At 49.5% G+C, this 70,713-nt stretch overlaps 2 non-coding genes and 4 pseudogenes across 2 annotated transcripts; 2 read left to right on the plus strand and 4 right to left on the minus strand.

Moving 5' to 3' along the window:
• Positions 1-7,587: 7,587 nt before the first annotated feature.
• LOC137355206 (U1 spliceosomal RNA) lies at positions 7,588-7,751 on the plus strand. The gene has a single exon (XR_010970842.1). It is a non-coding gene; the product is annotated as a U1 spliceosomal RNA (small nuclear RNA).
• Positions 7,752-9,113: 1,362 nt separating this feature from the next.
• On the plus strand, positions 9,114-9,240 carry LOC137354838 (U2 spliceosomal RNA; annotated as a pseudogene).
• Positions 9,241-11,722: 2,482 nt separating this feature from the next.
• LOC137354839 (U2 spliceosomal RNA) lies at positions 11,723-11,849 on the minus strand (annotated as a pseudogene).
• Positions 11,850-13,211: 1,362 nt separating this feature from the next.
• On the minus strand, positions 13,212-13,375 carry LOC137353773 (U1 spliceosomal RNA). Its single transcript, XR_010969925.1, has one exon. It is a non-coding gene; the product is annotated as a U1 spliceosomal RNA (small nuclear RNA).
• Positions 13,376-13,973: 598 nt separating this feature from the next.
• Positions 13,974-15,159, minus strand: LOC137353336 (U3 small nucleolar RNA-associated protein NOL7-like; annotated as a pseudogene).
• Positions 15,160-19,778: 4,619 nt separating this feature from the next.
• On the minus strand, positions 19,779-20,476 carry LOC137353337 (U3 small nucleolar RNA-associated protein NOL7 pseudogene; annotated as a pseudogene).
• Positions 20,477-70,713: the final 50,237 nt, after the last annotated feature.

Consider the following 70,713-nt stretch of genomic DNA (forward strand, 5'->3'; position numbering starts at 1 on the left):
AGCAGCAACCAGTGTATCTGTGAAGGAGTTGGAGGTACTGTTTTTTTATTACACTTTGATAGATTTATGTGCTGTTTTGAAGGTTGGGACTGTTTTTTCTGCTTCGCCAGGGTTCACGTGAGTGATTGAAACTCCTGGTAGGGCCACAGCATCACTGATTTATTCTGTGTAGGAGAGGGGGGGTTCTGCGCGCCTGTCCTTGCAGCAGACTGCAAATACCTGTCCTCAGAACATCTTTGGGACACTGCAGCCATGGGAATTGTCCACTCTGGAGGCAGCTCACCTCCTGAGGAAGACGACGCCACAAGGAGGGACAGGAGGGCAAATGTCCAGTGAAATCAGCAATCTGCTGGCCAAGTGCAGCCTGGTAATGGGGGAGGGGCAGAAGGTCACAGAGTGCGCCAGGAGCAACCACCTGTGAGGAAACGAGCCTACCCAGCAGGCAGGGTCTACTGCCCGCGATTGAGCCTTCTTCAAATGTCAGAGCGCCAGTTCCCAAAACTGCACCTGTCCCGAGAGACTGGCACATCCCTGAGATGCTGGCAGCAGAGGTCGCTTCCAACTGCGTGGGTGGCCATCCAACGTCAGCCCCATTGAAGCTAACAGTCGCTCTGAACTTCTATGCATCAGGTCCTTCCTGGCCTCATCAGGAGTGTGCAATCATCAGCGCATCACTACATTGCTACATTACCACTACAGGTGGTAACTGATACCATATTCAGGCATGCCAACAGGTTCATCAGGTTCCAGACAGACTCCGCCAGTCAGGCTGAGAGCACCAGAGGATTCAGCACCGTCGCTGGGTTCCCCGTGGTCCAAGGAGTCATTGATTGCACACATGTGGCCATTCGAGCACCTACAGATCAATCAGGGCCTTCATTAATCGAAAGGGGTTTCATTCAATGAATGTGCAACTTGTCTGTGATCACTGTATATTGCAAGTGTGTGCTCGTTATCCTGGAAGCAGTCACGGTGCATTCATTCTCCAGAACTCCCAGGCGCCAGCACTATTCAGCACCCCTCCACCCAGCCCCCCCCGAGTGCCTGCAAGGATGGATACTTGGTGACAGGGGATACCCGCTGACGACATGGCTGATGACACTGGTGAGGAACCCACAGAATGAAGCAGAGGAACGGTACAATGCAAGCCATGCGACCACCAGAGTCACGATTGAGCAGACCATGGGTCTTCTGAAAATGAGATTTAAGTATCTCAATCGCACAGGTGGTGCCCTACAGTACTCGCCAGCAAGGGTATGTTGCATTGTTGTCGTCTGCTGTGCCTTACATAACCTGGTGCTGCAGTGGAGGGGGAGCGGGGGGAAGAGGGGAAGAGACACTGGAAGATGACGACGACGTTGTTCAGCGCGAGGCATCCTCAGAAGAGGATGTTGAAACGGCTGAGGATGAGGAGGAGGGGGCACAGCCACCTGAATAGCAGGGGGAGGGAGCTGGAGGTTTGCAGGAGTTGAGTACAAGGGAGTCCCAGGAGGCTCTAATACTCAGGAGTTTTTCCTGAACGGAGGCTCGTCACCCAGTGACTGACATGTCCGTGTGAAATGAGGCATTCTCATCAGCTGGAAGCACAGAAGCACTCACCTGCTGGTGGAAATCTCAGCTGCAATGGCCTGCCTTTCCCTCAAACACCACAAGGCCCGAATACACCACCTCCCCAAGTCTCCGTCTCATGCAGAACAAGATGGCCTAAAACATCAGCGTTGACTTATGACAGATGAAAATGCCAAGTGAAAAATGTAACAATTTTCCATGAAGTATAACAGCAAATAAATATTTACAAATTGTACCAGTGACACCGCCGTTCTGATAGTTTGAAACGTTTGCGAGTGCTCACACATGTGGACGACCCCTCGCAGCCAGTCACGGCAGAGGCAGGTGGCTGTTCAGGCTGCCCTGTGGCTTTGGATGACTTTGGTGGGTGTCCTCTGCCTGCCCGAGGTCGTGAGGGCCCCGGCCTGTTGAGGTGACCCTGAGCAGTCTCAGGACCACCCTCAGACACCCTGGGATTATGAGGTGATGTCGTCACTGGCTGAGGGGACAAAAAGCTTCGGAATGTATCAGGAGCGCCCGGAGTGGAGTCCCCATATGCATTCTGCTGTTGCTCCTGTGCCCTCTCAAAGCTCGATTTGGCCTCCCTGCTGACCTCAGAGGGATGTTGGGTTGGCCACCCCGCCATCGGTCCGGGCCCTCTTCTCCTGTGGAGACACTTGGCAATTAGTTCAGTCCCTTGACTTGAAAGAGCACCCACTCACCCCTCGTGCTGCATGCTGCATCTGGAACCAATGCCATTGAGGTGCATGGATGGCACACCTCTGCATCAAAGTGTATCTCAGATGTGCCCAGTATACGGCCCAAGGCAGGGATGCAGCCAATCACTGAAGATGGATGGCTTTGACTTTGCAGCATCAGCACCCAGTGACCCTCCCGTATCAGTTAAAAGCTGCGATGACTGCGGAATGCCCCTTGCCCTGGCAGAGCACAGAAGTCATTGACCCGCTTGCGGCACTGGAGCCGTGTCCTCACTACTCCGCGGCTGCTGACCCCCTCCGCTACCTCCAGCCACGCCTTCTTGGTGACTTGGGGAGGCCTCCTCCTTCCGTCTGATGGGAAGAGGACCTCCAGCCTTGCCTCAGCCCCCTGGAGGAGGACATGCAGGGAGTCTTCAGAGAACCTAGGTGCCATGCGGTGGCATCTCTCTGCCATTGCCGCAAGCGGGTTCTGGTCTGTCTCTGGTATATTCATGTTTACTGGAGGGGTGACCCCTTTAATTCCTGTTGCACTCCTTTCACCCTCAGGCAGCTCTATACCTTCTTCTAATATGCTGCTCCTCCAAACATCCTACTTGCTGCAGGTAAGCCTCTCAGATCCAGTGAGGTTGCTGAAAGCCCTTTTAAATGGCTTTCAGCACCTTCTTCCGGCTCCAGCTCCGCCCCCGACACTCACCCTCCCACCCGTGCCCTTTTCTGTCATAAATACACTGCCGAGCCACTAATTGGTCACTTAGCGCTCGATCGCCGTGGCAGCTGAGCGCGGAGCGGGAGCAACCTTGGCACCTGCTTCTGCCTCCGGGAACGCGGACCCACCGGGACAAGTAAAATTCCGGCCTCAGTCACCTCCTGGATGCAGCAATGGACAGAAACACGTTGGCTCTGTCGCCTGTTCTGTTGGTGCGGGTTATTTCCCATGCGTGTCTACAACCTGAATATTGCTGAAAACAGAGAAATTTTGTCAAAGCTTTTCGTCTTGCACTCATCAGGACAACGCGCAAGCATAAGGGAAGCAACAAATTTATACTGTATGAGAAGAGAGTGCTGATTGGTTGGCAAGTGGACTGTGATTGGTAGAGGCGTTGCCATGGAGAATGCACCAGTTTATGGTGACTGACAGTTAACTGCCAAGCTTTGTTTGAAATTTAAAGCGGGCAGCTTGACTCTGATTGGTCAAGGCATTGCCCTGAGGAATGAAGCAGCAAATGGCTGTCACATATTTTGTTTACCTGAAATAGGCGCAGTTTCAATCTCATAATGAAGAGCTGGAACCTGTCATAGCCGCTAAGCGCATTGCACTTTTGAACTACAAGAAAGCCCCCAGCGATTTAACATCTGCAGCACTTAAAGCAGCCAGAAGTACTGCACAAAGAACAGCTAGGCGTTGCGCAAACGACTACTGGCAACACCTATGCAGTCATATTCAGCTGGCCTCAGACACCGGAAACATCAGAGGAATGTATGATGGCATGAAGAGAGCTCTTGGGCCAACCATCAAGAAGATCACCCCCCTCAAATCTAAATCGGGGGACATAATCACTGACCAACGCAAACAGATGGACCGCTGGGTTGAGCACTACCTAGAACTGTACTCCAGGGAGAATGCTGTCACTGAGACTGCCCTCAATGCAGCCCAGCCTCTACCAGTCATGGATGAGCTGGACATACAGCCAACCAAATCGGAACTCAGTGATGCCATTGATTCCCTAGCCAGCGGAAAAGCCCCTGGGAAGGACAGCATTACCCCTGAAATAATCAAGAGTGCCAAGCCTGCTATACTCTCAGCACTACATGAACTGCTATGCCTGTGCTGGGACGAGGGAGCAGTACCCCAGGACATGCGCGATGCCAACATCATCACCCTCTATAAAAACAAAGGTGACCGCGGTGACTGAATCTCCCTGCTCAGCATAGTGGGGAAAGTCTTTGCTCGAGTCGCTCTGAACAGGCTCCAGAAGCTGGCCGAGCGCGTCTACCCTGAGGCACAGTGTGGCTTTCGTGCAGAGAGATCGACTATTGACATGCTGTTCTCCCTTCGTCAGATACAGGAGAAATGCCGTGAACAACAGATGCCCCTCTACATTGCTTTCATTGATCTCACCAAAGCCTTTGACCTCGTCAGCAGACGTGGTCTCTTCAGACTACTAGAAAAGATCGGATGTCCACCAAAGCTACTAAGTATCATCACCTCATTCCATGACAATATGAAAGGCACAATTCAACATGGTGGCTCCTCATCAGAGCCCTTTCCTATCCTGAGTGGTGTGAAACAGGGCTGTGTTCTCGCACCCACACTTTTTGGGATTTTCTTCTCCCTGCTGCTTTCACATGCGTTCAAATCCTCTGAAGAAGGAATTTTCCTCCACACAAGATCAGGGGGCAGGTTGTTCAACCTTGCCCGTCTAAGAGCGAAGTCCGAAGTACGGAAAGTCCTCATCAGAGAACTCCTCTTTGCTGACGATGCTGCTTTAACATCTCACACTGAAGAATGCCTGCAGAGTCTCATCGACAGGTTTGCGTCTGCCTGCAATGAATTTGGCCTAACCATCAGCCTCAAGAAAACGAACATCATGGGGCAGGATGTCAGAAATGCTCCATCCATCAATATTGGCGACCACGCTCTGGAAGTGGTTCAAGAGTTCACCTACCTAGGCTCAACTATCACCAGTAACCTGTCTCTAGATGCAGAAATCAACAAGCGCATGGGTAAGGCTTCCACTGCTATGTTCAGACTGGCCAAGAGAGTGTGGGAAAATGGCGCACTGACACGGAACACAAAAGTCCGAGTGTATCAGGCCTGTGTCCTCAGCACCTTGCTCTACGGCAGCGAGGCCTGGACAACGTATGCCAGCCAAGAGCGACGTCTCAATTCATTCCATCTTCGCTGCCTTCGGAGAATACTTGGCATCAGGTGGCAGGACTATATCTCCAACACAGAAGTCCTTGAAGCGGCCAACATCCCCAGCTTATACACACTACTGAGTCAGCGGCGCTTGAGATGGCTTGGCCATGTGAGCCGCATGGAAGATGGCAGGATCCCCAAAGACACATTGTACAGCGAGCTCGCCACTGGTATCAGACCCACCGGCCGTCCATGTCTCCGTTATAAAGACGTCTGCAAACGCGACATGAAATCGTGTGACATTGATCACAAGTCGTGGGAGTCAGTTGCCAGCATTCGCCAGAGCTGGCGGGCAGCCATAAAGACAGGGCTAAATTGTGGCGAGTCGAAGAGACTTAGTAGTTGGCAGGAAAAAAGACAGAGGCGCAAGGGGAGAGCCAACTGTGCAGCAGCCCCAACAAACAAATTTCTCTGCAGCACCTGTGGAAGAGCCTGTTACTCCAGAATTGGCCTTTATAGCCACTCCAGGCGCTGCTTCACAAACCACTGACCACCTCCAGGCGCGTATCCATTGTCTCTCGAGATAAGGAGGCCCAAAAGAAGTGTATACATGTTCTTTCTGTCTGCAAAGAACAGGGCCCTGTGTATTAATATATGTAGCTTCCAGTACATGCAAATGCGCCACACAAATTTCAAACAAAGCTTGGCAGTTAACTGTCAGTCACGATAAAACTGTCAACGCCTCTACCAATCAGAGTCCACTTGCCAACCGATCAGCAGTCTCTTCTTATACAGTATTAATTTGTTGCTTCCCTTACATTGGTATTCTTTCAGGTTGTCCTGATGAGTGCAAGAAGAAAAGCTTCGACAAAATGTCTCTGTCTTCTTCAACCTTTGAATGTGGCTTCTCCTCACATTATTTACCGGCTATGTGGACAATGATCATACTGCAGAGAGTAAGATAGATTGCAAAGCCAGACTTAAACAAAGGGAGGTGGGTTTGCTCCCTTTGGGAAACCGGTGAAATATTTCAAGCAAAGGCAGTGAATGTGACAAGTGAGGAAGACTTGACGGCCAGAACTCGCTCCCTACGTCCCTATTGGTGTTGAGGTGCAAAACTTGAAAAGTGCTTTTTCGAAGGCATCAGATTGTGAACGGTGTTTGAAAGGAAGAGAAGCCAAGCATTTCCTTCCTTTGTTTGCAATGTCTACGTCTAGGGATTTCTTTCCGGAAAACGCCTCGCGGCCTGAAGGAGAATGGCATGGAAGTTGGTTCTGTGAAGAGTCAAGAGAGCCGGGAAATGTTGGCCGAGATCAGCCCAGAGGAAGAGGACGAAGCGCCGGAGGAGGTGACTTTCAGCAGCGCCCGGGAGGAAGCTGAAAAGAGCATGAAAGCGACGCTGGAGAGCGTGAGGAGAGACAAAGCTTTGCTGAAGGAGAAAAGAAGAAGAAAGGAGCAATTATTCAAAGAGCAAAAGAAGTGCAAGTCGCTTCCAGATGGCATTCTTTAAGAGATTACTTCAGTCCGAGAAAAGAATGACCAGGCACCTGACTCAAGTAAAGAAGGTGATGATTGTAATTCTGTGCAGCAACCTGAGGAAGATAGTGGATTGAAGGAAGATGTTGATGGAAGGAGAGCTCCATGGCCATTCCATTAAAGGATCAAGGCCAAACAAAGCAGCAGGTTGAAAATGCCAGATTAATGATCGACTGTATGGCCCAGGCAGCAGGAGAGGCAGTGTCAATGAATACTTCTCACTTGCAAACAAGAAAGCTTAGCAGAAAAAACCAGCAATGCAGTTTGTCAACAAATCCTGGGGAGCAGAACTTCAACAAAAATCTGGAAAGTTTCGAAAGTTGTAGATTCAGCATCATGGTGTGACTGCAAGATGAGAGAATGGAGCTCGTGAGAAAACTAAAATCTACTCGGGCTCTTAAACAGATGAAATGGGAGGTTTCTTTGGCTGGAAGTAAACTCTGAATTTAGTACATTAATGCTCACCTTCAAGAGGAAGCTCTTTGTCATTTGTGCAGTTAATAGTCCATTGGTTTGAACCGTGTCTTTTGTTATTATACTCAAGGACAGCTGTTAAGATTTGTTTCTGTATAAAGAAGGAAGATTGCTTGAGACTGTTCTAATGTATATAATCTCTAATCTTTCTAAAATATTTAATGGACATGAAAAAAAAGCCTCGCGGCCTGAAGGAAGGCAGCTGAGGGAGGGGGAGGGTGCTGATTTCCTATTAAGGGCATTATGCAAATAGCATTGCAGGCTCTGGATCCGTGCGGCATTTTGTCGGAAGGTGTAATGAATGATAGAGTGCAATATTTGCCAAGAACTGACATGTGCGAAGAGCAGCAGATTGTGAATGGAGTGTCAAGGTGATGTGTAAAAATGGAGTGTTTGAGACCGTAAGAGGTGGTGTGTGATGTCAGGTGGCAGTGTGTGAGAACATTTAGCATACTTACCTGGCAGGGGAGAGACCATGATCAAGAAGGTGGTTCTCCCAGGACGAGGCTAGCCCATTGCACTTCGGGTGTGCTGACGCCTGCGATGTCCCCAAATGCGGGATACTCGACTGCAAAATTTGTGGTAGTGGGGGACTGCGTTCGCGCTCTCCCCTGGTTTTACAATGCAAAGTTAGATCTTACAGTGCATCTTTCTTAATTGCTTTCATCGCTATCTTTTGTTGCTAATGTTATTTTCTAACTTCTCTTTCATTTCTTCGCCACACGCTCAGCATGTGGTGTCAGCATTTTTTCTCTCCATTGCTCCTCACAACCTGCTCATTCATCAGCTGCCACAGGCTCACGTTCTTACTCTACGTGCTGCCCCATTCCCCACTCCAACCCAGCGCCACGCCGCTCACCCGACCCATCTTACACTTTATCGCCACGTACAAAATGGACCCTGTCTGCACACACACCATCTTCAAACCTCTACATCAAGCTTGGCACAAAAAAACTTACACAACCTCCCCCTCATCCTTGTGCCCACTTTTCTGTGCCGCGGTATCAAGCTCTGCCTGCAACCCAACTACGCAAACACCAAGTCTCACTACCTGCTCACCTTCTATCTGGTCCCCATCTTGCCAGGGATGGGTCTGGTCTGCCCACATTGCCCCAGAATGCTCCATCCACTTCCACTCTGCCCTACCACCTATCCCTCCTGGAAAGGTTTCTGCACAAAAACACCTTTCACCACCAATCCAGGCCTCGCTGACGTACAGCAAGGTACTGAGGACACAGGCGTGATACACTCGGACTTTTGTCTTCCGTGTCAGTGCGCCATTTTCTCTTGGCCAGTCTCGACATAGCAGTGGAACCCTTTCCCATGCGCTTGTTGATTTCTGCATCGAGAGGTTACTGGTGATAGTTGAGCCGAGGTAGGTGAACTCTTGAACCACTTCCAGAACGTGGTCGCCGATATTCATGGACGGAGCATTTCTGATGTCCTGTCCCATGTTGTTCGTTTTCTTGAGGCTGATGGTTAGGCCAAATTCGTTGCAGGCAGCCACAAACCTGTCGATGAGACTCTGCAGACACTCTTCAGTGTGAGATGTTCATGCAGCATCGTCAGACTGAGGACTTTCCGTACTTCACTTTTAGACGGGCAAGGTTGAACAACCTGCCACCTGAGCTTGTGTGGAGGAAAATTCTTGAACTCGTGTGAGAGCAGCAGGGAGAAGAAAATCCCAAACAGTGTAGGTGCGAGAACACAGCCCTGTTTCACGCCACTCAGAATAGGAAAGGGGTCTGATGAGGCGCCGCTATGCTGAATCGTGCCTTTCATATTGTCATGGAATGAGGTGATGATACTTAGCAGCTTTGGTGGACATCCGATCTTTTCGAGTAGTCTGAAGAGACCACGTTTGCTGACGAGGTCAAAGGCTATGGTGAGATCAATAAAAGCAACGTAGAGGGGCATCTGTTGTTCGCGGCATTTCTCCTGTAGCTGACGAAGGGAGAACAGCATGTCAATGGTCGATCTCTATGCTCGAAAGCCACACTGTGCCTCAGGATTTTTGGAGCAAGGAGATGGAATCGGAGCTTGCCCCGTCCACTCCACGCATCGACCTGGTACTGCAGTATCTCTGGGAACGGTGCACCTCCCTTTCCACCGCTGCTGCTACACTTCAAAATACAAAACCACGGACAACCATCCCGTCAAAGCTGGCACAGTTTAAACAGCTACTCACAAACGGCTAAATCCATAAGATCATGCATACCCTTCAAATGCTTGAAAGCTAAAACATACACTCAACAATCAAACAACCCATTACTCCGCCACATTCATCTATTTACGCACACAAAACTTACACACACAGCGTGCAAACAATAAAACTCTGCGCAAACCTACGAACCAATTTAAGCTGCAGCCAGCACAAAGGGAGCCGCAGTACAAGGAAATAAACCACAACCAGCCCAATGTGACCAGGCCCATCCTTCGCAACACCGGGGACAGATAGAACCTCAGCACGTAGTGACACTTGGAGTTTGCGTACTGGGGATCGACACATAGCTTGATGCAGCCGCACACGAAGGTGGTCATCAGGATGAGGGCCACGTTGGGTACATTTTTCCCGCCCTTGTCCAGAGATTTGAACATCGTGTCCCTCCGGACCCGGTCCATTTTAGATCCCCAGACGAAGCGGAAAATAGCTCGGGTGACTGCCACGGCGCAGGAGTGGGGTATGGGCCAGACCTGCGCCACATAGAGCAACAACGTGAGCGCCTCGCACCTGATGACCAGGTTCTTACCCACAATGGAGAGAGATCGCTGCCCCCACATGCCCAACTTTTGTCGTACCTTGGCTACTCGCTCCTCCCATGTTTTGGTGCACGCCCCGGGCCTTTCGAACCATATCCCCAGCACCTTCAGGTAATCTGACCTGACGGTGAAGGGGACAAGGGATCGGTCAGCCCAGTTGCCAAAGAACATGGCCTCGCTCATGCCGTGGTTGACTTTGGCTCCCGAGGCCAGTTCGAACTGGTCGCAGATGCTCATCAGTCTGCGCACGGACAGCGGATCCGAGCAGAAAACGGCGACGTCATCCATGTACAGGGAGGTTTTGACCTGAGTGCCTCTGCTGCCTGGGATTGTCACCCCTCTTATGCTCGCATCCTTCCTAATAGACTCAGCAAAGGGTTCAATACAGCAAACAAACAAGACCGGGGACAGAGGACAGCCCTGTCTGACTCCAGATTTGATCGGGAAACTTTCTGATTCCCACCCGTTGATTGAGACTGCGCTACTGATGTTTGTGTAGAGCAGTTGGATCCAATTGCAGATTCCCTCCCCAAACCCCATTTTGGAAAGCACGTCCATCATGTAGGTGTGCGATATCCTGTCAAAAGCCTTCTCCTGGTCCAGGCTGATGAGGCAGGTGTCCACTCTCCTGTCCCGTACGTAGGCGATCGTATCCCTGAGTTGCGCGAGACTATCAGAGATCTTCCTGCCGGGTACAGTACAGGTCTGATCGGGGTGAATCACCAACTCCAGAGCAGACTTGACTCGACTGGCTATGACTTTGGACAGAATCTTGTAATCAACATTAAGCAGTGAGATGGGCCGCCAATTTCTGATTTCTGCCCTCTCCCCCTTCTGCTTGTAAATGAGGGTGATGATGCCTTTTCTCATGGATTCTGACATGCTGCCGGCCAGGAGCATACTCTCGTATACTTCCAGCAGGTCCGGGCCGACCCAGTCCCACAGGGCCGAGTACCACTCGACCGGTAAGCCGTCGCTCCCGGGGGTTTTACTCGTCTCGAAAGACTCGACGGCCTTTGTCAGCTCGTCCAGAGTTAGCGGCTTGTCCAGTCCCTCCCTCCTGCTGTCATCGAAGACCTCTGTGATAGATGACAGGAAGGACTGGGAGGCTCTGCTGTCTGTGGGCTTTGCGTCATACAGCCCAGCATAAAAGGATTTGCTGATCCTTAGTATGTCGGACTGCGAAGACGTTACCGAGCCATCTTCTTCCTTCAGGCTGCTGATAACAGAGCTCTCTCTGTGTACCTTTTGGAAGAAGTAACGCGAGCACGTCTCATCCTGCTCGATGGAGCGGACTCTGGACCGGAAGATGATCTTGGAGGCCTCCTTGGCAAAGACCGAGGCCTGCTGGCACTTCACCTCTTGGAGGTCCTCCTTGACGGGACTGATGACCACCTTCGTGTGCGGCTGCATCAAGCTATGTGTCGATCCCCAGTACGCAAACTCCAAGTGTCACTACGTGCTGAGGTTCTATCTGTCCCCGGTGTTGCGAAGGATGGGCCTGGTCACATTGGGCTGGTTGTGGTTTATTTCCTTGTACTGCGGCTCCCTTTGTGCTGGCTGCAGCTTAAATTGGTTCGTAGGTTTGCGCAGAGTTTTATTGTTTGCACGCTGTGTGTGTAAGTTTTGTGTGCGTAAATAGATGAATGTGGCGGAGTAATGGGTTGTTTGATTGTTGAGTGTATGTTTTAGCTTTCAAGCATTTGAAGGGTATGCATGATCTTATGGATTTAGCCGTTTGTGAGTAGCTGTTTAAACTGTGCCAGCTTTGACGGGATGGTTGTCCGTGGTTTTGTATTTTGAAGTGTAGCAGCAGCGGTGGAAAGGGAGGTGCACCGTTCCCAGAGATACTGCAGTACCAGGTCGATGCGTGGAGTGGACGGGGCAAGCTCCGATTCCATCTCCTTGCTCCAAAAATCCTGAGGCACAGTGTGGCTTTCGAGCATAGAGATCGACCATTGACATGCTGTTCTCCCTTCGTCAGCTACAGGAGAAATGCCGCGAACAACAGATGCCCCTCTACGTTGCTTTTATTGATCTCACCATAGCCTTTGACCTCGTCAGCAAACGTGGTCTCTTCAGACTACTCGAAAAGATCGGATGTCCACCAAAGCTGCTAAGTATCATCACCTCATTCCATGACAATATGAAAGGCACGATTCAGCATAGCGGCGCCTCATCAGACCCCTTTCCTATTCTGAGTGGCGTGAAACAGGGCTGTGTTCTCGCACCTACACTGTTTGGGATTTTCTTCTCCCTGCTGCTCTCACACGAGTTCAAGAATTTTCCTCCACACAAGCTCAGGTGGCAGGTTGTTCAACCTTGCCCGTCTAAAAGTGAAGTACGGAAAGTCCTCAGTCTGACGATGCTGCATGAACATCTCACACTGAAGAGTGTCTGCAGAGTCTCATCGACAGGTTTGTGGCTGCCTGCAACGAATTTGGCCTAACCATCAGCCTCAAGAAAACGAACAACATGGGACAGGACATCAGAAATGCTCCGTCCATGAATATCGGCGACCACGTTCTGGAAGTGGTTCAAGAGTTCACCTACCTCGGCTCAACTATCACCAGTAACCTCTCGATGCAGAAATCAACAAGCGCATGGGAAAGGGTTCCACTGCTATGTCGAGACTGGCCAAGAGAAAATGGCGCACTGACACGGAAGACAAAAGTCCGAGTGTATCACGCCTGTGTCCTCAGTACCTTGCTGTACGTCAGCGAGGCCTGGATTGGTGGTGAAAGGTGTTTTTGTGCAGAAACCTTTCCAGGAGGGATAGGTGGTAGGGCAGAGTGGAAGTGGATGGAGCATTCTGGGGCAATGTGGGCAGACCAGACCCATCCCTGGCAAGATGGGGACCAGATAGAAGGTGAGCAGGTAGTGAGACTTGGTGTTTGCGTAGTTGGGTTGCAGGCAGAGCTTGATACCGCGGCACAGAAAAGTGGGCACAAGGATGAGGGGGAGGTTGTGTAAGTTTTTTTGTGCCAAGCTTGATGTAGAGGTTTGAAGATGGTGTGTGTGCAGACAGGGTCCATTTTGTACGTGGCGATAAAGTGTAAGATGGGTCGGGTGAGCGGCGTGGCGCTGGGTTGGAGTGGGGAATGGGGCAGCACGTAGAGTAAGAACGTGAGCCTGTGGCAGCTGATGAATGAGCAGGTTGTGAGGAGCAATGGAGAGAAAAAATGCTGACACCACATGCTGAGCGTGTGGCGAAGAAATGAAAGAGAAGTTAGAAAATAACATTAGCAACAAAAGATAGCGATGAAAGCAATTAAGAAAGATGCACTGTAAGATCTAACTTTGCATTGTAAAACCAGGGGAGAGCGCGAACGCAGTCCCCCACTACCACAAATTTTGCAGTCGAGTATCCCGCATTTGGGGACATCGCAGGCGTCAGCACACCCGAAGTGCAATGGGCTAGCCTCGTCCTGGGAGAACCACCTTCTTGATCATGGTCTCTCCCCTGCCAGGTAAGTATGCTAAATGTTCTCACACACTGCCACCTGACATCACACACCACCTCTTACGGTCTCAAACACTCCATTTTTACACATCACCTTGACACTCCATTCACAATCTGCTGCTCTTCGCACATGTCAGTTCTTGGCAAATATTGCACTCTATCATTCATTACACCTTCCGACAAAATGCCGCACGGATCCAGAGCCTGCAATGCTATTTGCATAATGCCCTTAATAGGAAATCAGCACCCTCCCCCTCCCTCAGCTGCCTTCCTTCAGGCCGCGAGGCTTTTTTTTCATGTCCATTAAATATTTTAGAAAGATTAGAGATTATATACATTAGAACAGTCTCAAGCAATCTTCCTTCTTTATACAGAAACAAATCTTAACAGCTGTCCTTGAGTATAATAACAAAAGACACGGTTCAAACCAATGGACTATTAACTGCACAAATGACAAAGAGCTTCCTCTTGAAGGTGAGCATTAATGTACTAAATTCAGAGTTTACTTCCAGCCAAAGAAACCTCCCATTTCATCTGTTTAAGAGCCCGAGTAGATTTTAGTTTTCTCACGAGCTCCATTCTCTCATCTTGCAGTCACACCATGATGCTGAATCTACAACTTTCGAAACTTTCCAGATTTTTGTTGAAGTTCTGCTCCCCAGGATTTGTTGACAAACTGCATTGCTGGTTTTTTCTGCTAAGCTTTCTTGTTTGCAAGTGAGAAGTATTCATTGACACTGCCTCTCCTGCTGCCTGGGCCATACAGTCGATCATTAATCTGGCATTTTCAACCTGCTGCTTTGTTTGGCCTTGATCCTTTAATGGAATGGCCATGGAGCTCTCCTTCCATCAACATCTTCCTTCAATCCACTATCTTCCTCAGGTTGCTGCACAGAATTACAATCATCACCTTCTTTACTTGAGTCAGGTGCCTGGTCATTCTTTTCTCGGACTGAAGTAATCTCTTAAAGAATGCCATCTGGAAGCGACTTGCACTTCTTTTGCTCTTTGAATAATTGCTCCTTTCTTCTTCTTTTCTCCTTCAGCAAAGCTTTGTCTCTCCTCACGCTCTCCAGCGTCGCTTTCATGCTCTTTTCAGCTTCCTCCCGGGCGCTGCTGAAAGTCACCTCCTCCGGCGCTTCGTCCTCTTCCTCTGGGCTGATCTCGGCCAACATTTCCCGGCTCTCTTGACTCTTCACAGAACCAACTTCCATGCCATTCTCCTTCAGGCCGCGAGGCGTTTTCCGGAAAGAAATCCCTAGACGTAGACATTGCAAACAAAGGAAGGAAATGCTTGGCTTCTCTTCCTTTCAAACACCGTTCACAATCTGATGCCTTCGAAAAAGCACTTTTCAAGTTTTGCACCTCAACACCAATAGGGACGTAGGGAGCGAGTTCTGGCCGTCAAGTCTTCCTCACTTGTCACATTCACTGCCTTTGCTTGAAATATTTCACCGGTTTCCCAAAGGGAGCAAACCCACCTCCCTTTGTTTAAGTCTGGCTTTGCAATCTATCTTACTCTCTGCAGTATGATCATTGTCCACATAGCCGGTAAATAATGTGAGGAGAAGCCACATTCAAAGGTTGAAGAAGACAGAGACATTTTGTCGAAGCTTTTCTTCTTGCACTCATCAGGACAACCTGAAAGAATACCAATGTAAGGGAAGCAACAAATTAATACTGTATAAGAAGAGACTGCTGATCGGTTGGCAAGTGGACTCTGATTGGTAGAGGCGTTGACAGTTTTATCGTGACTGACAGTTAACTGCCAAGCTTTGTTTGAAATTTGTGTGGCGCATTTGCATGTACTGGAAGCTACATATATTAATACACAGGGCCCTGTTCTTTGCAGACAGAAAGAACATGTATACACTTCTTTTGGGCCTCCTTATCTCGAGAGACAATGGATACGCGCCTGGAGGTGGTCAGTGGTTTGTGAAGCAGCGCCTGGAGTGGCTATAAAGGCCAATTCTGGAGTAACAGGCTCTTCCACAGGTGCTGCAGAGAAATTTGTTTGTTGGGGCTGCTGCACAGTTGGCTCTCCCCTTGCGCCTCTGTCTTTTTTCCTGCCAACTACTAAGTCTCTTCGACTCGCCACAATTTAGCCCTGTCTTTATGGCTGCCCGCCAGCTCTGGCGAATGCTGGCAACTGACTCCCACGACTTGTGATCAATGTCACACGATTTCATGTCGCGTTTGCAGACGTCTTTATAACGGAGACATGGACGGCCGGTGGGTCTGATACCAGTGGCGAGCTCGCTGTACAATGTGTCTTTGGGGATCCTGCCATCTTCCATGCGGCTCACATGGCCAAGCCATCTCAAGCGCCGCTGACTCAGTAGTGTGTATAAGCTGGGGATGTTGGCCGCTTCAAGGACTTCTGTGTTGGAGATATAGTCCTGCCACCTGATGCCAAGTATTCTCCGAAGGCAGCGAAGATGGAATGAATTGAGACGTCGCTCTTGGCTGGCATACGTTGTCCAGGCCTCGCTGCCGTAGAGCAAGGTGCTGAGGACACAGGCCTGATACACTCGGACTTTTGTGTTCCGTGTCAGTGCGCCATTTTCCCACACTCTCTTGGCCAGTCTGAACATAGCAGTGGAAGCCTTACCCATGCGCTTGTTGATTTCTGCATCTAGAGACAGGTTACTGGTGATAGTTGAGCCTAGGTAGGTGAACTCTTGAACCACTTCCAGAGCGTGGTCGCCAATATTGATGGATGGAGCATTTCTGACATCCTGCCCCATGATGTTCGTTTTCTTGAGGCTGATGGTTAGGCCAAATTCATTGCAGGCAGACGCAAACCTGTCGATGAGACTCTGCAGGCATTCTTCAGTGTGAGATGTTAAAGCAGCATCGTCAGCAAAGAGGAGTTCTCTGATGAGGACTTTCCGTACTTTGGACTTCGCTCTTAGACGGGCAAGGTTGAACAACCTGCCCCCTGATCTTGTGTGGAGGAAAATTCCTTCTTCAGAGGATTTGAACGCATGTGAAAGCAGCAGGGAGAAGAAAATCCCAAAAAGTGTGGGTGCGAGAACACAGCCCTGTTTCACACCACTCAGGATAGGAAAGGGCTCTGATGAGGAGCCACCATGTTGAATTGTGCCTTTCATATTGTCATGGAATGAGGTGATGATACTTAGTAGCTTTGGTGGACATCCGATCTTTTCTAGTAGTCTGAAGAGACCACGTCTGCTGACGAGGTCAAAGGCTTTGGTGAGATCAATGAAAGCAATGTAGAGGGGCATCTGTTGTTCACGGCATTTCTCCTGTATCTGACGAAGGGAGAACAGCATGTCAATAGTCGATCTCTCTGCACGAAAGCCACACTGTGCCTCAGGGTAGACGCGCTCGGCCAGCTTCTGGAGCCTGTTCAGAGCGACTCGAGCAAAGACTTTCCCCACTATGCTGAGCAGGGAGATTCAGTCACCGCGGTCACCTTTGTTTTTATAGAGGGTGATGATGTTGGCATCGCGCATGTCCTGGGGTACTGCTCCCTCGTCCCAGCACAGGCATAGCAGTTCATGTAGTGCTGAGAGTATAGCAGGCTTGGCACTCTTGATTATTTCAGGGGTAATGCTGTCCTTCCCAGGGGCTTTTCCGCTGGCTAGGGAATCAATGGCATCACTGAGTTCCGATTTGGTTGGCTGTATGTCCAGCTCATCCATGACTGGTAGAGGCTGGGCTGCATTGAGGGCAGTCTCAGTGACAGCATTCTCCCTGGAGTACAGTTCTAGGTAGTGCTCAACCCAGCGGTCCATCTGTTTGCGTTGGTCAGTGATTATGTCCCCCGATTTAGATTTGAGGGGGGTGATCTTCTTGATGGTTGGCCCAAGAGCTCTCTTCATGCCATCATACATTCCTCTGATGTTTCCGGTGTCTGAGGCCAGCTGAATATGACTGCATAGGTGTTGCCAGTAGTCGTTTGCGCAACGCCTAGCTGTTCTTTGTGCAGTACTTCTGGCTGCTTTAAGTGCTGCGGATGTTAAATCGCTGGGGGCTTTCTTGTAGTTCAAAAGTGCAATGCGCTTAGCGGCTATGACAGGTTCCAGCTCTTCATTATGAGATTGAAACCAGTCTGCATTTCTCTTCGCACTTTTGCCGTAGGTGGTCAAAGCTGACTCATAGATGGCGTCTCTGATGTGGGCCCACTTGGTCTCAGCATCCCCTGTGGGAGTGTTTTGAAGGGCTGTTACAAGTGAATTTAGAAATTTTTGTAACAGCTGTGGGTGAGAAATTCTGCTCGTGTTGATGCGCGGGTGGCCCTTCTGCTTGGAATGATGCAACCTCTTTGGTCTGAGTCTAACCTTGCTGCACACCAGGGAGTGGTCGGTGTCGCAGTCCGCACTGTGGAAGCTGCGTGTGATTTGAACACTGTTTAAGGCGGCTCGCCTTGTGACAATGAGGTCTAGCTGGTGCCAACGACGTGATCTTGGGTGCCTCCATGAAACCTGGTGACAGGGTTTAGTGTGAAAGAACGAGTTGGTGATGCAGAGGTTATGATAGGTACACAACTCAAGCAGTCTCTGCCCGTTCTCATTCATCCTTCCAACGCCATAGCGCCCAAGGCAGGAGGGCCATGAGTCATGGTCGGCCCCAACCCTGGCATTAAAGTCCCCCAGCAGGAATAGGTGTTCGGTGTTGGGGATGCTGCTAATGATGTTATGGAGTTGTTCATAGAACTGGTCTTTAGCTTCAGGTGCGGAACAGAGTGTTGGAGCATAGATGCTGAGTAGGTGTACTGGACCAGAGGTGGTGAGCAGTCGGATGGACAGTATGCGTTCCGAGCCATTTGAGGGAGGCTCTATCATGCTGAGCAAGGAGTTTCTGATGGCGAAGCCCACTCCATGCTGTCTTGGTTCTTCAGGATCCCTGCCCTGCCAGAAGAAGGTGTAGTCTTGCTCTGCTAGAGAGCCACTCGCGGGGAGGCGAGTCTCCTGAAGTGCTGCAATGTCCACATTGAGTCTACTGAGCTCGTTGTTAATGATGGCGGTCTTCCGAGAATCGTTGATTTGTGTAAGGTCTTCCGACAGGCCAGGACACATAGTTCTGACGTTCCAGCTTGCAAAGCGAAGGGCTGGTACCTTCTTTCCTTTTTTCATGTTGTTTGGTGCGGTGTATCAGTCCACCTTTCGGGCAATGACCCTGAGCTCCAAGCACCCATTGAAGCAGGCAGACTGTGGCGGGACAGAACCTTATTGACCGGGGGCTGCCCGGTTTGAGGCGGGCGGTAGCTGTCCAGTGAGGTGCAATGACCTCTCCCACCGACAAAGGCAACCCGTGGCGCCCAGTTTCTACGCCAATTTATCTGGACTTATAACCCGTAACTGCTGCCTTCCGTGTTGTTTCAGTCGCTGTGAGGCAACTATGGAGTGACCTCTCCATGGCGCATGCCTGGGCAAATTTATGGAGGTTGAGAGTTGCCCAGTCGTCAAAACCCCCCTCTCGGCCTTTCTGGTGGGGTCCAAAGGAGTGCAGGACACGACGTTTGGCACCAGTATGGCTGCAGGAACTGCCGGAAACATGCCAAAGGTGACACATGACCGCCTACGGGGTTCCGCTCCGGATTTTCTGTTAGGGTTTACTCCCTTAGCCTTGGACTCTCCCGAGACGCCCACAAGGCAGTGGGGTTGTTGGGGCCCCTACACAGGTGTAGGATGGTGCCGGTGGGAGGAGGGGATGCAAGGGGGAGGGGTAGAGGGAGGGGGTGGGGGGGGGTGCAGGGGAAGGGGGTGCGGGGTGAAGATGGTGCGAGGGGGGGGCGGGCTGGGACGGGGTTGTGAGGGGGTGAGCTGAGAGGGTGGAGCAGGGAAGGGGACGGGGGTGGGGGGGGGGTGGAAGGGGGGTAAAGGGGGGGGGGGGAGGGGGGGTGGAATCTGGTGCAGGTAATAAGCCATTTCCTCAGTGCCCACCATCGACGTCCGGAAAGCTCATCCACGTCCTTCGGGAGGTGAAGCATCATTTGGCAGACTTAGAGGTGATTACATTTGCTAAGGGTTTTTTTTTTGCAGTGGTTTAAATAAAGGCATGCAGCATTGCCGACAGTGCGCTGCAGATGCTCTCCGAGCCATCTCCCGCGGGCGCTTTGAAGTTGCGGCCGGGGGGGCCGTTCGTGGATGTTTTGGGTGTTCGGGGCACCTTTTCACAGGACTTCTCTCGGGTCCCGCAGCTCCTTCTTCACCTCAATGGACTTACCGCATGCCGTGGTTGCAGACACTCTGGACTGTGAAGACAGCAGGATCGGAGATTGAAGTATCGGCAGCTGTGCTCGTCAGTTTCATCCGGATCAATTTCATTGAGAAAACAAAGAGCAGGTGTGGCTGGGGGAGGGCAGTGGGCCCAGGTAACATACACTAAACTAACTGTTAACTTTTAGATAGGGCTAAAATGAACTGATTTAAAGAGCCAGATGCTGAATCTACAACTTTCGAAACTTTCCAGATTTTTGTTGAAGTTCTGCTCCCCAGGATTTGTTGACAAACTGCATTGCTGGTTTTTTCTGTTGAGCTTTCTTGTTTGCAAGTGAGAAGTATTCATTGACACTGCCTCTCCTGCTGCCTGGGCCATACAGTCGATCATTAATCTGGCATTTTCAACCTGCTGCTTTGTTTGGCCTTGATCCTTTAATGGAATGGCCATGGAGCTCTCCTTCCATCTGGTATCCACACATTCTTCAACATCTTCCTTCAATCCACTATCTTCCTCAGGTTGCTGCACATAATTACAATCATCACCTTCTTTACTTGAGTCAGGTGCCTGGTCATTCTTTTCTCGGACTGAAGTAATCTCTTAAAGAATGCCATCTGGAAGCGACTTGCACTTCTTTTGCTCTTTGAATAATTGCTCCTTTCTTCTTCTTTTCTCCTTCAGCAAAGCTTTGTCTCTCCTCACGCTCTCCAGCGGCGCTTTCATGCTCTTTTCAGCTTCCTCCCGGGCGCTGCTGAAAGTCACCTCCTCCGGCGCTTCGTCCTCTTCCTCTGGGCTGATCTCGGCCAACATTTCCCGGCTCTCTTGACTCTTCACAGAACCAACTTCCATGCCATTCTCCTTCAGGCCGCGAGGCGTTTTCCGGAAAGAAATCCCTAGACGTAGACATTGCAAACAAAGGAAGGACATGCTTGGCTTCTCTTCCTTTCAAACACCGTTCACAATCTGATGCCTTCGAAAAAGCACTTTTCAAGTTTTGCACCTCAACACCAATAGGGACGTAGGGAGCGAGTTCTGGCCGTCAAGTCTTCCTCACTTGTCACATTCGCTGCCTTTGCTTGAAATATTTCACCGGTTTCCCAAAGGGAGCAAACCCACCTCCCTTTGTTTAACTCTGGCTTTGCAATCTATCTTACTCTCTGCAGTATGATCATTGTCCACATAGCCGGTAAATAATGTGAGGAGAAGCCACATTAAAAGGTTGAAGAAGACAGAGACATTTTGTCGAAGCTTTTCTTCTTGCACTCATCAGGACAACCTGAAAGAATACCAATGTAAGGGAAGCAACAAATTAATACAGTATAAGAAGAGACTGCTGATCGGTTGGCAAGTGGACTCTGATTGGTAGAGGCGTTGACAGTTTTATCGTGACTGACAGTTAACTGCCAAGCTTTGTTTGAAATTTGTGTGGCGCATTTGCATGTACTGGAAGCTACATATATTAATACACAGGGCCCTGTTCTTTGCAGACAGAAAGAACATGTATACACACTGCGCCTATTTCAGGTAAACAAAATATGTGACAGCCATTTGCTGCTTCATTCCTCAGGCAATGCCTTGACCAATCAGAGTCAAACTGCCCGCTTTAAATTTCAAACAAAGCTTGGCAGTTAACTGTCAGTCACCATAAACTGGTGCATTCTGCACGGCAACGCCTCTACCGATCACAGTCCACTTGCCAACCAATCAGCACTCTCTGCTCATACAGTATAAACTTGTTGCTTCCCTTATGCTTGCGAGTTGTCCTGATGAGTGCAAGACGAAAAGCTTTGACAAAATTTCTCTGTTTTCAGCAATATTCAGGTTGTAGACACGCATGGGAAATAACCCGCACCAACAGAACAGGCGACATAGCCAACGTGTTGCTGTCCATTGCTGCATCCAGGAGGTGACTGAGGCCAGAATTTTACTTGTCCCGGTGGGTCCACGTTCCTGGAGGCAGAAGCAGGTGCCAAGGTTGCTCCCGCTCCGCGCTCAGCTGCCACGGCGATCGAGCGCTCAGTGACCAATTAGTGGCTCGGCAGTGTATTTATGACAGAAAAGGGCACGGGTGGGAGGGTGAGTGTCGGGGGCGGAGCTGGAGCCGGAAGAAGGTGCTGAAAGCCATTTAAAAGGGCTTTCAGCAACCTCACTGGCTCTGAGAGGCTTACCTGCAGCAAGTAGGATGTTTTGAGGAACAGCATATTAGAAGAAGGAATAGAGCTGCCTGAGGGTGAAAGGAGTGCAACAGGAATGAAAGGGGCCACCCCTCCAGTAAACATGAATATACCAGAGACAGACCAGAACCCGCTTGTGGCAATGGCAGAGAGATGCCACCGCATGGCACCTAGGTTCTCTGAAGACTCCCTGCATGTCCTCCTCCAGGGGGCTGAGGCAAGGCAGGAGGTCCTCTTCCCATCAGACGGAAGGAGGAGGTCTCCCCAAGTCACCAAGAAGGCGTGGCTGGAGGTAGCGGAGGGGGTCAGCAGCCGCGGAGTAGTGAGGACACGGCTCCAGTGCCGCAAGCGGGTCAATGACTTCTGTGCTCTGCCAGGGTAAGGGGCATTCCGCAGTCATCGCAGCTTTTAACTGATACGGGAGGGTCACTGGGTGCTGATGCTTCAAAGTCAAAGCCATCCATCTTCAGTGATTGGCTGCATCACTGCCTTGGGCCATGTACTGGGCACATCTGAGATACCCAATGATGCAGAGGTGTGCCATCCATGCACCTCAATGGCATTGGTTCCAGATGTAGCATGCAGCACGAGGGGTGAGTGGGTGCTCTTTCAAGTCAAGGGACTGAACTAATTGCCAAGTGTCTCCACAGGAGAAGAGGGCCCGGACCGATGGCGGGGTGGCCAACCCAACATCCCTCTGAGGTCAGCAGGGAGGCCAAATCGAGGTTTAAGAGGGCACAGGAGCAACAGCAGAATGCATATGGGGACTCCTCTCCGGGCGCTCCTGATACATTCCGAAGCTCTTTGCCCCCTCTGCCAGTGACGACATCACCTTATAATCCCAGGGTGTCTGAGGGTGGTCCTGAGACTGCTCAGGGTCACCTCAACAGGCCGGGGCCCTCACGACCTCGGGCAGGCAGAGGACACCCGCCAAAGTCATCCAAAGCCACAGGGCAGCCTGAACAGCCACCTGCCTCTGCCGTGACTGGCTGCGAGGGGTCGTCCACATGTGTGAGCACTCGCAAACGTTTCAAACTATCAGAACGGCGGTGTCACTGGTACAATTTGTAAATATTTATTTGCTGTTATACTTCATGGAAAATTGTTACATTTTTCACTTGGCATTTTCATCTGTCATAAGTCGACGCTGATGTTTTAGGCCATCTTGTTCTGCATGAGACGGAGACTTGGGGAGGTGGTGTATTCGGGCCTTGTGGTGTTTGAGGGAAAGGCAGGCCATTGCAGCTGAGATTTCCACCAGCAGGTGAGTGCTTCTGTGCTTCCAGCTGATGAGAATGCCTCATTTCACACGGACATGTCAGTCACTGGGTGACGAGCCTCCGTTCAGGAAAAACTCCTGAGTATTAGAGCCTCCTGGGACTCCCTTGTACTCAACTCCTGCAAACCTCCAGCTCCCTCCCCCTGCTATTCAGGTGGCTGTGCCCCCTCCTCCTCATCCTCAGCCGTTTCAACATCCTCTTCTGAGGATGCCTCGCGCTGAACAACGTCGTCGTCATCTTCCAGCGTCTCTTCCCCTCTTCCCCCCCCTCCCCCTCCACTGCAGCACCAGGTTATGGAAGGCACAGCAGACGACAACAATGCAACATACCCTTGCTGGCGAGTACTGTAGGGCACCACCTGTGCGATTGAGATACTTAAATCTCATTTTCAGAAGACCCATGGTCTGCTCAATCGTGACTCTGGTGGTCGCATGGCTTGCATTGTACCGTTCCTCTGCTTCATTCTGTGGGTTCCTCACTGGTGTCATCAGCCATGTCGTCAGCGGGTATCCCCTGTCACCAAGTATCCATCCTTGCAGGCACTCGGGGGGGCTGGGTGGAGGGGTGCTGAATAGTGCTGGCGCCTGGGAGTTCTGGAGAATGAATGCACCGTGACTGCTTCCAGGATAACGAGCACACACTTGCAATATACAGTGATCACAGACAAGTTGCACATTCATTGAATGAAACCCCTTTCGATTAATGAAGGCCCTGATTGACCTGTAGGTGCTCGAATGGCCACATGTGTGCAATCAATGACTCCTTGGACCACGGGGAACCCAGCGACGGTGCTGAATCCTCTGGTGCTCTCAGCCTGACTGGCGGAGTCTGTCTGGAACCTGATGAATCTGTTGGCATGCCTGAATATGGTATCAGTTACCACCTGTAGTGGTAATGTAGCAATGTAGTGATGCGCTGATGATTGCACACTCCTGATGAGGCCAGGAAGGACCTGATGCATAGAAGTTCAGAGCGACTGTTAGCTTCAGTGGGGCTGACGTTGGATGGCCACCCACGCAGTTGGAAGCGACCTCTGCTGCCAGCATCTCAGGGATATGCCAGTCTCTCGGGACAGGTGCAGTTTTGGGAACTGGTGCTCTGACATTTGAAGAAGGCTCAATCGCGGGCAATAGACCCTGCCTGCTGGGTAGGCTCATTTCCTCACAGGTGGTTGCTCCTGGCGCACTCTGTGACCTTCTGCCCCTCCCCCATTACCAGGCTGCACTTGGCCAGCAGGTTGCTGATTACACTGGACATTTGCCCTCCTGTCCCTCTTTGTGGCGTAGTCTTCCTCAAGAGGTGAGCTGCCTCCAGAGTGGACAATTCCCATGGCTGCAGTGTCCCAAAGATGTTAAAAGGACAGGTATTTGCAGTCTGCTGCAAGGACAGGCACTCAGAACCCCCCCTCTCCTACACAGAATAAATCAGTGATGCTGTGGCCCTACCAGGAGTTTCAATCACTCAGGTGAACCCTGGTGAACCAGCAAAAACAGTCCCAACCTTCAAAACAGCACACAAATCTATCAGAGTGAAATAAAAAAACAGTACCTCCAACTCCTTCACAGATGCACTGGTTGCCGCTCTTTCAAAGCTGCCGAGTTCCCAACTCCCCGTTTGACTCGTTTGCCTGGCACAAAATGTGACAGCTGACGTAAAATGGCTGTCAATTGAATTCTAGACTATCTCAATTGGCCCTTAATTGCTGCAAAGTGGACAGCGATCAGCACCTCAATCTCTCCCACCGTCCGACCCATGTCAAATGGTGATTGGGAGTAATAATGTCGGGGACCCGATATCGACTGCCATTTTTCGCCTCGGACGCCCATTTTGAGCAGGTAAAATTCCAGTCCGAGACTCCATTTGCCCAGTAGAAGCTACTGCACTACAGTTGGCCTACAACCCTGCCCAGCTGATCATAGGTGGTGAATGCCAGTTATCCTGGAAACATTATGATGTCTTTCAGTCACAATGTCAAACCAGAGAACGGATGCTGGAGGATGAGACATCTGCTGTACACCTGGCTAATGTCTCCCCTCCAACAATAGTGGGAATGGAAGTTAAGGCAGTTGTATGTTCCTCCTGCAGAATGTGGGAGGTAAGGGTCGCCAAGAGTGTCCCTGCTGACTGCATCTGCGGGAAGTGCACCCAACTCCAGCTCCTCGAGAACCGCGTTAGGGAACTGGAGCTGGATGAACTTCGGATCATTCGGGAGGCGGAGGGTGTTATTGAGAGGAGTGAAAGGGAGGTAGTCACACCTCAAGTAAAAGAAGTAGGTAGATGGGTTACCGTCAGGGGAAGGAGAGGGAACCAGCAGGCAGTGCAGGGATCCCCTGTGGCCGTTTCCCTCAACAACAGGTATATCGTTTTGGATACTGTTGGGGGGGGGACTTACCAGGGGTAAGCAATGGGGTACAGGTCTCTGGCACAGAGTCTGTCCCTGTTACTCAGAAGGGAAGGGGGAAGAGGAGCAGAGCATTAGTCATTGGGGATTCCATAGTTAGGGGAACAGATAGGAGGTTCTGTGGGAACGAGAGAGACTCACGGTTGGTGTGTTGCCTCCCAGGTGCCAGGGTTCGTGATGTCTCGGATCGTGTTTTTGGGATCCTTAAGGAGGAGGGGGAGCAGCCCCAAGTCGTGGTCCACATAGACACCAACGACATAGGTAGGAAGAGAGATGGGGATTTAAGGCTGAAATTCAGGGAGCTAGGGTGGAAGCTTAGAGCGAGAACAAACAGAGTTGTTATCTCTGGGTTGTTGCCCGTGCCATGTGCTAGCGAAGCGAGGAATAGGGAGAGAGAGGAGTTGAACACGTGGCTGCAGGGATGGTGTAGCAGGGAGGGTTTTGGTTTCCAGGATAATTGGGGCTCTTTCTGGGGTAGGTGACACCTCTACAAACAGGATGGTCTTCACCTGAACCAGAGGGGTACCAATATCCTGGGGGGGTGGGATTTGCTAGTGCTCTTCGGGGGGGTTTAAACTAATTCAGCAGGGGAATGGGAACCTAAATTGTAGTTCCAGTGTACAGGATGTTGAGAGTAGTGAGGTCAGGGATAAGGTTACAAGGACGCAAGAGGGCACTGGCAAGCAAGAACTTGGTTTAAAGTGTGTCTACTTCAACGCCAGGAGCATCCGGAATAAGGTGGGTGAGCTTGCAGCATGGGTTGGTACCTGGGATCTCGATGTTGTGGCCATTTCGGAGACATGGGTAGGGCAGGGGCAGGAATGGATGTTGCAGGTTCCGGGATTTAGATGTTTCAGTAAGAACAGAGAAGATGGTAAAAGAGGGGGGGGTGTGGCATTGTTAATCAAGGAGAGTATTACGGCGGCAGAAAGGACGTTTGAGGACTCGTCTACTGAGGTGGTATGGGCCGAGGTTAGAAACAGGAGAGGAGAGGTCACCCTGTTGGGAGTTTTCTATAGACCTCCGAATAGTTCCAGCGATGTAGAGGAAAGGATAGCGAAGATGATTCTCGACAGGGGCGAGAGTAACAGGGTAGTTGTTATGGGGGACTTTAACTTTCCAAATATTGACTGGAAATACTATAGTTCGAGTACTTTAGATGGGTCAGTTTTTGTCCAGTGTGTGCAGGAGGGTTTTCTGACACAGTATGTAGACAGGCCAACCAGGGGAGATGCCACATTGGATTTGGTGCTAGGTAATGAACCCGGCCAGGTGTTAGATTTAGATGTAGGTGAGCACTTTGGTGATAGTGATCACAATTCGGTTAGGTTTACCTTAGCGATGGGCAGGGACAGGTATATACCGCAGGGCAAGAATTATAGCCGGGGAAAAGGAAATTATGATGCGATTAGGCAAGATTTAGGATGCGTAGGATGGGGAAGGAAACTGCAGGGGATGGGCACAATCGAAATGTGGAGCTTATTCAAGGAGCAGCTACTGCGTGTCCTTGATAAGTATGTACCTGTCAGGCAGGGAGGAAGTTGTCGAGCGAGGGAGCCGTGGTTTACTAAAGAAGTTGAAGCACTTGTCAAGAGGAAGAAGAAGGCTTATGTTAGGATGAGACATGAAGGCTCAGTTAGGGCGCTTGAGAGTTACAAGCTAGCCAGGAAGGATCTAAAGGGAGAGCTAAGAAGAGCAAGGAGAGATCACGAGAAGTCATTGGCGGATAGGATCAAGGAAAACCCTAAGGCTTTCTATAGGTATATCAGGAATAAAAGAATGACTAGAGTTAGATTAGGGCCAATCAAGGATAGAAGTGGCAAGTTGTGTGTGGAATCAGAGGAGATAGGGGAAGCGTTAAATGAATATTTTTCGTCAGTATTTACAGTAGAGAAAGAAAATGTTGTCGAGGAGAATACTGAGATTCAGACTACTAGGCTAGATGGGATTGAGGTTCATAAGGAGGAGGTGTTGCAATTTTGCAAAGTGTGAAAATAGATAAGTCCCCTGGGCCAGATGGGATTTATCCTAGGATTCTCTGGGAAGCCAGAGAGGAGATTGCAGAGCCTTTGTCCTTGATCTTTATGTCGTCATTGTCGACAGGAATAGTGCCGGAAGACTGGAGGATAGCAAATGTTGTCCCCTTGTTCAAGAAGGGGAGTAGAGACAGCCCTGGTAATTATAGACCTGTGAGCCTTACTTCGGTTGTGGGTAAAATGTTGGAAAAGGTGAGAAGAGACAGGATTTATAATCATTTTGAAAAGAATAAGTTCATTAGCGATAGTCAGCACGGTTTTGTGACGGGTAGGTCGTGCCTCACAAACCTTATTGAGTTTTTCGAGAAGGTGACCAAACAGGTGGATGAGGGTAAAGCCGTGGATGTGGTGTATATGGATTTCAGTAAGGCGTTTGATAAGGTTCCCCATGGTAGGCTATTGCAGAAAATACGGAAGTATGGGGTTGAAGGTGATTTCGAGCTTTGGATCAGAAATTGGCGAGCTGAAAGAAAACAGAGGGTGGTGGTTGATGGCAAATGTTCATCCTGGAGTTTAGTTACTAGTGGTGTACCGCAAGGATCTGTTTTGGGGCCACTGCTGTTTGACATTTTTATAAATTACCTGGAAGAGGGTGTAGAAGGGTGGGTTAGCAAATTTGCGGATCACACTAAGGTCGGTGGAGTTGTGGATAGTGCCGAAGGATGTTGTAGGGTACAGAGGGACATAGATAGGCTGCAGAGCTGGGCTGAGAGATGGCAAATGGAGTTTAATGCGGAAAAGTGCGAGGTGATTCACTTTGGAAGGAGTAACAGGAATGCAGAGTACTGGGCGAATGGGAAGATTCTTGGTAGTGTAGATGAACAGAGAGATCTTGGTGTCCAGGTGCATAAATCCCTGAAGGTTGCTACCCAGGTTAATAGGGCTGTTAAGAAGGCATATGGTATGTTAGCTTTTATTAGTAGGGGGATCGAGTTTCGGAGCCACGAGGTCATGCTGCAGCTGTACAAAACTCTGGTGAGACCGCACCTGGAGTATTGCGTGCAGTTCTGGTCACCGCATTATAGGAAGGATGTGGAAGCTATGGAAAGGATGCAGAGGAGATTTACTATGATATTGCCTGGTATGGAGGGAAGGCCTTACGAGGAAAGGCTGAGGGACTTGAGGTTGTTTTCGTTGGAGAGAAGGAGGAGGAGAGGTGACTTAATAGAGACATATAAGATAATCAGAGGGTTAGATAGGGTGGATAGTGAGAGTCTTTTTCCTCGGATGGTGATGGCAAACACGGGGGGACATAGCTTTAAGTTGAGGGGTGATAGATATAGGACAGATGTCAGAGGTAGTTTCTTTACTCAGAGAGTAGTAGGGGCGTGGAACGCCCTGCCTGCAACAGTAGTAGACTCGCCAACTTTAAGGGCATTTAAGTGGTCATTGGATAGACATATGGATGAAAATGGAATAGTGTAGGTCAGATGGTTTCACAGGTCGGCGCAACATCGAGGGCCGAAGGGCCTGTACTGCGCTGTAATGTTCTAATGTTCTAAAATGTTCTAAAGCCATCAGGTCCTGGTTTATTAGGTTTAATAGTTTTCCCGGTCCCCTTTCCTTGGTGATTGTTTGTTTCAAGTTTCTCCCTCCCTTTCACCTCTTGATTATCAAGTATCTTTGGGAAGTCTTCTACAGTGATGACGGTGCAAAATACCTGTTTAACGCTTCTGCCAGTTCCTTGTTTTCCATTATTAATTCCCCAGATTCACTCTCTGGAGGACCATCACTTGTTTTAGTTACTCTTTCCTTTATAAATACTTGTAGAAACTTAGTATCTGGTTTTGTTTTCCTCGCTAGCTTTCGCTTCTATTGTAATTTCACCCTCACCATTTTTTTAATCATCCTTTGCTGGTTCTTATCTGTCCAAACTTCTGACTTGCCACTAATCTTTGCAGAATTGTGCAGTGTTTCTTCCAATTTGATACTATCCTTAACTTCCTTATTTAGCCACAATGAGGCATCCTTCTCAGTCTTTCTCACTGGGATAAATCTTTGAGAGTTATTAAATATCTCCTTAAAAGTCTGCCACTGCATCTCTACTGGGTGATACAAGAATGTTGAAGGGCTGAAAACAAAATCGTCTTCACTAACGTGCGTTGCTTTTACTGTGTGAATGAAGTGTGCCAGCATGTACCGATCTTGGCTCCTTCCATTATATCATTGGTCTTTCAGAACTGCCAATGTATGGAGTAACATCATTGCTATGCCAGTATCACTCATGTGCATCTCCACGGATGTAGTAATATGGACAATAGCTCAGTAGTCTGCTGCCAGTAATGTTGGGCACAAAAGTGTTGCAGATGCAGACTGCTGCACAACAGGTGAACGAGGGTGCTGTGTGGCATGCAGAGCCCACAGTGGTTCCTATAGCATGAAGAACCCTGCTGTGCATTCCTAGCTCACTGCTCGCCCTGCATGCGGTGCCTGGATGCTCTCTGTCCTCCCTTGTGCCTTTCCTGCTGTAAGTCCTTAGCATCCTCATCATCTGAGGATGAGTCCTGCTCATGTCTCTGCTCATCCTGCAAGCCCTTCCCCCTATTGAGTGTGTAGTTGTGCAGAGCACAGCAGACAGCAACAATGCAAGCTACCCTTTCCAGCTTGTACTGCAGGGCACCACCCGATCTATCCAGGCAGCGGAATCACATTTTCAGCATGCCGATCGCCTGCTCAGTGATGGCTCTTGTCGCTCTGTGGCTGGCGTCGTATCTCTCTTATGCAGCAGTGGTGGGGTTTTTTATTGGTGTCAGGGGCCATGTATGCAAGGCGGAGCCCTTGTCTCCAAGAAGCCACCCCTCCATCTGAGCCATTTCATTGAACAGCAATGGCAGCTGGGACTGGCGCAGGATGAAGGCATCATGGCAGCTGCCTGGAAAGCGGGCACAGATTTGCATGAATCGTTTCTGGTGATCACATGCAAGCTGCACATTGAGTGGAAGCCTTTATGATTTAGATATTCAGCTGGTCGCCCGTCGGGAGCCTTGATGGCCACATAGGTGCAATCTGTAACCCCTTGTACCTGTGGGAATTCAGCATTGGAGATGACACCGGTGGCCCTCTGGGCTTGGCTTTCAGGGTCTGTCATGAAACGGATATAGTCACCAGCCATCTGGTACCGGGCATCGGTGACCTCCCTGATGCAATGGTGAACTGCTGACTGTGTGACCCCAAAAAGGTCTCCGGAGAGCCCCTGAAATGATGCAGAGGTGTAAAAATTGAGAGCCTCTGTCACCGAGAGTGCCACAGGCACAGGATGTCCCCTGAAGCCCATGGGCTGCAGGTCGTCATTCAGCAGGGCGCAGAGATATGTCACTGCCTCTCTTGACATCCGCTGTCATCTCTGACACTGGCACTCTGACATCTACAGGTATGTCATGCGGGATCTGTAGATGTCCGGTGATTTGTAGTGGCGAGCTCTCCTTGGGTGCTGCTGTTCGTGACCGAGACGGGCCTCTGTGTGGGCTACAACTGCGGTACATATGGATCCTCTCAAGATGCATATCAATTAATATCGGGTGAACCATCCCCATCGTCAAGTTGCAATTCAACTCAGTTCCTTCAATTCTTCCAAGGTTCCTGACAGGGCAGAGAATGATGTTGAGTGGTACATCAGGTGCTTTCGTGTAGCAGTTATGTGGCATGGCATTGCCCATCTTAGCTCCCACTAAGAATGGCACCACATGACCACATAAAGATTGCACAAGTTGCATCGATTGGCCCACAAGGCATATAAGCTTCACACGCTTACCATCTCTGGCACTCTCTCCATATACAGGGTGCCTTGAGAGCTATTGTTCCTTCATTAACAGGCAATCAATGGCACAGAGCTGCCAACCTTTACGGAGGGTGGAATCATAATGGCTCCCAACACCTCTTCAGTGAGACCCCTGAAGATCTGAACTTGCCTTCGCTGGCGAAAACATCTGACTCCGATGTCCCGTCGGCTTTTCTATTCGTGAATGGGACGGCACATGACTGCCGCCCATTCACCGTAAAATGCTGAAGTGTACATCGAGAGGGAGCAGGCTGCGCAATCGGGAGAGGTAAGTAGTGTTTTGAATATGGTAATTGGGGTGCTGCCGCCGAGGGGTGGGAGTTGCCCGCACTGAGGTCCCCCCGGTCGACGGTAACGTGGTGGGCCCTTCTCGACGTTGGGGTTCGAGGTGGGCTTCTCCAGGCAGAATTTTACCGGTTCCCGCACAGTGACCCGCGGTGTTGAGGGGCCGGTAAAATTCAGCCCCATATCTCCAGCACCTTCAGATAGCCTGACCTGACGGTGAACAGAACAAAGGATTCTTCGGCCCAGTTCCCAAAGAACATTGCCTCATTCTTGCCGTGATTTACTTTGGCTCCCAGCGCCAGTTCAAACTGGTTGCAGATGCTCATCGGCCTGTGACCGGAGTGCCTCCGCTGCCTGGGATTGTCACCTACTAATGCCAACATTCTTCCTGATGGAATCAGGTTCCATACAGCAAACAAATAAGACGGGAGAGAGGACCACCCTGTCTGACTCAAGATTTGATTGGGAAACTTTGATTCCCATCCATTGATTGAGAATGCGTTCCTGATGTTTATGTGGAGCAGATGGATCCAATTGTGGATTTCCTCCCAAACCCCATTTTGGAGAGCACGTCCATCATGTATGTGTGTAATATTCTGTCTAAAGTCGTCTTCTGGTCCAAGCTGATGAGGCAGGTGTCCACCTCCCTGTCCTGTACATAGGTGACGAATCCTTGAGTAGTGCGAGGCTATCGGAGATCTTCCTGCCGGGTACAGTACAGGTCTGTTCGGGGTGAATCACCAACTCCAGAGCAGATTTGACCCGATTGGCGATGACCATGGGCAGAATTTTGTCGTTCACATTCAGGAGTGAGATGAGCCGCCAATTTCTGATTTCCTCCCTCTCCCTCTTCGCTTGGAGATGAGGGTGGTGATGCCTTTCCTCATGGATTCTGACATGCTGCTGGCCAGAAGCATACTCTCATACACTTCCAGCAGGTCTGGGCCGATCCAGTCCCACAGAGTCGAATACAAGTAGGCCAGTAAGCTGTGACTTCCAGGAGTTTTTCTGCATCTCGACCTGATGGTCTTTGTCAGTTCGTCAAGAGTTAGCAGTTTGTGCAGACTCTCCCGTTTTTTGTCATCTATGACCTCTGTGATAGAGAACAGGAAGGACTGGGAGGCTGTGCTGTCTTGGGCTTCACGTTGTACAGCCCAGCATTAAAAGATTTACTGATCCTCAGTATGTTAGGCTGCCATGATGTTACCGAGCCGTCCTCTTCCTTCAGACTGCTGATCACAGAGCTCTCTCTGTGTACCTTTCGGAAGAAAAAGCGCAAGCACGTCTCATCCTGCTCAACGGAGCGGACTCTGGACTGGAAGATGATCTTGGAAGCCTCTACAGTAAACAATGAAGCCTGCTGGCTCTTCACCTATTGGAGATCCTCCTTAACCTTGACTCCCATCGACTGCAGCAGGAGCAAATTCTGTTCTGGACATTTCCCTCTGTCTTTCGCCCTCTGAACATCTTTGAGGTGTTACGGTCAGATGAGGAGGGGTTGAAGGGCTTCCCTCTTTTCCCTCTCGTTTGACGAACAGGTTTAATTCTTTTTTTAAAGTGGATGTACTGGCCAATTCTGTAGGTGTTTGGTTCTTATTATAACATGTAAATAATCCGACAGGTTTTCTTGAGTTTAACGAAGAAAGAGGTTCACTTTATTGTATTTAAACCGAACTAAGTGAAATAATAAACTATGCTCCAACATACTTTTTTCTCTCTCACTCTCTTCCCCCTCTCACACTCTCGGTTCACACACAAATAGATTCAAGTGGAAAGGGTAGATTGGTCGAGTCCATAGAAAAGAAGAGGTGGACATTCTGTGGACTTTGATTCAGCTGGCTTCTAGCTGAATTCAGTGGTCCTGAGACTTTCAGCTTGAAGAGACAGATGGCAGTTTCGGTGGGTCTCATGGAGACAGCGGTGCAGATTATTTCCACCAAAGGGTTTCTGGTTATAACCGGAGTATGCAGAGGTGGTCAGTCAGCAGGCAGGGTTCGAAACTTGCAAGCTGGAATGGAGAGAGAGAGAAAGGAGGTGCGCCTACTTGGGACTGCACGTGTCGGAGTCCAGATGCTTGTCGGCCTGCTGCAGAGAAATGCCAGCGTAAAAAACAGATGTGGTGGCGGGGGAGCGGAGGGGGGTTGGTGTTGGTTGTGGTGGGTTGTCATATGACAGTCACCCAATGACTCAAGCGTGGTCGTCTTGATGTTTCGCTGAGGGAACAGGCAGTTTTCTTGAAATTCCTGGACCTTGGTTTTTGCTGGGATGGACCAGTCTCTTCCTCTCCAACCTCACTGGCCTTGCTGTTGCCATCTTAAGCTGCAAGCAAAGTCACCTTTTATCTGTTACTTTATTAATTTCTTTAAATTCAGGTCTGCAGTCAATGGATTAAAAGAAAAATGTCATTCAACGTAGCAGGTTGGTGTGTTAATGTTCACCTTGATCACTTCTTACCAGTGTGTCAGGGACTCAGGAATTTTACGGTTCTCCAACCTTTGTAATCCATTTTGAATTCCTCAATGTTCTCAGTTTCACGTTCAGCTTCCATGTCGCCTGGCAACCCTCTGGTCATTCTGTAGGTGACAGGCAGTGGTCAGAGAAGAACATTGGCCTGATGTTGGTTGATCTGATCGTGAACGCTCGGGGCATAAACAGGAAGTGAATCCTGGAATGGGCAGACCCGTCCAGTCTTGACCAGGTGTATCTACACTGGGCTCCGTTTGCAGGGTTGCTGAAGACGTTGTGCAGTTTAGCATCTTTTACTGTTTCCATCAGGAGTCTGGATGTGGCGTCCATTTGACTGTCGGCACTGCTGGATCATCCAGCTGCATCGATGATGCAGTTGAAGTCACTGCCGAGAATAACCAGCCCAGATGTCACCAGCAGCAATGGGAGCTGCTGGAAGACGGTCAGTCGCTCGCTGCTTCGAACCAGGGCGTACGCGTGGATTAACCGGAGCGAAGCATTTTTGTACATTACCTTTGCTGCAAGGAGGCGACCGCCCACCACCTCCTTAACTTCGGAGATGAAGTTGCCTCCGCACAGCAGAAAACCCAGGCTGGAGGAACGGGAATGATTCTCCCCGACCCAGTTGTGCAAAATGGGCTCATGGTAAATCAGCAGCCTGTTTTTCATCAGGCTTAATTTTCTTTTCCTTTGACGCTAAGATGCACTTTGTGGGATGGATGTGACGTCTGTGCACAGGAGTGAATTGAACCCAATTTCTCAGCAGCATTCAATACAGTTAATTTACAATCATTTCCCATGAAAGAATTTTTAAAAAAAGCACAGCCAGGACTTTCTGATCCAGCTCACTATCTAATGGCTGCAAAGCAAAATATGGTTGATCTTTTGGAATTGAAGATCCTCCTGATTTCAGCTCTCCCAGTTTTTTTTTATTTCCAAAATATACTTTATTCATAAAAATCTGTAAAAATTACATTGCCAAACAGTTTCAAAACAGCACCAAAAAATACAAACATTGCAAGGGAGATCAGTTTCCTTCAATACTGTCATGAGTTTCTTCCCAACCCTTCCATTTCACTATTGTCATGCCAATTACAGTTTTACATTTACAGCAAATGAAAATGTTAACGATACAGTTCGAGGTGTTTCCCATGGATCCAGCCCCTCAGTTCAGCTTGGTGGGGAAACCTTACACTGTGGTCTTTCCCCATTGAGCCTTTGCTGCGGCTGCCCCAAGCTTTAGTGCGTCCCTCAGCACGTAGTCCTGGACCTTGGAATGTGCCAGTCTGCAACATTCGGTGGTGGACAACTCTTTGCGCTGGAAGACCAGCAGGTTTCGGGCAGACCAAAGGGCGTCTTTCACCGAATTGATAGTCCTCCAGCAGCAGTTGATGTTTGTCTCGGTGTGCGTCCTTGGGAACAGCCCGTAGAGCACAGACTCCTGTGTTACAGAGCTGCTTGGGATGAACCTCGACAAAGTTCTGGAAACACTCAGCGGGTCAGGCAGCATCTGTGGAGTGAGAAAGAGAATTAGTTCAGGTCAATGACTCATGACTCAGAGGAAAGGTCATTGACCTGAAATGTTAACTTTATTTCTCTCTCTGACCTCAACTAAAACCACTGCATCTCTTTCCAGACCTGCTTTGCAAAGGCACATTCCAGAAGGAGGTAGGCAATGGTCTTTTCCCCAACGCAGCCAACTCGAGGACAGTGTGCTGAGGCGGTGAGACTCAAGGCTTACAGGAAGGATCTGACAGGGAGGGCCCTTCTCACCACCAGCCACCGAGGGGCGAGAAGCCATGTAAAACCCCTCAGGCTGTATGTTTCAAATGAAATATACTTTATAAATATAAATATAACCTGCAATTGTAAGTGCAATTGTAAGAGGCACCTCAGAGTGTCACATACTGTGTTGCCAGAAACTGATCTGTATTGTACTTTACGTTATGTCAAATTTGAACTGTTACGCAAAGTATTTTTCCAAATTAATAATAAAGTATATTTTGGAAAAAGAAATTAGTTAATTAATGATGATTAGCAAATAAGAAGCTGGGTAGGAGTCAGAGGCAGAGTGAAGGTCTTGGGTGACTCTCCCCACTCCTGTACCTGGGATCTGTTTGTGGCTGGAGGCTGCAATGCTTATTCAAACCCAACCTGAAGAAAAGACAAGAAATGAAGTTGTGAGTGGGAGAAACGGCAGCATTTTATGTTCCACTTGGATTTTACTAAGGTAAAGGTCCAGGGGTCAAATGTTTCTCCTTTAGCAGCCTCTACTGAGTACAGAAATACAGAGCGCTGATCTATAACGGAGCATTCACAAGAAAAAGCCAACCTAGTGCATTGCCAGGAGGAACATCAAAACTGTAGTAAGCACAAGAAACCAGGACATTTGACTGAAAAGACAAAAGAAGCTAACAGCTGAGTGAGATAGACAGAAAAGACTGTGACACACACTCAGGTAAGCATGCTATTTTGTATTTCAAGGTCAAAGTTTTGTGATAGACGTTTTGCAGTATGGATAGTTTTTACTTTTATAACATAAGTCATTTCCCTGCCTAGAGGTTAATACGTCTGTATGTTAGTTTCTTTCTTTTCCCATCCCACTTTCCCCACTTACCTAGCCTGCAGCACCAGGACTGATTGAAGTTTGAAAAGATGACTAAAAGAAGAGAGAGGTAATCAGTGCAGGCTGACAGATACTGTGCTGTGCATGCATGTGGTTTTGTTAGTTTGGTTAAGGTTGAAAAATTCCTAAAGTTTTGAAGAAAATAATCTTTGAGAAGGGAATAAAAACATTTTAGAAGAAATGCCATTTTTTCCCAAAATAGACTTTATTCATAAAATTCAGCAATAAATTATGTTGCAAAACAATCTGCCATTCCAGAAAGTGCAAAAGAAATCAGATTCCTTTGAAAAAGAATGTGAGTTTCCTCACAACTCTTGCCATTCCATTTTACATGCAATGAACATTTGCATTACACAGCAAAAACATTTTAGTGCATACAGCCCAAGTAGTTTTACACGGGTTCCAGCCCCTCGGTATACTATGGCGGGAGGACCTTACACAGTGGCCTTTCCGACAGCTGCCCCCAAGCTTTAGGCGTCCCTCAGCACTTAGTCCTGGACCTTGGAATGTGCCAGTCTGCAACACTCTGTTGAGGACAACTCTTTGTACTGGAATACCAGCAAGTTTCAGGCAGACCAAAGAGCATCTTTCACCGAGTTGATGGTCCTCCAGCAGCAGTTGATGTTTATCTCTGTATGCATCCCCGGGCACAGCCAGCAGAGCACAGACTCCTGTGTTACAGAGCTGCTCGGGATGAACCTCGACAACTGCCAACATGACAGATATCTTCCGAGCATACAGCGTGGATGTGGTTACCAGCAAGGCATTCAGTGTGGATGTCAACTCCACAGAACAACCCCGATGATCTGTTTGTCAGCGTCAGGAAAATAATACAATTTGGTCCTCCACTTTTCATTTCTTGTACGTGATTCAAATGTTTATTTTGTTTTAGTTGACACAGGGTAGTGATATTTTTTTCTCTTTGGTTCAGGAGATATCCTATTGGTTGCTCTGTTCACTTGGGTTCTAGGTGCCCTGTTTCCCTTACTGCACTGTTAGCAGCTCACATTTCCAGCAACTTTATGGGCAAATTTATTTGAGCTAAAGGTGGAGGGGCAAGTCTAATGGCAGACCCTGCTACATCTAAATCTTCTCCAATGAGTTTGGTGTATTTGAACCCATCACTCTATAATTCCACAGTTTGACTGCCAGGTGACTTTTCTCCAGTTTGCTCAAACTGGTTTCTGAGAATTTTTCAGTCTCACAGAAGTTCAGGATCAGTGGGTAGCACGCTTGCCCTGAATCAGAACACTGTGGGTTCAAGTTCCACTCCAGAGACTTGAGCACATAATCCAGGCTGATAGTTGAGTGCAGAACTCAACTGTAGCTTTCCTGCTGCTTTCAGGATTCAGTTTAATACAACAAGGATGACTTGTCCATGACAACAAGCCACTATGGGTACAGGTAAAGGTCTGCTTAGGTCAGGAAAAAGAACCCAACCCGAACCCGACCAATCCACAGCGGACACGAACCTGACCCGACCTGAGCCCGACTCCACTCGACCCGAACCGAGCCCGAAAGATGGACCCGGAAGATTGGCCCGACCCAACCCGAACCCGACACGTCATCGGTAGCAGGCCTTTAGGTACAGGTATATGTTGGTTATAAGTATAGCAGATTTATTAAATAGTTTACAGCCAGTATAAAGAAGTAATACTTAACAATAGTCACAGTCTGACCCTCAGAACCTCAGCGGTAGCCCTCTGAGTGACTGTGGTAGGGTCTCTCTTTCTCTTGCTGTGTTCTGTTGACAGAAGATTCTCTTCTTTCTTCCTCTGGGTTTTTCATGCTGCTTCTCATGTTCACTAAATGTTCTTTTATACCCTTTTTCTCCATCTTCTTGCAACATAGTTATTCCTTAGCTAGGAGCTTCATACAAACAATTGTTACTTGGGTTAAAACAATGACAACAGATCGCAAACTTAAACTTTCTGTTTTCATTGTAAATTAATTAATTGCTCTGTCTTTCATTATCTGTTAGTTTCAAACATACCTTTACATTCCTCATTTTTTTTAACTTTTAACATCAAGTTGGCTTAAATTCTTCATCATGCTTTGCATCTCAGCCTCGTACCATGTTTAACTGAGCTGACACATATTATAGTTACTTTAACAATATTTTAAAGCATTATTGCCTATCATAATCACTTCTAATTAAGCTTATACATTTTAAGACATTACACCAAGCAGTGAACTCGAGCTTACACTATCAGAGGTATCCTCTTTTGGATGAAATGTTAAAGACCCCATTTGCCCTCTCAGGTGGGGGTAAAAGATCCCATATTACTATTTTGAAGGGTAGTTCTCCAAGTTTCTTGGCCAATATTAATTCTTCAACCAGCATCACTGATGCAGATTTTATTATCACATTGTTGTTTGTGGGGCTTTGCTGTGTGCAAATTGGCTGATGTTTTCCGACATCACAACAGTGATTCCATTTCAGAAATATTTCATTATCTGTCAAGTGCTTTGGGATGTCATAAGTTTGTGAAAGTTGACTTCACAAATGTCCTCTCTCTTTCTCTTTTTTTCTTCCTCCCTCTTGCTTTGTCTGTTCTCCCTCTTTTTCTCTCTTTCTCCCCTTGGCAGAAACTGTGTGCAGTTTTGGTCTTCTTATTTAAGGAAGGATGTAAATGCATTGGAGGCGGTTCAGAGGAGGTTTAATAGATTGATACCTGGTATGAGCGAGTTGTCTTATGGGGAAAAGTTGGACAGACTGGGCTTGTATTCACTGGAGTTTAGAAGAGTGAGGGGAGATTTGATTGACGTATATAAGATCCTGAACGGTCTTGACAAGGTGGATGTGGAAAGGATGTTTCCTCTTGTGGGTGAGTCCAGAACTAGGGGACACTGTTTTAAAATTAGCGGTTGCCCTTTTAGGACATAGATGAAGAGAAATTTTTTCTGAGGGTTGTGCGACTTTGGATCTCTGTGCCCCAGAAGGTGGTGGAGGTAGGTCATTGAATATTTTTAAGGCGGAGGTAGATACTTGTCAGGCAAGAGAATCATAGGTTATCAGATGTAGATGAGAGTGTGGAATTTGAGACACAATCAGACCACCCATGATCTTATTGAATGGTGGAGCAGGCTCGAGGGGCTGAATGTCCCACTTCTGTTCCTAATTAGTATGTTTGCAAAAGCACTGCAGCTCTTTCCAGACCTGCTTTGCAAAGACACATTCAAGAAGGAGGTGAACAATGGTAACATGTAATGTAAATACACATTGTAAATATAACCAGTAATGGCAAGTGTAGTGAGGCACCTCATGTCTTGTATTGAAAGAAAATGATCTGTATTGCATTTTGTGCTGTCAAATTTGAATGATTGAATATATTTTTACAAATTTTATGAATAAAATATAGAACAAAGAACAAAGAACAGTACAGCACAGGAACAGGCCATTCGGCCCTCCAAGCCTGCGTCGATCTTGATGCCTGCCTAAACTAAAACCTTCTGCACTTCCGGGAACCGTATCCCTCTATTCCCATCCTATTCATGTATTTGTCAAGATGCCTCTTAAACATCGCTATCGTACCTGCTTCCACCACCTCCCCCGGCTGCAAGTTCCAGGCACTCACCACCCTCTGTGTAAAGAACTTGCCTCGCACATCCCCTCTAAACTTTGCCCCTCGCACCTTAAACCTATGTCCCCTCGTAACTGACTCTTCCACCCTGGGAGAAAGCTTCTGACTATCCACTCTGTCCATGCTGCTCATAACTTTGTAAACCTCTATCATGTCGCCCCTCCACCTCTGCGTTCCAGTGAAAATAATCCGAGTCTATCCAACCTCTCCTCATAGCTAATGCCCTCCAGACCAGGCAACATCCTGGTAAATCTCCTCTGTACCCTCTCCAAAGCCTCCACGTCCTTCTGGTAGTGTGGTGACCAGAATTGCATGCAATATTCTCAGTGTGGCCTAACTAAAGCTCTGGACAGCTGCAGCATGACTTGCCAATTTTTATACTCTATGCCCCGACTGATGAAGGCAAGCATGCCGTATGCCTTCTTGACTACCTTATCCACCTGCGTTGCCACTTTCAGTGACCTGTGGACCTGTACGTGCAGATCTCTCTGCCTGTCAATACTCCTAAGGGTTCTGCCATTTACTGTATACTTCCCACCTGCATTAGACCTTCCAAAATGCATTACCTCACATTTGTCCAGATTAAACTCCATCTGCCATTTCTCCGCCCAAGTCTCCAACCAATCTATATCCTCCTGTCTCCTCTGACAATCCTCATCACTATCCGCAACTCCACCAACCTTTGTGTCGTCCGCAAACTTACAAATCAGACCAGCTACATTTTCCTCCAAATCATTTATATATACTACAAACAGCAAATGTCCCAGCACTGATCCCTGCGGAACACCACTAGTCACATCCCTCCATTCAGAAAAGCACCCTTCCACTGCTACCCTCTGTCTTCTATGACTGAGCCAGATCTGTATCCATCTTGCCAGCTCACCTCTGATCCCGTGTGACCTTTCCTTTTGTACCAGTCTGCCATGAGGGACCTTGTCAAAGGCTTTACTGAAGTCCAAATAGACAACATCCACTGCCCTTCCTTCATCAATCATCTTTGTCACTCCCTCAAAAAACGCGATCAAATTAGTGAGTCACGACCTCCCCTTCACAAAACCATGCTGCCTCTCGCTAATAAGTTCGTTTGTTTCCAAATGGGAGTAAATCCTGTCCCGAAGAATCCTCTCTAATAATTTCCCTACCACTGACGTAAGGCTCACCGGCCTATAACTTCTTGGATTATCCTTGCATTTCCTGGATTGGTGACCCATCCTGATCAGACCTGTACTGTACCCAGCAGGAAGATCTCCGATAGCCTTCCGCTACTCAGGGATACGATCGCCTATGTACAGGACAGGAGGGTGGACACCTGCCTCATCAGCCTGGACCAGGAGAAGGCTTTTGACAGGATATCGCACACCTACATGATGGACGTGCTTTCCAAAATGGGGTTTGGGGAGGGAATGTGCAATTGGATCAAACTGCTCTACACAAACATCAGTAGCGCAGTCTCAATCAATGGGTGGGAATCGGAAAGTTTCCCGATCAAATCTGGAGTCAGATAGGGCTGTCCTTTCTCCCCGGTCTTGTTTGTTTGCTGTATTGAACCCTTTGCTGAGTCTATTAGGAAGGATGCGAGCATAAGAGGGGTGACAATCCCAGGCATTGGAGGCACTCAGGTTAAAACCTCCCTGTACATGGAGGACGTCGCCGTCTTCTGCTCGGATCCGCTGTCTGTGCGCAGACTGATGAGCATCTGCGACCAGTTCGAACTGGTCTCGGGAACCAAAGTTGACCACGGCAAGAGCGAGGCCATGTTCTTTGGGAACTGGGCTGACCGATCCTTTGTCTCCTTCACCGTCAGGTCAGACTACCTGAAGTTGCTGGGGATATGGTTCGGAAGGGCCGGGGCATGCACCAAAACATGGGAGGAGTGAGTAGCCAAGGTACAACACAAGCTGAGCATTTGGGAGCAGCGATCTCTCTCCATTCTGGGTAAGAACCTGGTCATCAGGTGCGAGGCACTCACATTGTTGCTGTTCATGGCGCAGGTCTGGCCCATACCCCACTCCTGCGCTGTGGTGGTCACCTGAGCCATTTTCCGCTTCATCTGGGGATCCAAAATGGACCGGGTCCAAAGGAACACGATGTTCAAACCTCTGGATAAGGGCGGGAAAAATGTACCCAACGTGGCCCTCATCCTGAGGACCACCTTCGTGTGCGGCTGCATCAAACTGTGTGTAGATCTCCAGTACGCAAACTCCAAGTGTCACTACGTGTTGAGGTTCTATCTGTCCCCAGTGTTGCGAAGGATGGGCCTGGTCACATTGCCGCGGAACGCTCCATCCAGTTGGACTGTGCCGTACCACCTATCCTTCGTGGAGCAATTTCTGCGGAAAAACACCTTTGACCACCGATCCATCAGGCAGTGGTCTGCACAGAATGTTCTCAAGGGCCTACGGGAAAAGGAGATGTTGATCCTGTCGGATGGTTCCCCAAGCAGACTGCCAAAGTCATTTGGCAGAATGCCTCATCATCAGGACTTTCAAACAAGCACCAAGATGTAGCTTGGCTGGTGGTGAGAAGAGCCCTCCTCGTCAGATCCTTCCTGCACACCCGAAGTCTCACCCCCTCCGCACAATGCCCTCGTGGTGGCTGTGGTGGGGAAGAGACGGTTGCCCACCTCCTTCTGGAATGTGTCTTTGCAAAGCGGGTGTGGAAAGAGATGCAGTGGTTTTTGTTGAGGTTCATCCCAAGCAGCTCTGTAACACAGGAGTCTGTGCTGTACGGGCTGTTACCAGGCACACACACCGAGATAAACATCAACTGCTGCTGGAGGACTATCAATTCGGTGAAAGACGCACTTTGGTCTGCCCGAAACCTGCTGGTCTTCAGCGCAATGAGTTGTCCACGACCGAATGTTGCAGACTGGCACATTCCAAGGTCCAGGACTACGTGCTGAGGGACGCACTAAAGCTTGGGGCAGCCGCAGCAAAGGTTACACCACTGTGTAAGGTCACCCCACCAAGCTGAATGGAGGGGCTGGATCCATGGGAAACCCCTCGAACTGTATCGGGAAAATTTTCGTTTGCTGTACAATGTAAAAATGTATATGGCATGAGAAATGAAATGGAAGGCTGGTGAGGCAACTCATGATCGTATTGAAGGAAACTGATCACCTTTGCACTGTTTGTATTTTTTGACTTGGTGCTGTTTGAAACTGTTTGGTAATGTATTTTTTACAGATTTTTATGAGTAAAGTATATTTTGGAAATAAAAGAATAGAAAAACAGTAGAAATTACACTCAGCCAGGACTTTTATCCAGCTCACTATCTCATGACTGCTAAAGAAAATAAGGTGGATCGATTCGAATTGAAGCTCCTCCTGATTTCGGTTCTCCCAGTAGTTTTCTTTGAGTTAGTGGATGACTAATAGCTAGAGCCTGCTCTGTTTGCATTGCAGTAACTCTTCCTGATCCCTGCCTGACATCTATGTCATCATAGGAATGGTCACTGTTCTGTGACATCATTGATGGATCACTGCCCAGCAGCCAAACTCAATGTACATTGCTCAACATAGGTTGCTGAGTTTAGCTGACTCCTGTTGCAGAAAATGAAAACAAAGTTAGGATAAAATTGAGCCTTTTCTTTCCTTCTATCACTTTCCAGGGTAAACATTTAACCAATGTGTTGCCATGGTACAGAATGATCTTACCTGACTTCTCTTTCTGCAAACTATTTTTCATTTATGTTGTCCAGTTCAAATACCTCTTTAGCCATTTAACTAGTTCTTGGCTAATCTGTACCCCTCAAGCCTATTTATCCACCTTTGTTCCATATTCCCGAAACCCTTAACCAACATAAAATCTATCATTCCAACACAAAGGCAAAATACTGCGGATGATGGAAATCTGAAATAGAAACAGAAAACGCTGGTAACACTCAACGGGTCAGGCAGCATCTGTGGAGTGAGAAACAGCATTAGTTCATGTCGATGACCCTGAGGAAGGGTCATCAACCTGAAATGTTAACTTTGTTTCTCTTTGCAAAGATGCTGCCAGACCTGCAGAGTGTTTCCAGTACATCTTTTTTATTTTGGGGATAAAGGATGTTTCCGTTTGTCAGCTTTCTGAAGGCAAAGTCATAGATGAGTACTGCTGCAGAGGACTCAGATGAGGAACTCAATGGGGTGGCATACGGAGAGCGCTAATGGACATGCATGCCGAGATGCTGGGTGCAATGGCTGTCCCACAAGATAGCCTCTGTCACTGGCAAGGAGCTTCAAGGAGACTGGTTCCAAGTTGGCAGAGGGATTGGCACAGAGCTTTCTGCTGCCAACCCAGAGGCACTGCAGCCCCCATTGCTGTTGCAGCCTTTGTTTGCGCAGGTCACCTACTTCTCTGCCGTCCCTGTGAGGATGCAGTAAAACCTGGCTGCCCGACCCGAACTCGACTACATGTGTCAGGTTGGGGTGGGGTGGGGTCTATATTCTGTGCCCAGCATTCGGGTTCGGGTTGGGTTGGGCTGAAGTGTTCTGGCTCCGTGTTTTATAAATAAATGCATTATTACATTGCAGTGATATTCAGGTTAGGTCAGGCATGAAAACATATTAAAGGACTCTGGCTCCAGTCAGGTTCGGTTTGGCTGTGGTCGGGTGGGGCCCGGGTCAGGTTTTAATTTTATACCCGAGCAGGCCTTTAGGATGCAGCAACACTCTCTGACAAATACAACAAAACACCTCCAAAAACATTCAAGAGTACTTTCAGATACTTTACAGTTGAAAGTTCCATAAATTTGACTGACTGCAATCAAGGTGCCTGATGCTTTGAATAACACTACTCCAGGGCTCATCTTGATACTTGTCATTTCTTTTTTCCTTGCTGAACAATGCAGGTGTTGCCAGGACCGGTGTTGCCCAATTCTGGTATCCTGGCATCACAGCAGCCGGTTGGGCTGTGTGAAGTCAGGTGTGTTTGGGCACACGCAGGATATTCAGTTGTGTGCAGCCATATCAATGCCGAATGCCGAGTGTGCCATGGCCCACAGCACTGCCTATCCCCAGGGAATTGGAGTAAGTAGATGAATTTCTTGCCCAGTGCATTTGGAACATGCAGTCACCAGCCAAAATCTTTCCATGTACTCTGGATGAGAAAAGTCCATCAGGCTAATACATACTCGCCCCACTGCACTCGCGTCCACAGCCAATCCAGGAAAAATCTGGCAAAGATTCCTTTCCAAGGGCTGAAAAGCCCTCGGGTAAATGTCGGGGGCCATAACTACGTGGTCATAATGCAAGTTCTTACATTTCTTCAAACGTAATCTTGCAGTTTTCTAAAAATGCATCCAACACCTTCTTGCAGGATTGCATGGAGTCGGCTGTCAGAGCCATCACCATGAACGAACTTCCAACATCAAATTACAGACTGAATGTACCAGTTTATTCATGTGGAATATTTGTGCTTCATGTGTGGCCTAGGATTTCTTGCTCTGCTGCTTGATGAGAGTCCATTAATCATTAATATTGCTTCTTAAATGAAGAGGTTGGCTGCTGCCTCTCTCTGAGGACTTGGGCCATAACTGGCTCATGACCTTCTCCAAGAGGATCAGAAGATGTCCCTGCAGTTGCAGGTACCAGTTGAGCTGCTCCGCACGAGTCCTTTGAATGGGGTGGCTGGATAGCATTGGATGATGAGCTGCCCTGAGACACACATCCCTCAGATCTTCCTCCTTGGCATAGCCAGCCATCTATGTGAATTTCCACAGATTCAGTTATGGATAAGCCAAGCCCTGACTAAAGAGAATCTGTGGTTTCATTTTAGATGGAAGAGAGAATTTGGAGACTTGATTTGACCCCAAAACTCACGCAAAGAGGTCCATATATGGAGAGAAGAAAAATAAGGAAGCAGCAAATAATGATTGAAAGAAAGAAAAGAATGATTTGCATGTGTACGGTATCTTTTACAACTTCAGGATGTCCCTAAGCACTTTACAGCCAATGAAATATTTTCAATGTGTATCAACTGTTATGTAGCAAATTTGTGCACAGCAAGATCCCATTAGCAACAATGTAATAATGGCCAGTTAATCTGTTTTCATGATGTTGACTGGGAGATAAATATTGGCCAGAATAGCAGGGAGCGTTCCCCTGCTCTTGGATTAGTGCCATGGAATCTTTTGGTGTTTATGGTGCATGCGAGAACTATGAAAAACATGAATTAAAATATTTAGATAAGGATCCTATGCTTTTTGTCGGACCCTTTTCTGATATTGGGGTGCCCCAGTGGCTGACCCGCCCCATAGTAAACTCACCCAGCAATGTGGAGCTTACAGACAGGAAGGATGTTTCAGCAGTGCTATTTAAAGGGTTAATATACATCTTTTGATAAAAGTGCCACATTGTAGACATGTTAGCCAAGTTAAATCTCATGGGATTAAAGGGACAGTGGCAGCGTGGATATGAAATGGGCTGAGGGACAGAAAGCAGTGATGAATGGTTGTTTTTCAGAGTGGGAAGAAGTTTATAATGCTGTTCACCAGTGATCAGTACTCGGAGCTCTGCTCTTTTTCATGCATATTAATGACCTGCACCTGCAAATTTGTAAACAGGGCTGGATTTTATGCAGCCAGCATGAGTCTGGACGCCAGGCTAAAAAGGCGAGGAGAACCCTGCTGCGGATGTTTTGGGGACCCCAGGCTGCCTTTTACAATGCATAGGCAATAAACCACCCAGCGACAGAGTCCTTATCCCTTTACGAACAGGGATTCCGCCTCCAAGAGCTGCTGGCCAATCAGAGAGCCAGAAGCTCAGCAGTCCCAACAGCGCCACTGGGAGCAGTGGCCACTGCTGGTTCCCAGACCAGGAGCAGTCAGGCAGGCGGCCCAGGCAACGGGTGAGGGCCATGTGGGTTAAGGGCAGGGGACTAGGTGTTGGCACAGGGGTGGCCTTTACGGCCGGGGGCCCTGTGCAGGCCACAGATTGCCCAAGCAGGATGCACCCCTCCCCAGCCCAAACCAGCCCACAAGGAGGCTATCTGGCTTTACTGGGCAACATCCCCGGAGAGTAGAGGGCTCCCCCGCCGCTGGTAAAATGCCAACGGTGGCGGGATGAGGCACTTAAGTGGCCATTAATTAAGGGCCTCAACTGCCTCTGGATGGGAAGGCCCACCCCTGAATGGCGTTGGGAAGGCAACGGGCACTCCACCCCCCGCCTTTCCTTGGTATTGTTTGCCCCCTCCCCACCTCCTTGCCCTTCACCTCGGGGGTCTGATAAAATTCAGCCCAAAGTTTGCAGGTGACACAAGCTCAGAAATGTAGAAACAATTTGGAGAATAGTAACAGGAGGACATGATATACAAAATTTATTGCTGAGAAGTATGAAATGTTACCAGTAGGTAACATAGTGCAGTGACAGCCCCCTTTGTGAAGAGATGATGCTTCACACATTGCTCCACAAAGAAGTTGAAGCAGGAGACGTGACTTTTTTTAATTTCCAAAATATACTTTATTCATAAAAATCTGTAAAAAATGCATTATAAAACAGTTCCAAACAGCACCAAGTCAAAAAATACAAAGAGTGCAAAGGAGATCAGTTTCCTTCAATACAGGAGTGAGCTGCCTCACCACCCTTCCATTTTTATTTTTCATTCCATGTACATTTTACAGCAAACAAATATTTTCCGGATACAGTTCGAGGGGTTTTCCATGGATCCAGCCCCTCAATTCACTTCGATGGGAGGACCTTACACAGTAGACTTTCCCCATTGAGCCTTCACAGCGTCTGCCCCAAGCTTTAGTGCGTCCCTCAGCACGTAGTCCTGGACCTTGGAATGTGCCAGTCTGCAACATTCGGTCGTGGACAACTCTTTGCACTGGAAGACCAGCAGGTGTCGGGTAGACCAAAGGACATCTTTCACTGAATTGATAGTCCTCCAGTAGCAGTTGATGTTTATCTCGGTGTGTGTGCCTGGTAACAACCCGTAGAGTACAGACTCCTGTGTTGCAGAGCTGCTTGGGATGAACTTTGACAAAAACCACTGCATCTCTTTCCACACCTGCTTAGCAAAGACATTCCAGAAGGAGGTGGGCAACCATCTCTTCCCCACCACAACCAGCTCGTGGGTATTGTGCGGAGGGGGTCAGACTTCAGGCGTGCAGGAAGGATCTGACAGGGGAGGGCTCTTCTCATCACCAGCCAAGCAACATCTTGGTGCTTGTTTGAAAGTTCTGGTGATGATGCATTCCGACAAATGACTTTGACGGTCTGCTCGGGGAACCATCTGACAGGATCCACCATCTCTTTTTCCCGTAGGGCCTTGAGGACATTCTGTGCAGACCACTGCCTGATGAATTGGTGGTCAAAGGTGTTTTCCCGCAGAAACTGCTCCACGAAGGATAGGTGGTATGGCACAGTCCAAATGGATGGCGCATTCCGCGGAAATGTGACCAGGCCCATCCTTCGCAACACTGGGGACAGATAGAACCTCAGCACGTAGTGACACTTGGAGTTTGCGTACTGGAGGTCTACACACAGCTTGATGCAGCCGCACGCGAAGGCAGTCATCAGGATGAGGGCGATGTTGGGTACATTTTTTCCGCTCTTATCCAGAGGTTTGAACATGGTGTTCCTCCAGACCCGGTCCATTTTGGATCCCCAGATGAGGCGGAAAATGGCTTGGGTGACTGCCACAGTGCAGGAGTAGGTATGGGCCAGACCTGCGCCACGTACAGCAACAACGTGAGCACCTCGCACCTGATGACCAGTTTCTTACCCATAATGGAGAGAGAATGCTGCTCCCACATGCACAGCTTCTGTTGTACCCTGGCTACTCGCTCCTCCCAGGTTTTGGTGCACGCCCCGGCCCTTCCGAACCATATCCCCAGCACCTACAGGTAATCTGACCGAACGGTGAAGGGGACAAAGGATCCGTCAGCCCAGTTCCAAAAGAACATGGCCTCACTCTTGCCGTGTTGAACTTTGGCTCCCGAGACCAGTTCAAACTGGTTGTAGATGTTCATCAGTCTGCGCACAGACAGCGGGTCCGAGCAGAAGACGTCGACGTCATCCGTGTACAGGGAGGTTTTAACTTGAGTGCCTCCACTGCCTGGGATTGTCACCCCTCTTATGCTCACATCCTTCCCAATAGACTCAGCAAAGGGTTCAATACAGCAAGCAAACAAGACAGGGGAGAGAGGACAGCCCTGTCTGACTCCAGATTGGATTGGGAAACTTTCTGATTTCCATCCATTGATTGAGACTGCGCTACTGATGTTTGTGGAGAGCAGTTTGATCCAATTGCAGATTCTCTCCCCAAACCCCATTTTGGAAAGCACATCCATCATGTAGGTGTGCAATATCCTGTCAAAAGCCTTCTCCTGGTCCAGGCTGATGAGGCAGGTGTCCACCCTCCTGTCCTGTACATAGGCGATCGTATCCCTGAGTAGCGCGAGACTATCAGAGAATTTCCTGCCGGGTACAGTACAGGTCTGATCGGGGTGGATCACCAACTCCAGAGCAGACTTGACTCGACTGGCTATGACTTTGGACAGAATCTTGTAGTCGGCATTAAGCAGTGAGATGGGCCGCCAATTTCTGATTTCTGCCCTCTCCCCCTTCCGCTTGTAGATGAGGGTGATGGTGCCTTTCCTCATGGATTCTGACATGCTGCCGGCCAGGAGCATACTCTTGTGTACTTCCAGCAGGTTCAGTCCCACAGGGCCGAATACAACTCAACTGGTAAGCCATCGCTTCCGGGAGTTTTACTCGTCTCGAAGCCCTGACGGTGTTTGTCAGCTGAAGCAGGAGATCTGATGTTCGTATAAACTGCGGCACGGAGCCATTTACCTCCCTACAGGGTGAACTGCTTCTACTGTTTCCTGAGTTTGCTGCTCCCCTTTGTCCTCCAGCCACAATGGGAACCCTTGCAGAGCACCCATGAGAGCCATACAACAGCTGTGAATAAAGCCAATAACACCAATGAAACCTCTTCTCAGCGGTCAGGATTAAGGGTTTAGAGTCAGAAAACAGACCATAAAACATCCAGCAGCCTCAAATGACAAAGCAGAAACTAAGCCTTTTAAATTCCCTTACTGAAACAACCTTCCCGCCTGTTCATGCCAAGTTTATGACGCGGTCTAATATCAGAAAGGAGTTTGACAACAAGCCTCAGGCTCTTATCTAAATCTTTTAATTCATGAGTCGGTGACACTGAAGGAACAGTGACATATGTCCAAGTCAGAACAGAGCAGAATGTATATTTGAGTAAATTGAAAAAGTAAATGCAGAACATTTGCAATATTTAAAAAATATTTTTAAGTTTAAAAAATGGATTAATTTGACAACTTAGTATTTATTTCTCAAAGTAATGAGGGGAGACCACTGTAAGAGAGTGAAATTCTTTTCCTTCCTTGGTCATGAACAACTCTATGGAAAAGCACTGTCTAAAACCCTCATGTCATAGTATGTTTTTTTCTAAAAATATACTTGAATATATTTTTACAAATTTTATGCCTATAGAAAAGTTCAAACTTGACATTATATCAAGTGCAATACAGGTGCCTCACTACACTTATCTTTACAGGTTACATTTACAATGTACATTTACATTCCATATTAAACATTCTCTGGTGAATACAGTCCAAGGGGTTTAACATGGGTTCTAGTCATTTGGTATGTGCCAGTGTGCAACACTCTGTCGTGGACAACTGTGCACTAGAAGATCCACAAGATTCGGGCAGACCAAAGAGAGTTGATGGTCCTCCAGCAGTAGTTGATGTTTGCTTCGATGTGCATCCCTGGGAACAGCCCACAGAGCACAGAGTCCTGCTCTGGATGAACCTCAACAAAAAACCACTGCATCTCTTTCCAGACCTGCTTTGCAAAGGCACATTCCAGAAGGAGGTGGGCAACGGTTTTTTCCCCACCGCAGCCAACTCGAGGACAGTGTGCTGAGGCAGTGAGACTCCAGGCTTGCAGGAAGGATCTGACAGGGAGGGCCCTTCTTACCACCAGCCACTGAGGGGTTGGAACTCATGTAAAACCCCTCAGGCTGTATGTTTCAAATGAAATATACTTTATAAATAAACCTGCAATTGTAAGTGTAGTGAGACACCTCCAGAGTGCCACATACTGTGTTGCCAGAAACTGATCTGTATTGTACTTTATGTAATGTCAAATTTGAACTGTTATGTAATGTATTTTTACAAACTTTATGAATAAAGTATATTTTTGGAAAAAATCAGTTAATGATCATTAGCAAATAAGCTGGAGAGAGAATTAGTCTCTGGGGTAGGAGTCAGGGGGCGGAGTCAAGATGTTGGGTGACCTCTCCCCAGCCCCCGCCCCTGTACCTGGGATCTGTTTGTGGCTGGAGGCTGCAATGCTTATTCAAACCCAGCCTGAAGAAAAGACAAGAAATGCAGTTGTGAGTGAGAGAAACGGCAGCATTTTATGTTCCACTTGGATTTTACTAAGGCAAGGGCCCAGGGGTCAAATGTTTCTCCTTTCGCAGCCTCTACTGAATACAGAAATACAGAGCGCTGATCTATAATGGAGCATTCACAAGAAAAGGACAACCTAGTGCATTGCCAGGAGGAACATCAAAACTGCAGTAAGCACAAGAAACCGGGACATTCGACTGAAAAGGCAAAAGAAGCTAACAGCTGGGTGAGATAGACAGAAAAGACTGTGACACACACTCAGGTAAGCATGCTATTTTGCATTTCAAGTTCAAAGTTTTGTGACAGACATTTTTACAGTTTGGATAGTTACTTTTGTAGGGTAAGTCAGTTCCCTGCCTAGAGGTTAATACGTATGTTAGTTCTTTCTCTTCCCATTTCGCTCTCCCCAATTACCTAGCCTACAGCACCAGGACTGATTGAAGTTTGAAAAGATGATTGAAAGAAAAGGGAGAGAGGAAATCAGTGCAGGTTGACGTACTGTCCTGTGCATCCATGTGGTTTTGTTAGTTTGTTTAAGGCTGAAAAATTCCTCAAGTTTGAAGGAAAATAATCTTTGAGAAGGGAATAAAACATTTTAAAAGAAATGCCATGTCTAGTAATTGTGCAGACAACAATGGTGCAAAGACTTTAAAGATAAGTGCTTGTCTCAATGTGGAATGAATTGCAGGTATTCACACTTCGATGATCACCATTATTCACTGGCCAGGAGCTGTGCATTGTGTTGCAGGTTTTGTATTTTGGAGATTTTTTTCAGATTGAATGGTCAGCATTAAACCATTTGTTTTAATAGTTTACTGTCAATCCTACAATTAGCATTAGATAGCAAGGAGCCAGACTGCAGTTGGCATGTTTGGGGCAGAAACTCAACAGAAACTCAACCCCAGCACACCCCAACCCAGTTCAGTTTCTATCAAACAGTGGGATTTAAAATTACCCAGTTCAGATGGATTGGACAGTTTCTGATCAATCCCACTCTTTCTGATGAGAAATTTTGTTAATGGTTCCCGGACAGTGATATTTATGAATTCAGATTTAGAACCTGTTTTAGATCATTTGATCGGTTTGTCTTGTGGCGAAGGAGGAATTTCCCTCATTTTTACCACTTCAGTTTCTGCTGGGGCTCTGAGTCAACAAACAGGCATTCATTCCTGTTTCTGCTCATTGCTGGATGTCCCAAAGCACTTTCGACAATTAACTGCTTTGGAACTGCTCAAATTTGTTTTGCTGCTGGAAATGTGGCAGCCAATTTGTGCACAGCAAAGTCCAATATACAGCAATAAGATAATGACAAATAATGTTTGAACTAATGTTGGTTGAGGGATAAAAATTGACCAGGAAACCAGGGAGAACTCGACCTTGAATAATGCCAGAGGATCTTTTCCATTGGCTTGAGAAAGCCTCGAATTAACATCTAACATCACTGTCAGCTGGGTTATGTGCTCATGTTTCTGGGGTGAGATTTGATCCCTTGCCCTCTTGATTAAGAGGCTAAAGTGCGACAAACTAAACCACAGAAAACCGGAAGCTAAAGATGTGAGTTTGGAGCTATATTTATGGAAGTCAAAATACTTTTGGTCACTTTAATGGACTGTCTCTTTAAAGCTCTGGGCAGTTCTACACCCTTTTCACAAACAGTTTGTTTGCTGGGAGCTGATTTGCTACTTGGGTTTAGACCCCACCCTGTTGGAATTTTCTGTTTTAATTTCAGGCTTTAGCTGCAAGATCTCTCTTTCAATTTCTCACCTCCGAGCGTTGCATGTCTTCTTTGTTTTGCTAATGTCTTGGATTTCTTTAATGCTTCAGTGCATTACCTGATGTAAAAATTATGTCAGCCACCTGCATAGAAGTTGTCAGCACAGACACAGGCCGGGGTAGTTTCATTTTGACAGTAATCTGGATATTGTGCCCAACTAGTGCTTAAAATTGCACTGGTTAGGTGAGGCTTCAAGTTAGCATTAATGAAATTATGTAATTGCAAATGTAAAATCTACCATGATCTAAGGCAATCAGGCAGAGTAATAGATTCATCTTTTTACATGAGAGGCATTCCTCGAGGTGTTTGAATGTTAGAATGTTGGAAACAATAGTCAGGGAATATATCAACAGACACAGAGAGGTTTGAGTTAACTAAGAAAAGCCAGCATAGATTTGTAAAAGCCATGGTTTATGCTTGACGAATTGAATTTTTTGATGAAGTAACAGAGAAGGTTGATGAAGGAAATGTGGTGGATGTCATTCCTTTGGATTTTAAGAAAGTATTTGTTCAGGTACCATATAAAAGGCTGGTTAATAAAATTGAGGCTCATGGAAGAGGAGGGTCAGTGCCCGACTGGATCAAAAATTAGCTTTCGGACAGGAGTGATGTAAGGGTCTTTGGGATTTCCTGGGTGGGGAGGTTGATGAAAGGGTCTTTGGGATTTCCTGGGGGTAGGCGGATGAATGGGTCTTTCGGATTTGCTGGGGGGGGGGGGTGGTAGCGTGATGAAAGGGTCCTTGGGATTTCCTGGGGGGGGAGGGTGATGAAGGGGTCTTTGGGATTTCCTGGGGGGGGGGGGGAGAGTGATGAAAGGGTCTTTGGAATTTCCTGGGGGGAGGGTGATGAAAGGGTCTTTGGGATTTCCTGGAGGGGAGAGTGATGAAAGGGTCTTTGGGATTCCGTGGGAGGGGTGGGTGATGAAAGGGTCTTTGGGATTTCCTCGGGCGTTGGGTGATGAAAGAGTCTTTGGGATTTCCTGGTGGTGGGGGAGGGGGATGATAGGGTCTTTGGGATTTCCTGGGTGGGAGGGTGATGGAAGGGTCTTTGGGATTTCCTGAGGGGGAGAGTGATGAAAGGGTGTTTGGGATTCCGTGGGAGGGGTGGGTGATGAAAGGGTCTTTGGGATTTCCTGGGTGGGAGGGTGATGAAAGGGTCTTTGGGATTTCCTGGGTGGGAGGGTGATGAAAGGGTCTTTGGGATTCCTCGGGAGAGGTGGGTGATGAAAGGGTCTTTGGGAATTCCTGGGTGGGAGGGTGATGAAAGGGTCTTTGGGATTTCCTGCGGGGGAGAGTGATGAAAAGGTGTTTGGGATTCCGTGGGAGGGGTGGGTGATGAAAGGGTCTTTGGGATTTCCTGGGTGGGAGGGTGATGAAAGGGTCTTTGGGATTTCCTGCGGGGGAGAGTGATGAAAGGGTCTTTGGGATTGCTCGGGAGGGGTGGGTGATGAAAGGGTCTTTGGGATTTCCTGGGTGGGAGGGTGATGAAAGGGTCTTTGGGATTTCCTGCGGGGGAGAGTGATGAAAGGGTGTTTGGGATTCCGTGGGAGGGGTGGGTGATGAAAGGGTCTTTGGGATTTCCTGGGTGGGAGGGTGATGAAAGGGTCTTTGGGATTCTGTGGGAGGGGTGGGTGATGAAAGGGTCTTTGGGATTTCCTGGGTGGGAGGGTGATGAAAGGGTCTTTGGGATTTCCTGAGGGGGAGAGTGATGAAAGGGTATTTTGGATTTCCTATGGGGGGAGGATGATGAAATGGTCTTTGGGATTTCCTGGGCGGGGAGGGTGATGAAAGGGGCTTTGGGATTTCCTGAGGGGGAGAGTGATGAAAGGGTCTTTGGGATTTCCTGGGTGGGAGGGTGATGAAAGGGTCTTTGGGATTTCCTGAGGGGGAGGCTGATGAAAGGGACTTTGGGATTTCCTGGAGGGAGGCTGATGAATGGGTCTTTGCGATTTCCTGGGTGGGAGGGTGATGAAAGGGTCTTTGGAATTTCCTGAGGGGGAGAGTGATGAAAGGGTCTTTGGGATTCCGTGGGAGGGGTGGGTGATGAAAGGGTCTTTGGGATTTCCTGGGTGGGAGGGTGATGAAAGGGTCTTTGGGAATTCCTGCGGGGGAGAGTGATGAAAGGGTCTTTTGGATTTCCTTTGGGGGGAGGATGATGAAATGGTCTTTGGGATTTCCTGGGCGGGGACGGTGATGAAAGGGGCTTTGGGATTTCCTGGGGGGGGAGGGTGAAAAAAGGGTCTTTGGGATTTCCTCGGGGGAGAATGATGAAGGGGTCTTTGGGATTTCCTCGGGTGATGGGTGATGAAAGGGTCTTTGGGATTTCCTGACGGGGAAGGTGATGAAAGGGTCATTGGGATTTCCTGGAGGGGAGAGTGATGAAAGGGTCTTTGGGATTTCCTGGTGGTGGGGGAGGGTGATGAAAGTGTCTTTGGGATTTCCTGGGTTGGGAGGTTGATGAAAGGGTCTTTGGGATTTCCTGGGGTGGGGAGGGTGATGAAAGTGTCTTTGGGATTTCCAGGGAGGTGAGGGTGATGAAAGGGTCTTTGGGATTTCCTGGGTGGGAGGCTGATGAAAGGGACTTTGGGATTTCCTGGAGGGAGGCTGATGAATAGGTCTTTGCGATTTCCTGGGTATGAGGGTGATGAAAGGGTCTTTGGGATTTCCTGAGGGGGAGAGTGATGAAAGGGTCTTTGGGATTCCGTGGGAGGGGTGGGTGATGAAAGGGTCTTTGAGATTTCCTGGGTGGGAGGGTGATGAAAGGGTCTTTGGGATTTCCTGAGGGGGAGAGTGATGAAAAGGTCTTTTGGATTTCCTATGGGGGGAGGATAATGAAATGGTCTTTGGGATTTCCTGGGCGGGGAATGTGATGAAAGGGGCTTTGGGATTACCTGAGGGGGAGAGTGATGAAAGTGTCTTTGGGATTTCTTGGGTGGGAGGGTGATGAAAGGGTCTTTGGGATTTCCTGAGGGGGAGAGTGATGAAAGGGTCTTTGGGATTTCCTGGGCAGGGAGGGTGATGAAAGGGGCTTTGGGATTTCTAGGGGGGGGAGGGTGAAAAAAGGGTCTTTGGGATTTCCTCGGGGGAGAATGATGAAGGGGTCTTTGGGATTTCCACGGGCGTTGGGTGATGAAAGAGTCTTTGGGATTTCCTGACGGGGAGGGTGATGAAAGGGTCATTGGGATTTCCTGGAGGGGAGAGTGATGAAAGGGTTTTTGGGATTTCCTGGTGGTGGGGGAGGGTGATGAAAGGGTCTTTGGGATTTCCTGGGTGGGGAGGTTGATGAAAGGGTCTTTGGGATTTCCTGGGGTAGGCGCATGAATGGGTCTTTCGGATTTGCTGCGGGGGGGAGGTGGTAGCGAGATGAAAGGGTCCTTGGGATTTCCTGGGGGGCGTGGGTGATGAAGGGGTCTTTGGGATTTCCTGAGGGGGAGAGTGATGAAAGGGTCTTTGGGATTCCGTGGGAGGGGTGGGTGATGAAAGGGTCTTTGGGATTTCCTGTGTGGGAGGGTGATGAAAGGGTCTTTGGGATTTCCTGAGGGGGAGAGTGATGAAAGGGTCTTTGGGATTTCCTGAGGGGGAGAGTGATGAAAGGGTCTTTGGGATTCCTCGGGAGGGGTGGGTGATGGAAGGGTCTTTGGGATTTCCTGAGGGGGAGAGTGATGAAAGGGTGTTTGGGATTCCGTGGGAGGGGTGGGTGATGAAAGGGTCATTGGGATTTCCTGGGTGGGAGGGTGATGAAAGGGTCTTTGGGATTTCCTGGGTGGGAGGGTGATGAAAGGGTCTTTGGGATTCCTCGGGAGAGGTGGGTGATGAAAGGGTCTTTGGGAATTCCTGGGTGGGAGGGTGATGAAAGGGTCTTTGGGATTTCCTGCGGGGGAGAGTGATGAAAAGGTGTTTGGGATTCCGTGGCAGGGGTGGGTGATGAAAGGGTCTTTGGGATTTCCTGGGTGGGAGGGTGATGAAAGGGTCTTTGGGATTTCCTGCGGGGGAGAGTGATGAAAGGGTCTTTGGGATTGCTCGGGAGGGGTGGGTGATGAAAGGGTCTTTGGGATTTCCTGGGTGGGAGGGTGATGAAAGGGTCTTTGGGATTTCCTGCGGGGGAGAGTGATGAAAGGGTCTTTGGGATTCCGTGGGAGTGGTGGGTGATGAAAGGGTCTTTGGGATTTCCTGGGTGGGAGGGTGATGAAAGGGTCTTTGGGATTCCGTGGGAGGGGTGGGTGATGAAAGGGTCTTTGGGATTTCCTGGGTGGGAGGGTGATGAAAGGGTCTTTGGGATTTCCTGAGGGGGAGAGTGATGAAAGGGTATTTTGGATTTCCTATGGGGGGAGGATGATGAAATGGTCTTTGGGATTTCCTGGGCGGGGAGGGTGACGAAAGGGGCTTTGGGATTTCCTGAGGGGGAGAGTGATGAAAGGGTCTTTGGGATTTCCTGGGTGGGAGGGTGATGAAAGGGTCTTTGGGATTTCCTGAGGGGGAGGCTGATGAAAGGGACTTTGGGATTTCCTGGAGGGAGGCTGATGAATGGGTCTTTGCGATTTCCTGGGTGGGAGGGTGATGAAAGGGTCTTTGGAATTTCCTGAGGGGGAGAGTGATGAAAGGGTCTTTGGGATTCCGTGGGAGGGGTGGGTGATGAAAGGGTCTTTGGGATTTCCTGGGTGGGAGGGTGATGAAAGGGTCTTTGGGAATTCCTGCGGGGGAGAGTGATGAAAGGGTCTTTTGGATTTCCTATGGGGGGAGGATGATGAAATGGTCTTTGGGATTTCCTGGGCGGGGACGGTGATGAAAGGGGCTTCGGGATTTCCTGGGGGGGGAGGGTGAAAAAAGGGTCTTTGGGATTTCCTCGGGGGAGAATGATGAAGGGGTCTTTGGGATTTCCTCGGGTGATGGGTGATGAAAGGGTCTTTGGGATTTCCTGACGGGGAAGGTGATGAAAGGGTCATTGGGATTTCCTGGAGGGGAGAGTGATGAAAGGGTCTTTGGGATTTCCTGGTGGTGGGGGAGGGTGATGAAAGTGTCTTTGGGATTTCCTGGGTTGGGAGGTTGATGAAAGGGTCTTTGGGATTTCCTGGGGTGGGGAGGGTGATGAAAGTGTCTTTGGGATTTCCAGGGAGGTGAGGGTGATGAAAGGGTCTTTGGGATTTCCTGGGTGGGAGGCTGATGAAAGGGACTTTGGGATTTCCTGGAGGGAGGCTGATGAATAGGTCTTTGCGATTTCCTGGGTGGGAGGGTGATGAAAGGGTCTTTGGGATTTCCTGAGGGGGAGAGTGATGAAAGGGTCTTTGGGATTCCGTGGGAGGGGTGGGTGATGAAAGGGTCTTTGAGATTTCCTGGGTGGGAGGGTGATGAAAGGGTCTTTGGGATTTCCTGAGGGGGAGAGTGATGAAAGTGTCTTTGGGATTTCTTGGGTGGGAGGGTGATGAAAGGGTCTTTGGGATTTCCTGAGGGGGAGAGTGATGAAAGGGTCTTTGGGATTTCCTGGGCAGGGAGGGTGATGAAAGGGGCTTTGGGATTTCTAGGGGGGGGAGGGTGAAAAAAGGGTCTTTGGGATTTCCTCGGGGGAGAATGATGAAGGGGTCTTTGGGATTTCCTCGGGCGTTGGGTGTTGAAAGAGTCTTTGGGATTTCCTGACGGGGAGGGTGATGAAAGGGTCATTGGGATTTCCTGGAGGGGAGAGTGATGAAAGGGTCTTTGGGATTTCCTGGGTGGGGAGGTTGATGAAAGGGTCTTTGGGATTTCCTGGGGTAGGCGCATGAATGGGTCTTTCGGATTTGCTGGGGGGGGGAGGTGGTAGCGAGATGTAAGGGTCCTTGGGATTTCCTGGGGGGCGTGGGTGATGAAGGGGTCTTTGGGATTTCCTGAGGGGGAGAGTGATGAAAGGGTCTTTGGGATTCCGTGGGAGGGGTGGGTGATGAAAGGGTCTTTGGGATTTCCTGTGTGGGAGGGTGATGAAAGGGTCTTTGGGATTTCCTGAGGGGGAGAGTGATGAAAGGGTCTTTGGGATTTCCTGAGGGGGAGAGTGATGAAAGGGTCTTTGGGATTCCTCGGGAGGGGTGGGTGATGAAAGGGTCTTTGGGATTTCCTGGGTGGGAGGGTGATGAAAGGGTCTTTGGGAATTCCTGCGGGGGAGAGTGATGAAAGGGTCTTTTGGATTTCCTATGGGGGGAGGATGATGAAATGGTCTTTGGGATTTCCTGGGCGGGGAGGGTGATGAAAGGGGCTTTGGGATTTCCTGGGGGGGGAGGGTGAAAAAAGGGTCTTTGGGATTTCCTCGGGGGAGAATGATGAAGGGGTCTTTGGGATTTCCTCGGGTGTTGGGTGATGAAAGGGTCTTTGGGATTTCCTGACGGGGAAGGTGATGAAAGGGTCATTGGGATTTCCTGGAGGGGAGAGTGATGAAAGGGTGTTTGGGATTTCCTGGTGGTGGGGGAGGGTGATGAAAGTGTCTTTGGGATTTCCTGGGTTGGGAGGTTGATGAAAGGGTCTTTGGGATTTCCTGGGGTGGGGAGGGTGATGAAAGTTTCTTTGGGATTTCCAGGGAGGTGAGGGTGATGAAAGGGTCTTTGGGATTTCCTGAGGGGGAGGCTGATGAAAGGGACTTTGGGATTTCCTGGAGGGAGGCTGATGAATGGGTCTTTGCGATTTCCTGGGTGGGAGGGTGATGAAAGGGTCTTTGGGATTTCCTGAGGGGGCAGTGATGAAAGGGTCTTTGGGATTCCGTGGGAGGGGTGGGTGATGAAAGGGTCTTTGGGATTTCCTGGGTGGGAGGGTGATGAAAGGGTCTTTGGGATTTCCTGAGGGGGAGAGTGATGAAAAGGTCTTTTGGATTTCCCATGGGGGGAGGATAATGAAATGGTCTTTGGGATTTCCTGGGCGGGGAATGTGATGAAAGGGGCTTTGGGATTTCCTGAGGGGAAGAGTGATGAAAGTGTCTTTGGGATTTCTTGGGTGGGAGGGTGATGAAAGGGTCTTTGGGATTTCCTGTGGGGGAGAGTGATGAAAGGGTCTTTGGGATTTCCTGGGGGTGGTGGGTGATGAAGGGGTCTTTGGGATTTCCTGAGTGGGAGAGTGATGAAAGGGTCTTTGGGATTCCGTGGGAGGGGTGGGTGATGAAAGGGTCTTTGGGATTTCCTGGGTGGGAGGGTGATGAAAGGGTCTTTGGGATTTCCTGAGGGGGAGAGTGATGAAAGGGTCTTTGGGATTCCTCGGGAGGGGTGGGTGATGAAAGGGTCTTTGGGATTTCCTGGGTGGGAGGGTGATGAAAGGGTCTTTGGGAATTCCTGCGGGTGAGAGTGATGAAAGGGTCTTTGGGATTCCTCGGGAGGGGTGGGTGATGAAATGGTCTTTGGGATTTCCTGGGCGGGGAGGGTGATGAAAGGGGCTTTGGGATTTCCTGGGGGGGGAGGGTGAAAAAAGGGTCTTCGGATTTCCTCGGGGGAGAATGATGAAGGGGTCTTTGGGATTTCCTCGGGTGTTGGGTGATGAAAGGGTCTTTGGGATTTCCTGACGGGGAAGGTGATGAAAGGGTCATTGGGATTTCCTGGAGGGGAGAGTGATGAAAGGGTCTTTGGGATTTCCTGGTGGTGGGGGAGGGTGATGAAAGTGTCTTTGGGATTTCCTGGGTTGGGAGGTTGATGAAAGGGTCTTTGGGATTTCCTGGGGTGGGGAGGGTGATGAAAGTGTCTTTGGGATTTCCAGGGAGGTGAGGGTGATGAAAGGGTCTTTGGGATTTCCTGGAGGGAGGCTGATGAATGGGTCTTTGCGATTTCCTGGGTGGGAGGGTGATGAAAGGGTCTTTGGGATTTCCTGAGGGGGAGAGTGATGAAAGGGTCTTTGGGATTCCGTGGGAGGGGTGGGTGATGAAAGGGTCTTTGGGATTTCCTGGGTGGGAGGGTGATGAAAGGGTCTTTGGGATTTCCTGAGGGGGAGAGTGATGAAAAGGTCTTTTGGATTTCCTATGGGGGGAGGATAATGAAATGGTCTTTGGGATTTCCTGGGCGGATAATGTGATGAAAGGGGCTTTGGGATTTCCTGGGGGGGAGGGTGAAAAAAGGGTCTTTGGGATTTCCTCGGGGGAGAATGATGAAGGGGTCTTTGGGATTTCCTCGGGCGTTGGGTGATGAAAGAGTCATTGGGATTTCCTGACGGGGAGGGTGATGAAAAGGTCATTGGGATTTCCTGGAGGGGAGAGTGATGAAAGGGTCTTTGGGATTTCCTGGGTGGGAGGGTGATGGAAGGGTCTTTGGTATTTCCTGAGGGGGAGAGTGATGAAAGGGTGTTTGGGATTCTGTGGGAGGGGTGGGTGATGAAAGGGTCTTTGGGATTTCCTGGGTGGGAGGGTGATGAAAGGGTCTTTGGGATTTCCTGGGTGGGAGTGTGATGAAAGGGTCTTTGGGATTCCTTGGAAGGGGTGGGTGATGAAAGGGTCTTTGGGAATTCCTGGGTGGGAGGGTGATGAAAGGGTCTTTGGGATTTCCTGCGGGGGAGTGTGATGAAAGGGTGTTTGGGATTCCGTGGGAGGGGTGGGTGATGAAAGGGTCTTTGGGATTTCCTGGGTGGGAGGGTGATGAAAGGGTCTTTGGGATTTCCTGAGGGGGAGAGTGATGAAAGGGTCTTTGGGATTGCTCGGGAGGGTTGGGTGATGAAAGGGTCTTTGGGATTTCCTGGGTGGGAGGGTGATGAAAGGGTCTTTGGGATTTCCTGCGGGGGAGAGTGATGAAAGGGCCTGTTGGATTCCGTGGGAGGGGTGGGTGATGAAAGGGTCTTTGGGATTTCCTGGGCGGGGAGGGTGATGAAAGGGGCTTTGGGATTTCCTGGGGGGGGAGGGTGAAAAAAGGGTCTTTGGGATTTCCTCGGGGGAGAATGATGAAGGGGTCTTTGGGATTTCCTCGGGTGTTGGGTGATGAAAGGGTCTTTGGGATTTCCTGACGGGGAAGGTGATGAAAGGGTCTTTGGGATTTCCTGCGGGTGACAGTGATGAAAGGGTCTTTTGGATTCCGTGGGAGGGGTGGGTGATGAAAGGGTCTTTGGGATTTCCTGGGCGGGGAGGGTGATGAAAGGGGCTTTGGGATTTCCTGGGGGGGGGGGGGTGAAAAAAGGATCTTTGGGATTTCCTCGGGGGAGAATGATGAAGGGGTCTTTGGGATTTCCGCGGGTGTTGGGTGATGAAAGGGTCTTTGGGATTTCCTGACGGGGAAGGTGATGAAAGGGTCATTGGGATTTCCTGGAGGGGAGAGTGATGAAAGGGTCTTTGGGATTTCCTGGTGGTGGGGGAGGGTGATGAAAGGGTCTTTGGGATTTCCTGGGGTGGGGAGGGTTATGAAAGTGTCTTTGGGATTTCCAGGGAGGTGAGGGTGATGAAAGGGTCCTTGGGATTTCCTGAGGGGGAGGCTGATGAAAGGGACTTTGGGATTTCCTGGAGGGAGGCTGATGAATGGGTCATTGGGATTTCCTGGGTGGGAGGGTGATGAAAGGGTCTTTGGAATTTCCTGAAGGGGAGAGTGATGAAAGGGTCTTTGGGATTCCGTGGGAGGGGTGGGTGATGAAAGGGTCTTTGGGATTTCCTGGGTGGGAGGGTGATGAAAGGGTCTTTGGGATTTCCTGAGGGGGAGAGTGATGAAAGGGTCTTTTGGATTTCCTGGTGGTGGGGGAGGGTGATGAAAGGGTCTTTGGAATTTCCTGGAGGGGAGAGTGATGAAAGGGTCTTTGGGATTTCCTGGTGGTGGGGGAGGGTGATGAAAGGGTCTTTGGAATTTCCTGGGACGAGGGTGATGAAAGGGTCTTTGGGATTTCCTTTGGGGGGAGGATGATGAAATGGTCTTTGGGATTTCCTGGGCGGGGAGGGTGATGAAAGGGGCTTTGGGATTTCCTGGGGGGAGGCTCATGAATGGGTCTTTGGGTTTTCCTGAGTGGGAGAGTGATGAAATGCTCTTTGGGATTCCGTGGGAGGGGTGGGTGATGAAAGGGTCTTTGGGATTTCCTGGGTGGGAGGGTGATGAAAGGGTCTTTGGGATTTCCTGAGGGGGAGAGTGATGAAAGGGTCTTTTGGATTTCCTATGGGGGGAGGATGATGAAATGGTCTTTGCGATTACCTGGGCGGGGAGGGTGATGAAAGGGGCTTTGGGATTTCCTGGGGGGAGGCTGATGAATGGGTCTTTGGGTTTTCCTGGGGGGTTTTGGGTAGCGTGATGAAAGGGTCCTTGGGATTTCCTGGGAGGAATGGTGATGAAGGGGTCTTTGGGATTTTCTGAGGGGGAGAGTGATGAAAGGGTCTTTGGGATTCCGTGGGAGGGGTGGGTGATGAAAGGGTCTTTGGGATTTCCTGGGTGGGAGTGTGATGAAAGGGTCTTTGGGATTTCCTGAGGGGGAGAGTGATGAAAGGGTCTTTGGGATTCCGTGGGAGGGGTGGGTGATGAAGGGGTCTTTGGGATTTCCTTGGGGGAGGGTAATGAAAGAGTCTTAGGAATTTCATGGGGGGGGAGGGTGATGAAAGTGTCTTTGGGATTTCCAGGGTGGGGGGGGGTGGTAGCGTGATGAAAGGGTCCTTGGGATTTCCTGCGGGGGAGGGTGATGAATGGGTCTTTGGGATTTCCTGAGGGGAGAGTGATGAAAGGGTCTTTGGGATTCCGTGGGAGGGGTGGGTGATGAAAGGGTCTTTGGGATTTCCTGGGTGGGAGTGTGATGAAAGGGTCTTTGGGATTTCCTGAGGGGGAGAGTGATGAAATGGTCTCTGGAATTCCGTGGGAGGGGTGGGTGATGAAAGGGTCTTTGGGATTTCCTGGTGGGAGGGTGATGAAAGGGTCTTTGGGATTTCCTGAGGGGGTGAGTGATGAAAGGGTCTTTTGGATTTCCTATGGGGGGAGGATGATGAAATGGTCTTTGGGATTTCCTGGGCAGGGATGGTGATGAAAGGGGCTTTGGGATTTCCTGGGGGGGGGAGGGTGAAAATAGGGTCTTTGGTATTTCCTCGGGGGAGAATGATGAAGGGGTCTTTGGGATTTCCTCGGGCGTTGGGTGATGAAAGAGTCTTTGGGATTTCCTGACGGGGAGGGTGAAAAAAGGGTCTTTGGGATTTCCTCGGGGGAGAATGATGAAGGGGTCTTTGGGATTTCCTCGGGTGTTGGGTGATGAAAGGGTCTTTGGGATTTCCTGACGGGGAAGGTGATGAAAGGGTCATTGGGATTTCCTGGAGGGGAGAGTGATGAAAGGGTCTTTGGGATTTCCTGGTGGTGGGGGAGGGTGATGAAAGGGTCTTTGGGATTTCCTGGGGTGGGGAGGGTTATGAAAGTGTCTTTGGGATTTCCAGGGAGGTGAGGGTGATGAAAGGGTCCTTGGGATTTCCTGAGGGGGAGGCTGATGAAAGGGACTTTGGGATTTCCTGGAGGGAGGCTGATGAATGGGTCATTGGGATTTCCTGGGTGGGAGGGTGATGAAAGGGTCTTTGGAATTTCCTGAAGGGGAGAGTGATGAAAGGGTCTTTGGGATTCCGTGGGAGGGGTGGGTGATGAAAGGGTCTTTGGGATTTCCTTGGTGGGAGGGTGATGAAAGGGTCTTTGGGATTTCCTGAGGGGGAGAGTGATGAAAGGGTCTTTTGGATTTCCTGGTGGTGGGGGAGGGTGATGAAAGGGTCTTTGGAATTTCCTGGAGGGGAGAGTGATGAAAGGGTCTTTGGGATTTCCTGGTGGTGGGGGAGGGTGATGAAAGGGTCTTTGGAATTTCCTGGGACGAGGGTGATGAAAGGGTCTTTGGGATTTCCTTTGGGGGGAGGATGATGAAATGGTCTTTGGGATTTCCTGGGCGGGGAGGGTGATGAAAGGGGCTTTGGGATTTCCTGGGGGGAGGCTCATGAATGGGTCTTTGGGTTTTCGTGAGTGGGAGAGTGATGAAAGGCTCTTTGGGATTCCATGGGAGGGGTGGGTGATGAAAGGGTCTTTGGGATTTCCTGGGTGGGCGTGTGATGAAAGGGTCTTTGGGATTTCCTGAGGGGGAGAGTGATGAAAGGGTCTTTTGGATTTCCTATGGGGGGAGGATGATGAAATGGTCTTTGCGATTACCTGGGCGGGGAGGGTGATGAAAGGGGCTTTGGGATTTCCTGGGGGGAGGCTGATGAATGGGTCTTTGGGTTTTCCTGGGGGTTTTTGGGTAGCGTGATGAAAGGGTCCTTGGGATTTCCTGGGAGGAAGGGTGATGAAGGGGTCTTTGGGATTTTCTGAGGGGGAGAGTGATGAAAGGGTCTTTGGGATTCCGTGGGAGGGGTGGGTGATGAAAGGGTCTTTGGGATTTCCTGGGTGGGAGTGTGATGAAAGGGTCTTTGGGATTTCCTGAGGGGGAGAGTGATGAAAGGGTCTTTGGGATTCCGTGGGAGGGGTGGGTGATGAAGGGGTCTTTGGGATTTCCTTGGGGGAGGGTAATGAAAGAGTCTCAGGAATTTCATGGGGGGCGAGGGTGATGAAAGTGTCTTTGGGATTTCCAGGGGGGGGGGGGGGTGGTAGCGTGATGAAAGGGTGCTTGGGATTTCCTGCGGGGGAGGGTGATGAATGGGTCTTTGGGATTTCCTGAGGGGAGAGTGATGAAAGGGTCTTTGGGATTCCGTGGGAGGGGTGGGTGATGAAAGGGTCTTTGGGATTTCCTGGGTGGGAGTGTGATGAAAGGGTCTTTGGGATTTCCTGAGGGGGAGAGTGATGAAATGGTCTCTGGAATTCCGTGGGAGGGGTGGGTGATGAAAGGGTCTTTGGGATTTCCTGGTGGGAGGGTGATGAAAGGGTCTTTGGGATTTCCTGAGGGGGTGAGTGATGAAAGGGTCTTTTGGATTTCCTATGGGGGGAGGATGATGAAATGGTCTTTGGGATTTCCTGGGCAGGGATGGTGATGAAAGGGGCTTTGGGATTTCCTGGGGGGGGGAGGGTGAAAATAGGGTCTTTGGTATTTCCTCGGGGGAGAATGATGAAGGGGTCTTTGGGATTTCGTCGGGCGTTGGGTGATGAAAGAGTCTTTGGGATTTCCTGACGGGGAGGGTGATGAAAGGGTCATTGGGATTTCCTGGAGGGGAGAGTGATGAAAGGGTTTTTGGGATTTCCTGGTGGTGGGGGAGGGTGATGAAAGGGTCTTTGGGATTTCCTGGGTGGGGAGGTTGATGAAAGGGTCTTTGGGATTTCCTGGGGTAGGCGGATGAATGGGTCTTTGGGTTTTCCTGGGGGGGTTTGGGTAGCGTGATGAAAGGGTCCTTGGGATTTCCTGGGAGGATGGGTGATGAAGGGGTCTTTGGGATTTTCTGAGGGGGAGAGTGATGAAAGGGTCTTTGGGATTCCGTGGGAGGGGTGGGTGATGAAAGGGTCTTTGGGATTTCCTGGGTGGGAGGGTGATGAAAGGGTCTTTGGGATTTCCTGAGGGGGAGAGTGATGAAAGTGTCTTTGGGATTCCGTGGGAGGGCTGGGTGATGAAGGGGTCTTTGGGATTTCCTTGGGGGAGGGTAAAGAAAGAGTCTTAGGAATTTCATGGGGGGCGAGGGCGATGAAAGTGTCTTTGGGATTTCCAGGGGGGGGGTGGTGGTAGCGTGATGAAAGGGTCCTTGGGATTTCCTGCGGGGGAGGGTGATGAATGGGTCTTTGGGATTTCCTGAGGGGGAGAGTGATGAAAGGGTCTTTGGGATTCCGTGGGAAGGGTGGGTGATGAAAGGGTCTTTGGGATTTCCTGGGTGGGAGTGTGATGAAAGGGTCTTTGGGATTTCCTGAGGGGGAGAGTGATGAAATGGTCTCTGGAATTCCGTGGGAGGGGTGGGTGATGAAAGGGTCTTTGGGATTTCCTGGTGGGAGGGTGATGAAAGGGTCTTTGGGATTTCCTGAGGGGGAGAGTGATGAAAGGGTCTTTTGGATATCCTATGGGGGGAGGATGATGAAATGGTCTTTGGGATTTCCTGGGCAGGGATGGTGATGAAAGGGGCTTTGGGATTTCCTGGGGGAGGAAGGTGAAAATAGGGTCTTTCGGATTTCCTGGGGGGGGTGGTAGCGTGATGAATGGGTCCTTGGGGTTTCCTGGGGGGGAGGGTGATGAAGGGGTCTTTGGGATTTCCTGAGGGGGAGAGTGATGAAAGGGTATTTGGGATTCCGTGGGAGGGGTGGGTGATGAAAGGGTCTTTGGGATTTCCTGGGTGGGAGTGTGATGAAAGGGTCTTTGGGATTTCCTGAGGGGGAGAGTGAGGAAAGGGTCTCTGGGATTCCGTGGGAGGGATGGGTGATGAAAGGGTCTTTGCGATTCCGTGGGAGGGGTGGGTGATGAAAGGGTCTTTGGGATTTCCTGGTTGGGAGGGTGATGAAAGGGTCTTTGGGATTTCCTGAGGGGGAGAGTGATGAAAGGGTCTTTGGGATTCCGTGGGAGGGGTGGGTGATGAAAGGGTCTTTGGGATTTCCTGGGTGGGAGGGTGATGAAAGGATCTTTGGGATTTCCTGAGGGGGAGAGTGATGAAAGGGTCTTTTGGATTTCCTGGTGGTGGGGGAGGGTGATGAAAGGGTCTTTGGAATTTCCTGGAGGGGAGAGTGATGAAAGGGTCTTTGGGATTTCCTGGTGGTGGGGGAGGGTGATGAAAGGGTCTTTGGAATTTCCTGGTACGAGGGTGATGAAAGGGTCTTTGGGATTTCCTTTGGGGGGAGGATGATGAAATGGTCTTTGGGATTTCCTGGGCGGGGAGGGTGATGAAAGGGGCTTTGGGATTTCCTGAGTGGGAGAGTGATGAAAGGCTCTTTGGGATTCCGTGGGAGGGGTGGGTTATGAAAGGGTCTTTGGGATTTCCTGGGTGGGAGGGTGATGAAAGGGTCTTTGGGATTTCCTGAGGGGGAGAGTGATGAAAGGGTCTTTTGGATTTCCTATGGGGGGAGGATGATGAAATGGTCTTTGCGATTACCTGGGCGGGGAGGGTGATGAAAGGGGCTTTGGGATTTCCTGGGGGGAGGCTGATGAATGGGTCTTTGGGTTTTCCTGGGGGGGTTTGGGTAGCGTGATGAAAGGGTCCTTGGGATTTCCTGGGAGGAAGGGTGATGAAGGGGTCTTTGGGATTTCCTGAGGGGGAGAGTGATGAAAGGGTCTTTGGGATTCCGTGGGAGGGGTGGGTGATGAAAGGGTCTTTGGGATTTCCTGGGTGGGAGGGTGATGAAAGGGTCTTTGGGATTTCCTGAGGGGGAGAGTGATGAAAGGGTCTTTTGGATTTCCTGGTGGTGGGGGAGGGTGATGAAAGGGTCTTTGGAATTTCCTGGAGGGGAGAGTGATGAAAGGGTCTTTGGGATTTCCTGGTGGTGGGGGAGGGTGATGAAAGGGTCTTTGGAATTTCCTGGTACGAGGGTGATGAAAGGGTCTTTGGGATTTCCTTTGGGGGGAGGATGATGAAATGGTCTTTGGGATTTCCTGGGCGGGGAGGGTGATGAAAGGGGCTTTGGGATTTCCTGGGGGGAGGCTCATGAATGGGTCTTTGGGTTTTCCTGAGTGGGAGAGTGATGAAAGGCTCTTTGGGATTCCGTGGGAGGGGTGGGTGATGAAAGGGTCTTTGGGATTTCCTGGGTGGGAGGGTGATGAAAGGGTCTTTGGGATTTCCTGAGGGGGAGAGTGATGAAAGGGTCTTTTGGATTTCCTATGGGGGAGGATGATGAAATGGTCTTTGCGATTACCTGGGCGGGGAGGGTGATGAAAGGGGCTTTGGGATTTCCTGGGGGGCGGCTGATGAATGGGTCTTTGGGTTTTCCTGGGGGCGTTTAGGTAGCGTGATGAAAGGGTCCTTGGGATATCCTGGGAGGAAGGGTGATGAAGGGGTCTTTGGGATTTCCTGAGGGGGAGAGTGATGAAAGGGTCTTTGGGATTCCGTGGGAGGGGTGGGTGATGAAAGGGTCTTTGGGATTTCCTGGGTGGGAGGGTGATGAAAGGGTCTTTGGGATTTCCTGAGGGGGAGAGTGATGAAAGGGTCTTTGGGATTCCGTGGGAGGGGTGGGTGATGAAAGGGTCTTTGGGATTTCCTGGGTGGGAGTGTGATGAAAGGGTCTTTGGGATTTCCTGAGGGGGAGAGTGATGAAATGGTCTCTTGAATTCCGTGGGAGGGGTGGGTGATGAAAGGGTCTTTGGGATTTCCTGAGGGGGAGAGTGATGAAAGGGTCTTTTGGATTTCCTATGGGGGGAGGATGATGAAATGGTCTTTGGGATTTCCTGGGCAGGGATGGTGATGAAAGGGGCTTTGGGATTTCCTGGGGGGGGGAGGGTGAAAATAGGGTCTTTGGGATTTCCTCGGGGGAGAATGATGAAGGGGTCTTTGGGATTTCCTCGGGCGTTGGGTGATGAAAGAGTCTTTGGGATTTCCTGACGGGGAGGGTGATGAAAGGGTCATTGGGATTTCCTGGAGGGGAGAGTGATGAAAGGGTTTTTGGGATTTCCTGGGTGGGGAGGTTGATGAAAGGGTCTTTGGGATTTCCTGGGGTAGGCGAATGAATGGGTCTTTCGGATTTGCTGGGGGGTGGGTGGTAGCGAGATGAAAGGGTCCTTGGGATTTCCTGGGGGTGGTGGGTGATGAAGGGGTCTTTGGGATTTCCTGAGGGGGAGAGTGATGAAAGGGTCTTTGGGATTCCGTGGGAGGGGTGGGTGATGAAAGGGTCTTTGGGATTTCCTGGGTGGGAGGGTGATGAAAGGGTCTTTGGGATTTCCTGAGGGGGAGAGTGATGAAAGGGTCATTGGGATTCCGTGGGAGGGGTGGATGATGAAAGGGTCTTTGGGATTTCCTGGAGGGGAGAGTGATGAAAGGTTCTTTGGGATTTCCTGGTGGTGGGGGAAGGTGATGAAAGGGTCTTTGGGATTTCCTGGGTTGGGAGGTTGATGAAAGGGTCTTTGGGATTTCCTGGGGGTAGGCGGATGTATGGGTCTTTCGGATTTGCTGGGGGTGGTGGTTGCCTGATGAAAGGGTCCTTGGGATTTCCTGGGGGGGAGGGTGATGAAGGCGTCTTTGGGATTTCCTGAGGGGGAGAGTGATGAAAGGGTCTTTGGGATTCCGTGGGAGGGGTGGGTGATGAAAGGGTCTTTGGGATTTCCTGGGTGGGAGTGTGATGAAAGGGTCTTTGGGATTTCCTGAAGGGGAGAGTGATGAAAGGGTCTTTGGGATTCCTTGGGAGGGGTGGGTGATGAAAGGGTCTTTGGGATTTCCTGGGTGGGAGGGTGATGAGAGGGTCTTTGGGAATTCTTGAAGGGGAGAGTGATGAAAGGGTCTTTTGGAGTTCCTATGGGGGGAGGATGATGAAATGGTCTTTGGGATTTCCTGGGCGGGGACGGTGATGAAAGGGGCTTTGGGATTTCCTGGGGGGGAGGGTGAAAAAAGGGTCTTTGGGATTTCCTAGGGGGAGAATGATGAAGGGGTCTTTGGGA

Source organism: Heterodontus francisci, chromosome 41 (genome assembly GCF_036365525.1).
Source record: "Heterodontus francisci isolate sHetFra1 chromosome 41, sHetFra1.hap1, whole genome shotgun sequence".
Classification (NCBI taxonomy): domain Eukaryota; kingdom Metazoa; phylum Chordata; class Chondrichthyes; order Heterodontiformes; family Heterodontidae; genus Heterodontus; species Heterodontus francisci.